Source organism: Periplaneta americana, chromosome 7 (genome assembly GCF_040183065.1).
Source record: "Periplaneta americana isolate PAMFEO1 chromosome 7, P.americana_PAMFEO1_priV1, whole genome shotgun sequence".
In the NCBI taxonomy this organism is placed as follows: Eukaryota; Metazoa; Arthropoda; class Insecta; order Blattodea; family Blattidae; genus Periplaneta; species Periplaneta americana.
Window position 1 is genome coordinate 123371627 of NC_091123.1, and position 72089 is coordinate 123443715.

General features: G+C 36.1%; 1 protein-coding gene across 1 annotated transcript; it reads left to right on the forward strand.

The window, feature by feature from the left end:
- The first annotated feature begins 366 nt into the window (after positions 1 to 366).
- Positions 367 to 40740, forward strand: LOC138703424 (cytochrome P450 9e2-like). Its single transcript, XM_069831271.1, has 9 exons — positions 367 to 512; positions 6553 to 6782; positions 11710 to 11898; positions 13899 to 14014; positions 15726 to 15945; positions 23724 to 23914; positions 27127 to 27348; positions 30999 to 31259; positions 36136 to 40740. Exons 2-9 carry the CDS (start codon positions 6580 to 6582, stop codon positions 36306 to 36308), a joined length of 1575 nt encoding a protein of 524 aa, XP_069687372.1. The 5' UTR covers positions 367 to 512; positions 6553 to 6579; the 3' UTR covers positions 36309 to 40740.
- The last annotated feature ends 31349 nt before the right edge of the window (positions 40741 to 72089 follow it).

A 72089-nucleotide genomic window follows, 5' to 3' on the forward strand; every position in this document is an offset into this window, starting at 1 on the left:
GTTGTCACGCCAAGGGTCACATTTATAAATTTTAATATAGATATAAGTGTATAATAAACTACATATGTACCGGTATAAATTCTAGAGAACATGTCTGTGAACATGGGGCTACGAATAATGTTTCCAATTGAGTCCCGCAGCTCCTAATGCCGCCCCTGACACTGACAGTAAACAGATTCCCTTGACTTTGACAGAATACGAACACAAGACCGTGACGTCCAAGAAACGTTTATGTTCTACGTCCGGCTTCATTCTATTACTGTGGATACTAGAAGTAATTGTTCATAGCGTGTGAACTTGGATATTTACCGTAGATAAAGTCGTTGCGACCAGGATTAGAATGTAAACTACGAATGGGTGCCGAGGCCTGTAGAAGAAATAATACGAACAAGCAGTGAGGCAGACAACAAGGTCGTCAGACTATTCAGCTCGCTTACTAAGTTATTACGTGAGTGAAACATCCTGCGTGAGGACGCAGAATAACGCGTTGGCGAAAACCATCTACTATTCAAGTAAGTTAGAGCCAGCAATAGATTATAGGCCGCGTATAAGACTGGTATTTATTTAGCAACTTTTATGGCTTTATTCACAGCACTGAATTAAAAGTTTTTAATTCACTGCTGAACTTTTTCCATGACAACCAATACATTAGCAACCATAAAATCCATAAATTCATTCATTTATAACAGTCATGTCAAAAGATGCCCATAGGCGCAAGCCCGCGTTTTAGAGTTCAGGAGAGCCTGAGCGCTTTACAACGGAAAGGAAAGAGACAGACGACAGGGGCAGTATATGCCGCTTGGTCGAGCTAAATACAGGGATGGCCAGCACTGATTTAATATATAAAGGAAAGAGAACTTCTTAAAACTTTATCCATGTTAATTTTGAGATTTGTCTGAGAAGTATAAGTGCATTATAAAAATGTAAGGTTTAACCCTCAACTGGTATCGCTTTTTAAGTGTACATTACGATATCAAGCAATATGGGTCTAAATTGACCCATAGATACCAGTTGAGGGTTAATATTGTAATGCTCATTTTTCAGAAGTTTGCTCTTTTATTCAAAAGGAATATTTTCTCAACTATTTTTACAGAAAAGTGAAATTTTCAGACATATTTAGTAATCTTACAGGTACTAAAACAATGTTTTCGTAAATCTAATATATCGTAAATACGTATTACTGAAGATAGTGTATTGACAATATTCGCATGGAAAATATTTGTAAGGAAATGAATTAACAAATCAACTAGGCCTACTGTTACAACATAAAAATAAAAGCTATGTGCCATGTGTTGTAAAAATGATAACTCTATACTTTCAGCAGATTTCGAGAAAATAATTTAATATTCTGATGATAGGAAGTTGCGCACCAATATCACCTTAAGAGCATAATGTGATAAGAGTTTTGTTATGTAATATTAGTTACAGTTAAAACATATACCTAGGTAACTTTGCTTTGTACTATGTTCTGATTAGTTTATTGATTACTTTTATAAGGTTAAAGATACCATCAATATCAATTCCAACTTACCATGTCATACTCAATCTCTTTCTTTGGAATATCACTTTCTTTATGAATGATGTCTTTCATTCACTTAGTACTGTATAGTTATACTACTATGAAATTTATGTGAATATTCCTCCTTAACCCTTTATTATGTTATTAACGTTTAAAACACAATAACAATATTAGGAGATTAGTGTTAGTACTGTTGTTTTTACAGATATCATAAATAATATTGTAAATTTTATTAGTAACAACAATATAATTTATTCGTCACAACAATAATTCCCTTCTACAATTCACCTTAACGCTCTCGTCAACAATTGGATCTTCACTCAACACAGTATTCGTTATAGCACTCCACCGACGACAATGACAATTTACTTGGACTATTACAAACAACAATGAACTGTTAATCTTAACTAATATTTACAAAGCACTATTTACAAATCAGAACTATCAGTTCTCAGTTCACAGTTCTTCTAGCTCAGTCACTCGAGTTCACCGTATCTCGAACCACAGACCTTCAGAGACAGTTCACTGTACTCGAACTCGGGTCCCTCCAACTGCGGTCCACTGCACTCGAACTCAGGTCCCTCCAACTGCGGTCCACTGCACTCGAACTCAGGCCTTCGGCTGCTAACGCAGCTGCGGACGCACACTCGAGTCGAACTCCGGTACACAAGACTGGCTTCCTTGCTCTGGCTTTCTCACTGACTGAATAACTGAAAAACTGCTGTCGTTCCTTCGCGACCGTAATTTATAACCACAGCGACGTAGCCTCGAAAGTTCGAATTCGCGAGTCTTCCATTTCGACGGATTTCTCGGCCTCTTTAGGCAAGCAGAAGATGCGCGCGCAAACTCTCTCCACTCTCTCGCCGCGTTGGCCCTTTCCCCTCTCAGCCGCGCGCCATTCCAAAGTGCTCCGCGCGATTTTCTCTCTTGCGGGACGCTGGTCGTGAGTTCGAATCTCACGTCGCTGTCACAATATCAAACAGAAAGACGCCATATAAAAATAACGACATAAAATTTCACGTTCGGTTTGAAGTTTGCACACCACTGCTTTCTTAATCCAACAGACTGCTTATTCATACACATAATCCTTCCTCATTCCATACCTAGCGCTTGATACCCGCGCACGGCGTCAAGGTGAGAAAAATGCGCTTGCTTTGGCATCACTGATTTATAACTTCTTCATAAACAACACATTACAAAGAAAATGCATAAAATTTAAAAATAAATTTAGATTCCAGTAATGAAATTTAGATATCAGTAATGAATAACATATTCTGCAGCACAGAGAATACACAGATTTTATGCTCTCGGCTTCGCCTCGGGCGCTAAACTTTCTACTCGCGCATAAAATCTAATTTTACTCCCTTATACTATAAATTACTATTAATAGCAATACTGATTATAATGCAATAATTATCACTTTTGCTTTTCGACTGAACTAGATAGGTCTATAACAGAGCAAAAACACAAATATTATGATTATATAAAGTTAAATACTGATAACTGCAGCCACCAGCGTAGCTTGCCGATCACGAATTGCTGGTAAAATTCATGTTCTGGGAATAATAAGTTAATTAAGTAGTAAAATATCGCTGCAATCTTAAAGTATTGGGAATAAATTTGAATAAGGAACAAAAAAACGTTTCTTTCCCAGACAGGATTTGAACCACGAAAGTCTTAGTTACCAGTCTATCGTGCTCTGGAGTTAACAAGGGTCTGAAATCAGCTACAAGGGTCGGTCCGGTTTATTTTGCCACTACTGTCCAGTGAGGGAAGTGGAAAAAACAGAGGCAGTAAGCTACCCCAAGATTTTTCCCTGGCATACCTCGATTTAAAAAAGGCATACCCCCTCTCTTACAACATACACAAACATGATGTATACAACAAATTATTTCGTGCAGTCAGTAACGCGAATCTTTTAAAGCTTAAGCAACACATTAAATTTCTTAATAAAATAATTTTAAGTTACTTCAGTTATTTATTAGATTATTTAGCAATGTCCATTGAAAGTTATCATTCAAATAATGTTAAAGTTTCGAAGTCCCTTCATTAATTATTAATAAAAAGCACAACAAAAATAACACAGTCACTAAATTGGTAATGGCCAACATTAGCCTTCTACACTTGAAATACTACCCTTTTAAGCATTCCAGGGGTTGACTTATCAAATAAACGTGTCTAAATACACGTTGAATACAGTTCCAGAAGGCTGTGGTTCAGATTTACGAAGCACATAGATATATAATACTCTTTGCTGTGAAGAAATGTATAAACAAATTTTTATACGGATCACATTTTTTCAGTGACGGTATGTCATTTTTCACTAACGGTATGTTTTCTGGCCATAGAAACCAGTAGTGGCGGTATTCCATACCGGCGCATAACGCCTCACTTCCCTTACTGTGTATGTATGTATGTATGTATGTATGTATGTATGTATGTATGTATGTATGTATGTATGTATGTATGTATGTATGTATGTATGTATGTATATATGTATGTATGTATGCGTACACATAATAATCATCATCGTTATATCATTACCATCATCAATATTAAATATACATTCCTTGTTTAGACCTTCTTTGGTCCATTCTCAGATTTGAGCCTTACAAATAACCTGATCATCTGCGATTGGAATGCTTTTCAGGGGCTAGAATAAATTATCACAGATTGGAATTCTTTACATGTAGAATGCAGGCTTTAGCAAGAAGCGTCAAGTGTTTAAAAATAGCCTTAAGATTATTGGTAAGAATAATGTAAGTTTTTTTATACATTAAGAAATTACAAAAACACAGATAAGCCCAGTGATAGTGATTTGAGCTGTTGTGACAGCGAAGTGTATTGTGATATTGAAATTATACTGTAGTGAGAATAAAAAGTTTGTGAAGTCACAGTGACAAGTATTGTGTCAGGCAGTAATTGCAGTGAGAGTGAAATGAGTCAAGAGAATGGTTAGGTTATATATGCTAAAATATGTGTGCGAAGTGTCAGTCAGTTATTAGTGTCCAACGACATTTCCGAACAAGGTTTGGTGGAGAACCAATCAGTGGGTTTACAATTCACAAGTGGTACTCCGATATTAAGGCACGGTGATGTATTTCAAAGAGGAAATCAACCGGATTCTCGCTAGTAAGCGAAGAAACAGTTGCGCGCGTCCGTGAAGGTTCCTCACGTAGTCCTCGAAAATCTATCATTAGAGCTAGCATAGAAAATCTCGAAGTCAACTCTGTGGAAGATTCTAAAGTTGCTCCAGGCTCTAAAACCAGGGGAGAAAGTGTTGCGACATTCTTCCTGCGACAATATGCTTTTCTGCCCTCTATATCGGCCATTTCGTATCAACAATTCACAAATATGTTATTATGCAACAGTCTTAGTAAATATGATGTATTAAAACAAAACATTCTGAGTTCCTCTTTCTATTGGTATGAATTTTAGGTATCCGAGATTCATTAATGTTAAGTTATACGTGTTCGAAACCGGAAAGCTCATTTGTACCAAGCCCTGTAATAATTTCATTGGGTGTTTTAACGATTTTTATTTATTTGTTTATTCCAAATAGCTTCTTTTTCAATAATGTATATCTATTTGTATGCAACACACTAATGATCTAATTAATTCTGATTGTTGAGATCTTAGTCCATTTTATCTTGCCTAAGAAATAAATCTTACAGCTATTAAATTCAACATAACTTATCGATGGCTAAGAAGTAATACCTCGCATATACATTTAATTTAATTACACTATTATTTAGAACAACTATGTTATTCTATTCACAAAATTGGACAATTAACTAATAATTTGTCCTCGAGTATTTTACATTTTTCCTGAGGCCCCGGTATAAAACGTTTGTCCACTTTAATGGGTTAGGTATAGGTTTGCACAGTAAAATTTTGAAATTATTTCCACATTTTTTTCCTCTATTACTGTATTTTGTACAATAATAAAAAATTTGTATGTGTAAAACACTATCCTTCTGGTATATGAAAGAATAATTTTAAGATTTAAAAAAAATATATATATTTTTTTTCAAAATTCAGTTTACTCTGCAGTGATGAAGCGTTTCCCACATAACTAAAAAACTATCCAATATTCTTTGATGAAATTGTTTGTATTTATGCATGTCATATCTACAATAAGTATTTTCTTTTAATACAAAATAAAAAAAATATATTTATTAAGGAATGTAGTTGAAAGAGCATGATCTTGTAAACTTGAGTTTCAGCAATAAAATAAAAGAGAGAGAACACGAAAAAGTTAACAAGTTCATGAGTTATGAGGGAAACGCTTCATCACTGCGTAATGAACTGCCACCATTTTGAATTTGGAAAAAAATAGGCTATATATAAATATTCTTTTTAATCGTAGAAATATATATATATATATATATATATATATATATATATATATATATATATATATATATATATATATTTTTTTCATATAGCAGAAGGACGGTGTTCTACACATACCAATTTTCATTATTGTACAAGATACAGTAATGGAGGAAAAAAATGTTGAATATTTCCAAAAATTTTACTGCTGTAAGCTGTACCTAACCCCTTAAGAGAAATTAATTTTTAAAAGAGTTTTCTGATTTACCTGGAAATTCACAGTTACTAGGTATCATTTCTTAGCCATCGATATATTTTGATATGATGTTTATGGTGTAATATTTTTAATGAAGCTTATATTATCTTATTATCATCTTCAGCTATGTACAGATACGAAAATAAAATTTGGAGCTCCCTTATTGTTATGTTTCGCTTACAACGCACTGCGCACGTACAGTAAAAAAAGTACCTGTATGTAATGCTACTTGTAGACAGTGGTGCGAAATTGTTGCCTACATACAGGTGGACTCCCATCAACCCATCAACACTCGCTCCAAATTTTAATTCCGTATCTGTACAAGGGCAGATACTTTAATTTTTTACAGTAAGAATTTCGTGTCTCCTTAATCTAAGGTGAAAATAATAGAAATAATTAATTTTCACAACGTTTATAAGCAAACTATGTTCTTTATTCGCAGTCACAATATAGTAAATTGAACTACGAGATGGAGATACCGTCACTTGGCTCCTGGTGGGCCATTGCGATCTTAGCATTGGGTGGCCTGTTGTACTTGTACTTAACATGGTCCCACGACTACTGGAAGAAGAGGGGGGTTCCCTATGTAAAGCCACTGCCCTTCTTTGGGAACCTTAAGGATTCTTTGCTGATGAAAAAGCAACTTGGAGAAGTCTACGAAGATATGTACTGGTAAGAACATGTAAATATCTCTTGCATGTTGTATGACAAGCAAAGCGATATGAGCCAGAGATCAGAGCTCAAGGTTAGAACAAGAGTAAATTAAGAAAGAGCATAACCAAGATTTTTTTTACCGTAATGAGTAAGTAGGCCTACTCCTGTTTCACGCAAAACTGAAAAAAAAAAAAAAAAATGATTCGGAACAACTTTGGTCAATGTATGTATGTGTCACAGATACACTGGTTTCGCACATTTGGGTCACTTCTTTTCGCTCAAAGTTGTATTTCGGTCACTGGATATTGACCAGAATTTTTAGGTCACTCAGCAGATTTGGGTCACTGAAATCGGTAACTCATTTCTTTATTCAGAATGAAAGAAGAGAACATTTTTTACTGCATTTTGTTTTTCCGGTATGAATACATAGAATATTTGTGGCTTGAGCACAAGTTATTCAAGATCGTGTTCACTTTTACTTTCTTCAATGTCCTCGCATGGATTGAATTTCAACGCCAACGCTACAGCTTGTACCTACATGTACGTATCGGTTCCGGACAATTGGCCATAGAAAATTGGTAACTGGGACAATTGGCCACAGAAAATTGGTAGTAGGGACAATTCGCCACAAATAGCCAATTCGCCACAAATAGACAATTCGCCACGAGTGAGTGGAATTGTGCCTCAATTCTGAATTTTCTTCAACATTATATTGCTGCATCAATCCTTCGGTATGAAGCCGTCTCCAGGAAAACTGGGCTAAGTGAAAAAGGCAACCAGTTAACTCCGTCAAATTCACTTTTGATTACGTTTATAACAGTTACTTCGTAATCAATAGATATGAATCTTGGGTTTAATAGATTTTCAAATCGCCCTACTTCTCGTTTCAATACTCGAAAGAGTGTTTCATACGCCTCCCTGGTTTTCCGTTCCATCAGCGTCATTACTACAGGCATCTATTCCCCTTGTACATTGGCATGTATAGTGTAAAGTTGCAGCATTATTGAAGGAGCGTACATAAAGGTCCCGTCCATTAAACAAAAATGTGACCGTAACAATTTATTTAAATGTGAATTAGTGGCAAATATGATAACTTTCACGTTGTCCTTTGGTTCAAAATACAACAACCACCTTTCTCCTTGTAGAGTCTTAGTGTATCTGTCGGCTATAACTTTCAGTTCATCAATATTCCTTAGTTCAGATGGTAGGTGCAGCTTCCTGGCACGGCGCACAGTTTTTTAATAGATGGTTTCTTCGGTAGATTCACATTGGCTTCGCTTGCAATGCGCTGCAAATCATTTTGAATAATGACAGACGTTGGATCTCGGGAAGTCCCCGCCCTTGCCTTTATGTTCTCTACATATTCCTTTGCCTTAATCCTCCCCCGGTCTGCAGAATGATTCTTACGTTCAGACGGTTCTTTGACGACACTGCTGCCATCTTCTGATAATGTGACTTTTGCATTACACCCGCCACGCATGTCACAGCGCCAAACAACTCCATTCTTATTTTCTCCAAGTCTCGTGTACATGTAGCCAAGCTATATTAATTTGTCAGAGCCTCTTTCTGATTTTATGAAGCGAATTTCTTCCGCCATAGTTCCGAATTAGTTTACAGCTTCTGGATTTGTCTTGTGTTACCACAGAAATACATTATAAATTGTTGCGAATTTGAGTATTGCCTTCATATATTACAAGTTGTAGCGAATTTTAGTATATGGCCAATTGCCTTTCATACGAATTTTAATGTGTGGCTAATTTGTCTTTGATTACGAATTTCAATTATGCGTGGAATTGTTTTTTATACGAATTTCAATTATATGGCTAGTTGCCTCTGTGGCCAATTTTCTGTGGCGAGTTGTCCCCAACCCGTACGTACATCTTTCCCTATCCTCACAGCGCCAATAAGGACGGGTTTTCTGTTTGTTGCACATCTGAAATTAGTAATAGAATTCATTTAAACGAGCATTGGTTTGTTCTTATTGGACTGAATTATTTGTGCCATTTTCACTAGCCTATAGTAATTCTTCCGTAAGTTAGGATTTTGTGAATGTGATGACGGAATGAGAATTGAAGTGATTCTAAACTGTATACGCATAATGTACTGCTACGACACAACCAACACAATCGAATAACGGTCATGTCCGTGATACTGAAACGATACCCGAGTATCGTTGCACCGTAATGTCGTATTGATTGAAATGTTGTATGACCGAAAAGATTCGTGACCTAAAAAGAGAGACCAAAACAGTCTCAAACGGTTAAAATACATTCATGTCCAGACATTAATACTGGCTTCATATAAAAATCGGACTGGGATGGATTTTAAAAAGAGATAAAATTTTTAGGACGGTTTCCTTCGGGAGGAAGTAAAGCTAAAATATTTAGCTTGGTTTCCCTCGGGAGGGAAGTAAAACTAAGATCCCTTGAAGTAAATTTAAGACACGTAATAGAATCCTGTTCCCGAAAGAGGGCTCCACGTTGAATTTGGAGGGTGAATCCAAGCAGTTGTAAGTACTTCTGAGATCTGCAGCACTACTACGCTCTTATTGCTATTTTGCTACTCTGTACTATTACCTGGACATTGCTGCTGCTGCTACCACCGTCACCATCACTACTGCTACCACCACCATACTACACTTACAATCATCACCACATTACTACTACTGCTACTAATAGTACTGGCAACCTCTGTGGAGTAACAGTAGCATGTCTGACCTTACAACTAGCGGACTTCGGTTCAAATCCTAGTTGGGGACAGTTACCTGGTTGAGGTTTTTCCGGGGTTTTCCCTCAAACCATTAACAGCAAATGCTGGGTAACTTTCGGCGTTGGACTCTGGACTCATTTTACTAGCATTATTACTTTCATCTCACTCAGACGCAAGATAAACATAGTAGTTTGAAAAAGTCGCAAAATAACCAATTAAAGTACTACTACTGCTGCTACCACCACCACCTTCTTACTGCTGCTGTTACTTCCACCAAACGCCACCTTACTACTATTGCTGCTGCTGCTCCTGCTACTTCCACCACAACGCTGCTACTACTACTACTACTACTACTATTATTAGGCCTAAAACTACTTCCACCACAACGTCACCTTACCGCTGCTCCTACTACTACTACTACTACTACTGCTGATACTACTACTACTACTACTACTACTAGTAGTAGTATTATCACTACTACTTCCACCACAACGGCACCTTACCGCTACTACTAGTCTACTATTGCTGCTGCTGCTACAACTACTATTACTACTACTACTATCACTAGTATTATCACTACTACTTCCACCACAACGGCACCTTACCGCTACTACTAGTCTACTATTGCTGCTGCTGCTACTACTACTACTAGGCTACTACTACTATCACTAGTATTATCACTACTACTTCCACCACAACGGCACCTTACCACTACTACTAGTCTGCTATTGCTGCTGCTGCTACTACTACTATTACTACTACTACTACTAGGCTACTACTACTATCACTAGTATTATCACTACTACTTCCACCACAACGGCACCTTACCGCTACTACTAGTCTACTATTGCTGCTGCTGCTACTACTACTATTACTACTACTACTAGGCTACTACTACTATCACTAGTATTATCACTACTACTTCCACCACAATGACACCTTACCGCTACTACTAGTCTACTATTGCTGCTGCTGCTGCTACTACTACTATTATTACTACTACTACTAGGCTACTACTACTATCACTAGTATTATCACTACTACTCCCACCACAACGGCACCTTACCGCTACTACTAGTCTACTATTGCTGCTGCTGCTACTACTACTACTAGGCTACTACTACTATCACTAGTATTATCACTACTACTTCCACCACAACGGCACCTTACCACTACTACTAGTCTACTATTACTGCTGCTGCTACTACTACTACTACTACTACTACTACTACTACTACTACTACTACTACTACTACTACTACTACCACCAGTACTTTTATAGGCGCGCATTTTTAGTTAACTGCGGTGGTCTTTGGAATTCTAACTTTCCCGACTGATTTTTGCTCTGTACGTTTCAATGAAGCGCTGTTCTCAAGTTTAATTGTTTCCTCAGGTTATGACTGTAATACGGAAGAGTTAATGTATGATAGTTAATAATTATTAAGTATCAGAATTAAAGTTTTCTGTATTCCACCATGCTTGTGGAAGTTAAACTTTCCAATATCAGGGCAAGGAGGTATGACAAGAGGGAATGTCTGCTGTACTCTGCTGTGATCGTTATAGGCCTGTCTGGCTAGACAATGTATTAAATTCCAATACTAAGCTTTTACAAAATATCATAGTGATCTTGCACGCAAATTTTAAAATTAATTGGATGTAAATTGTAGGAGTGGTAATGACTTCAAAAACTAGTCCTTTTTGTAAAAGCAATAATAAAAAAAATTGTTTTTATAACATGTAAAATTATAGGTATAACATTTCAGATTTCTAGTTTCAAAAAATGTAGAACTTTATCATTTCAGCAGTGTCCCCCTTAAATCACTTTTGATGAGTTCTTAATTGAGACGTTCTATGGAAGAAGAACTTAACTGAAAAATCTTGAATTTGAGTAACAGTGCATCATACATTTTAGATCTCGTATAACAGCAATGCGCAGAACGACATTAAAATATTTCTAGAGGGCGCTGTGTTTGTTGGAGGAAAATAATATTTGTTAGGAGGGAGATGTGTTATTAGGGTTTCAATATAGGCCTATGCTAGAAACGGAAAAACGGCATTACGTACGTTAAGTTATTTATTACTACAGGGAACGCCTTAATTGCACATTGCAGGTAATAATAGCAGTAATAATAAGCTGCCGTACCAGAAATTATGTCAATTGTTCTTCATTGAGAAGGTAACAGAATCAGTTCATGTTTAATGATGTGTATGATAGTTGTAAATAATGTCATTGCAGGAAGTTGGATGGTTACAAATATGGAGGGGTTTTCAAATTTGGACAACCGGTTGTACTAATCCGAGACCCGGAGCTAATCAAGACAGTGCTTGTCAAAGACTTCGGCAGTTTCCATGACAACGATGTTGAGACCGATGTTGACCAGGACCCCATGTTTGGACGAAATCCATTCGTGCTGAAGGGCGAGAGGTAATAGCTATACTAAAAATTTATGTTTAGATGCCTAAAATAGGCTAAAATATCATAATGGACTCGTCAAATAAAAAAAAATGTCCACACCTGTGGAGTAACGGTCAGCGCGTCTGGCCGCGAAACCAGGTGGCCCGGGTTCGAATCCCGGTCGGGGCAAGTTACCTGGTTGAGGTTTTTTCCGGGGTTTTACCTCAACCCAATACGAGCAAATGCTGGGTAACTTTCGGTGCTGGACCCCGGACTCATTTCACCGGCATTATCACCTTCATATCATTCAGATGCTAAATAACCTAGATGTTGATACAGCGTCGTAAAATAACCCAATAAAATAAATAAAAAAAATACGTTTTATAAGAAGCTCTCAAAAAGCTGTTTTTCCTTCCTTTCAAGAAAATTGTACTGAACGCCATCCTATTTTCTAAAGAGAACACTTTACTTTATTCGGATAATAATATTGTAGAATTGAACGAATCTATAATCCTATCATTAAATGAGGCATCTCAATGGCTTTTGTCTTAATTTAAATAAAACAAAAAATTGTTTACTTTTTAAAGTAATTATGACAAAGAATGTATTGATTCTCAGACAAAACTTTTCGGAATAACATTGTATTTTAAATGATGTGGTTCCACTTATTGATTCAGTCTGTATGAAACTGTATGGAGTAGCCTATGAATACGAGTACCGGTAGGAATAAAAAAAATCTCATAACAATTGTGTGTCTCAAAAATGCCAATTTTTCTCTTTTCCGTAGCATATTTTCTTAAATTGGTTATTTTTAGGACGCTTTATCAATTGCTAAGATTATCTAGCGTCTGAATGAGATGAAAGTGATAATGCCAGCGAAATGAGTCCAGGGTTCAGCGCCGAAAGTTACCCAGCATTTGTTCTTAATGGGTTGAGGGAAAGCCTTAACCAGGTAACTTGTCCCAACCAGGATTTGAATCCGGGCCCTCTCGTATCACTGTCAGTAATGCTAACCTTTACTACACAGCGGTGGACCTCATAGCATATTGATTTAAGATATCTGTATATGGAAAAACGGCAGTGGAGGGGAAAAAAAAAAAGAATTTGAACTAATTTTCATCATAACCCTCGTTGCAGGCCACTATAGTACGTGAAAAAATTTTATTGTAACAAATATATTTTATAATAATATTAAAGCTTATGTTAGACTGACAAAGTCGAAGAATTAACTAAATTTAATGACCATTTTACTATTTAATAAATTGCCTGAAGAAATTCACAATTTAAATTTTAATGTATTTAAGTACTTGATGTACAGATGGCTTGTTGACAACCTTTTTTTTTATTAACATCAGAGAATATTTTGATGCTACCGATAATATAAATATTTTAATTAATTGAATTTATTTTATTTGAGCTTACAATTATGTTTTATTCAATCTGTTTTATCTACTATTTAATTATTGGAATAAGGTCCTATAAAGTTTTCTAAAACATAATCTTAAATCCGGCGTGCAACTATCAAGCTGCTGTCTGGCTGGAAGGCAAGAAATGAGACTTAAGCATTCAAGTAGTCAGTAAACAAGAGAAAGGGTAGATCGCCATCTCTCGCTCGTTCACGAAACTAGTATGTATGTCCCTAACACTGAATCCTCAACACGGATGTTAACAAATGTGCCTACAAAGAGCCCTTCCGCAACTAGTGTCCAGCCATTTAAACTAATTCGTTGGTTTTTCGGGCCGGCAATACGACTTGAAAGCTTGCGAGATCAAATGGAATTTATGGTGAAAAAGTATAGAACTGAATTATAGGCCTATGTGATGGAAAACTAATAGCTAACTGACGGTAAATTACGCTTCACAGAGACGAGATTCACAATCTCGAACAATAACTTGCCCCATCACAGTATTTGTCGCCTAAAAATTCTAACTTACACTCACTGAAATTTCATTCTGATACAACAGTGTATTATTATTATTATTATTATTATTATTATTATTATTATTATTATTATTATTATTATTTGCAGATGGAAGATAACGAGATCGCAAGTAACCCCTGCACTTTCACAGGGTAAGATCAAGCCATATTTTCCTCTCATTGCTGAATTATGTGAGGAACTGAAACAATGTATAGAAAAGTCAGGTGAGTTTTTCCGTCATCATTTATTATAATTAGGATCACAATGACAACATTGCGGACCAGCTTCTTCCAACCCATTGAATTTCTATTTAGATCAGCCTACCACGCGAGTTGAAGTATTTCTAGTTACCATGACTTTTGGGGTATTTGTAATGCTGATAGTGATTTTTGATGTGAAAATTTCTTATGCTACAGCCAAAGAGCAAATCTTAAATATATGTAAAGAAAGAATGACAGAAGAATGAACGTGGGAAAATGGGAGAAGACTCATTTAAAATAAGCACGAAAAGACGTTCTTGTTAGGGAAACTCGGGTACAACAAGGGTTTCTGAGCTAAAAACTGGGGTTGAGAGGAAGCACTTGTGTAAGCTCCAAGTCTATTGGCCACTTATCTCACTCATATTTTCGCAATTTCATATGAAGGAACATGAGTGAATTTTTTAAAGAAAAAGACGAAAATGGTCTAACCTAATAGGTACGACATGAGGAGGGGGGAGAGGCACGACATAAGCATAATTCATACCATGGAAAATAATCACGGTATCATCTGCACATGACAAAATTGTGCCGTTGTATCTCTTTAGATTAATATTTAATAAATCATTCATATACATACTGTATAGTATATTGAAATAAGATTGGTCCCAATACAGTACATTGCGGCACACCAATATACCATTAACTTTTCTTATGTCTCTGTATGTTTAATCAATTCTTGTCTATCGTTCTCATATGACCGAAATAAATCCGAAGCAAGTCCTTTACTTCCCAAACATTCTAATTTAGATATAAGTGGAGAATGGTTTACCATGTTAAACGTTTTTTTTTTTGTGAATCTAAAAAGATACCAACAAATTATTTTTAGTACCTAATAGTTAACATCATGGTTCTTAAACTTCATGAGTTCAAAGACCCTTTCATATGATGTGCATTTTGCCGGACCCCTAGAACATTAACCTAACTTTATTGTTGTGCTCAGTATAAGGAAAGAAAATATTTCTGTATATAAACTCTATTTATATTTCACTATACAAATTATTATAAACTCAAATTTAGTTTAACACACTTTATAGAAATTAGCTTTGTTAATGATAAAAAGTTATAATTACACAGGTTACTTTTAATGAATTTAAGTTATATTTACTGCTGTTTGCTATGAGAAAGATAGTACTGTTTCTTTGACACTAGATACTAGATGTGCACTAGGTAGTTCAATGCTAGAACATACATACGTAAGTATGATTCGACATCCAACCGATTTAGATATTTATTTTTCATGTATGCAAAACTAGAAGACCTCTTTTCTCACAAATATGTTTGCAAATGGGAGGTACTGATGGTAGTCTAATGAATTTTTCTACCAATTATGGGTGTAATTATATTCTTCACGCACAACCAAAAGTCACAAAGGTAATTCTTCTTGAACGCAAGTTTAATAATATTAGAACCTAAGGTTGAAGCTGTTTTGAAGATGTGAAGGCTTTGTTTTCCTGAAGTTCTTGTTAATGAAATGGACCCCTTGTCCAGTCATTTGAGTGTAGTGTAAGATCTACGGAAAGCTTTTGACACTATTAATCACACCCACGCACACACGCACGCACGCACGCACGCCCCCGCCCCTCAAACACACGACTGACAGACGGGCAGACACATTCATACATACATGTCTTGAAAGTAACTCAGAGTTAAGCCTCTATGTTCTTTGGGATTGAAGGACCTTCTGGAACAGAGTTCGAGGTCAAGGAGCTGTGCGCCAGATTTACAACAGACGTGGTGGCCTCTTGCGCGTACGGTATTCGAGGCAACGCCTTGCAGGATCCAGATTGCGAGTTCCGTAGAATGGGACGAGATATGCTGGAGCCATCATTTTGGAAGAATATTAGATTCATGATTATAATCTTCCTTCCACGCCTTGCAAGATTTCTGCGACTGGGGTAAGCACAATCATTGATCAAGAGTATAATCCTGTCGTATTTCTCTCTGATGTACTTTAGCCACAGAGGAAGGGAGATGGATTACAGATAAGGCCGGAACTTGTGTATTAAACGGAAAATGAAAACAGATTTATTTGAATTAATAATTTTATTACTGTTCCACATGGTACGGAAAAGCAGAGTTCTGAGATTTATATAGGCCTACTCATAAAGATGAAAAGGGTAAAGAAGTGTAGGGCTTATGAAGCCTCAAAAGCAAACAAGTGGTAAAAATGTGAGGGACTGACTGTGTAAACACCAGCGAAGTTCAGTTTGACAACAGATTAATGCAGAGGCTGAGTTTGTGGCCTCTCTAGAAAAGAGCGACTTTTACTATCCGTAAAAGTGAAGTATGTCCAAAACTTTGGTCAGAGGTAAAGAAAGCGCCGTCATTGCTTAGGCGTGAAAACGGCCGACTCGAAATCGAATCGAATGTGAAGTGTAATGGCAGGCAGAATCTTATCTTATGCCCCTCTGTTAATTTTTTTTAATCAGTAAATTCATTGGAATCAGGAACCCAGCTCGTGAAGCAGTTAGCCCGAAATGGTGTGACACCCTCTGTATACGTCTCCCAATGGCTTGAGGGAGTACGTTGGCACTAACAGGGAAAATAAAAAAACCAGCTTATGAAATTTCTCGACAGCGAAGAAGAGAGGAACAGGCAGAGAAAGAAGGACAGAATTCTTGAGCAGTCATACTCGCAGAGTAACTCAAGTTTTCAATTATCCGTCTGCATGAGAAACTATGATTGTTATCATGTATATTCCCGACGATAGGAGAAAAGAGAAAGAAGCAGTAATTGTGATGCATAAACCTAAAGCTCGTGAACTTCAATAAAATAGCTCTTTCTCAGTCATGGCATTAGAGCAGCGGTGGCCAGAACTCGAACTGCTGTGATTACATGCGACAGACAGCCTATGAAGTAAGGAGACGGAGGAAAGGTACTTGGCATGAAAACTACAGCCAATGGTGGTTCCTGTACTAACATCTTGATCAATCCTGCGGAAAAGAATCTGAAGCTTTGCTGTATCAGTAATGTCACTGCTGTCATTAAGAGCCAATGAATAATATACGATTTTTCTTGCTTCTTTTTTTAACCTTCCTCTTGAATATAATCAGGAATTTTTTAAATTATTCTCTCGATACTTGGTCGAGAATTTCGTAGTTTTTCAAAATTAAAAACTTCTTATGGACAAGTTATTTAAGCTATTTTAATCATTACTCTTTTGAGATTTTTCTGTTCTGTTAAAAGGCTTTAGAGAACGAGATATTTCAAACCCCATTAGGTAGCAGACTTCCTTACATTTATTTACTTACGTCATCTTTCTCTTCCTGGCTATGATTTAAGCCATGTCAATTCCTGGCGTTTAAGAGTTCATTGGCACATAATATTGAATCAGTTTTTCTACAATATTATTATTAAATGAATAACTAATAAATAGTTACCCTCATCTAAAGATTAAGAAGATTAAAATTGAGATAAAACGTAATAATTTTATCCTTCTGGGGAGAAGATCTAAAAATATCAATATTCATGCACGTACAGAAGAATTATAGAAACACATACTTAGTGGTCAGTAATATAATAATAATAATAATAATAATAATAATAATAATAATAATAATAATATATTATTCAGCGTGGAAATTAATGTTTCTATACTCCTAATTGAACCGTTGAGCAAAGTAAGCTTATTACATTTTGTCCGATAGAACAACAAAGAAGTTCTCCTTCTCATTTCTTTACGAAATCACCTTTTACAGCTTGTAGAGACAGAGTTTGTAGAGCGACGTGATACCGCCACTGCCTGTCTTCAGTACGTGAATGAAACACACAGCAATGTACAGGAAACTCCTCGTACCCGTTTGAATGTCTGTGAATACACGATGTAATCACGACACCCGCATTGGTCACCGCTGCATTAGAGAGTTTTCGTACCCTCTTGGTCCGCTAAATGTTAACGCTATGTTGACGTCATTGACGAAAGAGCTAATCAGGGCAATTTACCTCACGTTATTTCAATAGCCGGATAACGTGGACGCGAAGAAAGTTTTATCGTGAGGCTAATTCCGTGTTAAAACATGGCATCTCTTCGGAAATTTACTACTGAGGATGGTATACAACTACTTAGAACAGCTCAAGACGGATAAATTATTCAGGCCGAAGTACAAGAAGGCTCAGGAATTAATTTTTCGTTGAGATTCCAATAGACAAAAGGTTGAGTCGTGAGTAGTCCGCCAAGCGAAAACGCTCCTGTGTTTAACTCGCTGTAACTCGGAAACCAGTACGGATTTTGAGTAGCGAGCCCTTTTGAAAGTAATTTCCATTCTTTCCCAACACTTCTCTCGCTTTGACTCCCCATCTAACGTGGAAAATAAAAGAAGTTTGTCGCTTGCCAACTTTTGAACAGATCACATCGAAGTTAGTATCTTTTCCTCACTTTTCAAAAAATATTTTTATTTTTTTTTCTATGCTTTTCTTAGACATTGACCTGTCAATTAAAAACTTACACCACGATTGATATCATAGGAGCTACGGAGCGGAAAATATCGCCTATTATACACCTTACGTTAAAACCTTGATCACATATATAACAGATTGGCCATGCTCTTGTTAAAAACGGTAACATGTGGAAGAGAACAACCACCAGGATCGATTGGGAACGGAAGTAGGCCTACAGTTGTCCCATGCAATTCAAATGAGAGTTATAACGTGACTTCTTATGCAGTAGCTACATGGCAGCATACTGAAATTGATCAAAGTTGTTGCTGTCAAAGCCTATAAAGCTGAGCAATCTGTTTCATGTGATCTGGAGTTAAAGGAATACGTCCACTGATCCCTTACGATTTTTTTCCCCGAAGTTTTACGAACATGAACATACGTCACCAAATACGTCACTACTGATGAGAACAAAGCGCTAACCTTTTAGCAGACGATAGGGCGAGAGAACTCTCTATTAACCAGAGTTCGTGGATATCCAAAGTAGCGCAATCGACTGCCATTGTTATTCCATTTCAACATGCTTGGGATAGGAACATTTAAAGTGAAACTCAATTTAGGCCAGTGTCCGTAGCATAGACAGAGTTATGGAGGGGCACGGGGGGTCAGTGCCCCTCCCCCCAATCTTGTCTGAACTCTTTTTTTTTTCTATGAACGTTAGAAAATACTGAATTCAAAAAATGTTTTCTGCTTTTGTTTATGATTAAGTTTTTGTGCTTTAATTTATGAATTAATGTCTTCAGATCATGTGTCTGGACTATAATATTTATTTTAAATTTCTGAATGTGTAAGAATTTCTATATATCTCATTGGAGGAATGGAAGCACTGTAATGTTTCTTTAGTAACAGCCTGCACTCATGTGTTAGAAGTCTGCAGGTGTTCATGCCGCCACTTGGAGAAATATGAATAACATACTGCACAGCAATGCAGAAAAAAATAAAAGTGAACCCTGTATAACGTGTAAACGTAAAGACGAGATTAAATAAAATAAGGCTGATTCACAATAAACCGGGAACGGAAACGACAACAAGAACGAGAACGGAAATAATGTTAAAAATAAATGTATTTAAATGTGAGCATCCACAATAGTTAATTATGAACGTTCACATTTAAATACATTTATTTTAACAAAATTTCCATTCTCGTTCTCGTTGTCGTTTCCGTTCCCGGTTTATTGTGAACCAGCCTATAGAGTTTACATTATTTTCACATAATATCTTCAGGAAAGTAAACTTCATATAAAAGAGTTTCTGTTAGCACTGTTACCTGGTTTTATTGATGTATGCATGCGTTTCTGTGCGAAAGAAAAAAAAGAGGGAGATTGTTTTAAGTTATGATCTATTACAATTTGTGGTAGACCTACAGTTCAAGCCCAATACAACTCGGTCCGAAACATCGCGGACCTGGATGTAACACTGTAAGAAACATGTCCCCGAAAATACCTTTATTAAATAATCATTTTCCGATATTCTGTACCATGGTCTAGCTATAAAGGGGGGAGGAGGTAAATTATGTCTCCCATAACCCCGTTATATGGAGATCCTATGCTTTTGCTTTGCCCCCCCCCCCCCAAAGAAACGGTTCTTTCTCCGCCTATGGTTCGTGGCCCTTAACATTAAACATATTTGACTCTGATATAGGCTACATAAGCTACATTCATTTCCTATATAACTGTATACGGCAAACAGCGCGCGCTGAAATAACAATGGCTGATTTGTCAGTATTTCCGGCGCAAAAGAATGCGGTACTCTGGTAATCCACGGACTCTGCTATTAACGAGAGAATCCCACATGTAATGCGTTTTCCACGCGTCAAGAAATAAATAAAAAGGCTTCGCCACACCGAGCTAGCGCGGTCGTTAACTAGTTAACATTGCAGCAATTTCAGTAGTTGATTGCAGAAAATTAGCCACGTCAAGGCTCGCCTCTTGTCGATATAGCTCGCGCAAGGAACGATTACCGAAAAGCAATGGTGGCATTGCTATCTGTTTTGACGTGTGTATGTAGGCACGCCGAGGGGGCGATAGGTACGAGCCGATGAAAGTATTGTCTCTTTAAAGAAAATGAACAAATGAGGACATCGGTGTGGAAATAAAGAACGTAGCAAGAGAAAAATTCGAAGCTAATTAAACACGCAACGTATGTTTACGAATGAAATAATAATACCGTACGATACAAGACACATATTCTGATGCAATGGAACAAACTAAAACCGTAATGTAACTATCACAACGCAAGACTGATTCTATTGATGTCATTTCTCTTCCGATTGTACTCTTGAATATCATTAAAGTTATCTCGTGACCTTTCCTGTCACCCGCTCTTCCTTATCGTATTATTTCATTCGCATTTCTTCCGTCGGCATTCGGTGCTTGCGTGACCTTATTGTTCTGTGTTCACTATACTATCTTTTCCCTAAGACGGAAGAACCACTGAGAGGGTTACGCTTTAAGCAGGGAATATACTGCATCCGTTCCGATCAGTTCAGTTCATTTCATTTCAGTTTATGGCGTAAAAGTCCACAACAGTGACTCAGCCACACAATGCGTTCGTCTGCTGCCGCTCAGCCAGCCAGTCATCCCGGCTAGACAAAACAAGTGCATTGTTTTTAGAATTTGAGCGAAGATGTCGAGCTCATCATCTGACGAGAGAGAAGTTATTGCTGTTGCATTTGCGTGCGAAGACAGAAAAAAAAGGAAAGAAAGTTTTGGGTGCATGGTTTAAATTTAAAAAGAGAACAGTGTGGTAAATATTACCACCTCTGTCCGGATTTCTGCAGGATGAAGAAAAATTCATTAAATATCTCAGAATGTCTAGCGAGCCGTTTTTAGAGCTATTGGGCAAGCTACCTCGTAACAGTGTAAGGAGTGCTTTTGCAATTAGAGAAACGTTTGCAAGATTGCTTCATGTCTTCTGAAGGAAGAGTGGCATGGAAAGACAGAGCGTTCAATCCTGGAAACTGAAACTAGGTTAAAAAAATAGGATCTATGTGTTTGGTCATTATTGTTGAATTAATTTTGTCCAATATAATAAATTGTAATGGAAAAAAGTATCTAATATTTTATGTATTATTTTTTATATTCAGGCTTGCTATTCATCCATTCATTTAGTGTTCTGCCCAAAGGCAGGTCTTTCACTGCAAACCCAGTTTTCTCCAATCTTTCCTATTTTCTGCCTTCCTTTTCGCTTCCTCATATGATCCATATATCTTAATGTCGTCTATCATCTGATATCTTCTTCTACCCCAAACTCTTCTCCCGTTAACCATTCCTTCCAGTGTATCCTTCAGTAGGCAGTTTCTTCTCGGCCTGTGACCCAACCAATTCCTTTTCCTCTTCTTGATCAGTTTCAGTATCAATCTTTCTTCATCCACTCCTTTCAACACAGTTTCATTTCTTACTCTCTCTGTCTACTTCACACGTTCCATTCTTCTCCATATCCACATTTCAAATGCTTCTATTCGCTTCTCTTCACTTCGTCGTAATGTCCATGTTTCTGCCTCATACAATGCCACATTCCATACAAAGCACTTCACGAGTCTCTTCCTTAGTTCTTTTTTCCAGAGGTCCGCAGAAAATGCTCTTTTTTTATTAAAAGCTTCCTTTGCCATTGCTATCCTCCTTTTGACTTCCTTGCAGCAGCTCATGTTACTGCTTATAGTACACCCAAAGTACCTGAATCTATCCACTTGCTCTACTGCCTCATTTAGAATTCGCAAATTTATCTGCTGTATTTTTCTTCCTATGACCATGCTCTTCGTCTTATTTGCATTTATCTTCATCCCATGATGCTCACAGCTGTTATTTAGCTCCAGTAGCATATCCTTTAGTATCATTTCCTCTTCTGCTAACAACGCCATATCATCAGCAAATCTTATGCATTTTATTCTTCTTCCTCTTACTATCACTCCTCCCATATTCTGAAAACAGTTCTTTACTAAATCCTCCAAGTAGATGTTGAACAAGGTAGGTGATAAAGGACATCCTTGACGTACTCCTATCCCAATTATTTCAATTCGCTCTGACATTTATTCTCCTATCCTGACTTTGACTCGTTGTTTCATACAAAGATTAATGAACAGTTTTCTCTCTTTCCAATCCACATCAATATTCTTCAGGATCCCCATCAGTTTATTCCAATCCACTCTGTCAAAAGCTTTTTCTATGTCCACAAATACTACATATACTTCTTTATTCTTGTCTAGGTATTTTTCGCCGATTGTCCATAGCAGTCCAGTTGTATCTCTGTACCTTTCCTCTTCCTGAAGCCAAACTGCTCTTCTTGCAACTTTTCTTCCATCTTAGAATATAAACAAGCTTACTATAATAATATATAAATTAAGCCATGATTTTTGTGTCTTGTGGTTAAATTTATTTTGCCCAAAAGCTATAGTGTCTACTAACAAATTATTATGTTTACATACATGAGAAATTTACGACCTGGTCGACTATCTCCCAGACATTTCTTGTCATTGTTAAATCGTGACAGTTCTTATCAGTGTGTCATAAAGAACAGAATGTCTTTTTACAACCTCAATAAGCAATTATTCTTCGTTAATTTAACTCACTGTAGCGGAATAAATTAGCTTCTGTACGCGTCTGGCCGCGAAACCTGGTGGCTCGGGTTCGAATTCCGGTCGAGGCAAGTTACCTGGTTGAGGTTTTTTCCGGGGGTTTCCCCTCAACCCAATTTGAGCAAATGCTGGGTAACTTTCGGTGCTAGAAAAAAAAATTACGGTTTATTTAACGACGCTCGCAACTGCAGAGGTTGTATCAGCGTCGCCCGTGTGCTAGAATTTTGTCCCGCAGGAGTTATTTTACATGCCAGTAAATCTACTGACATGAGCCTGTCGCATTTAAACACCCTTCGGCCGGGATCGAACCCGCAACCTCGAGCACAGAAGGCTAGCGCTATAGCAACTACGCTACCGAGGGCGACTCGATGCTAGATCCTGGACTCATTTCTCCGGCATTATCACCTTCACCTGATTCAGACGCTAAATAACTAAGATGTTGTTAGAGCATCCTAAAATAACTACTTACAAATTACCTAATAATTGCTATTATTTAAGGACTTTTTGACATTTATCAGCATAACTGTCCTAATTACACAATAATTTTATATACGTTGGGAGAAGTAAAATAAATGTAATGAAATAAAAAGATTGTGGGTACTTGATGGAACAGCATTTCCACTCTCAATAAATAAGCACCAAACCAGAATTTTGTTTCTTTTTCAGATTTGCTACTCCAAAAGTGCAAGAATTCTTCCGTCGCATCATTAGAGAGGTGACGACATACAGAGAGAAGAACAATATAACCCGTTATGACTACCTGCAGCACCTCATCACTCTCAAGGCAAAGGGTACCATCGCGGACGACGATGCCACTAACGGACATGACCCCAAGGAATTTTCTCCAGAGAAAAACAGTAAGATACAAAGATATAAAAACGCAGAGAGATGTTGGAAAGAATAAAAATAAATACAGACACTCGCGACCTTAAGCGGTGCATTCATGTCGAGAATCATGTAATTACTATATGAGCTCCAAGGCTGTTGTCCACTTGTCTCAATCCGAAGTATGCCGTTCCACTGACAGAACTTATACAACTGAAAAGAAAATAAGTTTGTAAGAAGTAACAGCCTATCACTAAGCACTAGCGACTGTTTTCTCTAAAAATAGGGTTTGAACTATCTGTTATATGTGGTCACCATCTTTTACAGTCATCGGAACCTGAACCCGAGACTTAATTTTTCCGTCCTGTACGAGTCAAATTCGAAAGGCGACTGTTGCGATCTCATAGTTTTCAGGTCCGCATCATGAACCAGAAGAAGTAATAGGTTTAATGAACAATACATTTTGAGAAAGCTTAATGTCATGTGCTCCATTCATCCTCGGGCTAACAGCAATGCGAGAAAAGAAGTTAAAATTTATTTAATAAAATATATAACAGTCACCATGAGAAGTAATTTTGTATTTATTAATTATTTTATATTGAGGATTAATAATTTTATTTTGCAGTGAAGAAATAATGAAAGTTTGATATAGGCCATGTCTGTGTCTGAGTAATATTGTGCTGGTCTATCATTCAGGTGGTCAAGATTAAATCCCCGGTAGTAGTGATCAAATTTATTGTATATAAAGAAAAGTTGCAGAGGCCTTTTTCGAGGTACTCCCTTTTGATCGTCTGAGAATTGCGACATGTAATCACAGCATGCTCTAACAAGAGAACCGATCCAGGTCGTAGAGCTTTAATGTAATGCAAATTCCTATTTAAGCTAATTTTCGTTTGTTAAGATACGTGACAATAGTCTTTGTTTCGCTTTTTCCTCGTGTACGGAATATATTCCCTTGAAAATTGTTGCTACTTATACCGCATCTTGCGCGCACTCGGACCAACGTAGCTTCGCGACACCTTATCACAGCTCTGGCATTAATGCTTTAGTCTATTTTCTCTCTCTTAACTCACATTAATATAGAAGTAGCACAGTCTGGTATATACAGTCACGAAGCTCAATACGTAGTAAATATGCATCCATAGATAGTTGCTAACCAACTAGGATCACTAATATCGCCTCATTACAGATAATGCGAAACAGTACCGGCACAGTCTATTGTTCCTAGCACCCCCACAGCACAAAATTCGTGACTGTATAAACTAGACTGTGGTAGTAGTACAGTCTATGGCATGTTTCACTCTTTCCTACACCGTCCAAATCCATAGGTATGCAGCTGGAAGTCTAGGAACACGACTGTACATACTATGCTTTCAAGAACCGAAAGGAGAATTTGGACCTAAAGTAAAGCAACATGTGGAAAAAGATAAGCCATTTAATATCGTGGTCGATGCAAGTACTAGTTCCGGTAAACTGACAAAAAGTTACGTAAGAAGATGGTTAAAAGATGTATTTCTCTCGGATGTTAAGAAAGACACACTACTACTTCTGGATTCCTGCAATGGTCAGATTGATGACACTATTTTTACTTACGAAAATTGGCTTAAGGGGTTAGGTACAGCTTACAGCAGTAAAATTTTGGAAATATTCAACATTTTTTTCCTCCATTACTGTAGATTGTAAATAATGAAAATTAGTATGTGTAAAACACTGTCCTTCTGCTATATGAAAAAAAATTACGATTTAAAAAAAATTATATATATATATATATATTTTTTTTTTCAAAATTCAGTTCACTCTGCAGTGATGAAGCGTTTCCCACATAACTCAAAAACTATCCATCGTTCTGTGATGAAATTTGTTGTGTATATTTATGCCTGTCATATATATATATATATATATATATATATATATATATATATATATATATATATTGGTAGGTTATTTTACGACGGTTTATCAACATCTTTGGTTATTTAGCGTCTGAATGAGATGGTGATAATGCCGGTGAAATGAGTCCGGGGTCCAACACCGAAAGTTACCCAGCATTTGCTCATATTGGGTTGAGGAAAAACCCCGGAAAAAACCTCAATCCGGTAACTTGCCCCGACCGGAAATCGAACCCGAGCCACCTGGTTTCGCGGCCAGACGCGCTGACCGTTACTCCACAGGTGTGGACCTGTCATATATATATATATATATATACAGTATATTGTCATGTATATATATATATATATATATACAATATGATGCAAGATCACTTCTCTACCGTTGATAAATTGTCTGATAAATACATTCATTTTAAAAATGGTGAAATATCAGTATTTTCTTCTAATACAAAATTAAAAAAATATATTATTTATTAACTAATGTAGTAGAAAGAGCATGATATTGTAAACATGAGTTTCAGCAATAAAATAATAGAGAAAGAACATGAAAAAGTTAACAAATTTATGTGTTATAAGGGAAACGCTTCATCACCGCAGAGTGAACTGCCACTATTCTGAATTTTGGAAAAAAAAAAAAAAAAATATATATATATATATATATATATATATATACATAGGCCTACGGTAATTTTTTTAATCGTAAAATTATATTTTTCATATAGCAGAAAGAGAGTGTTCTACACATACTAATTTTCATTATTGTACAAGATACAGTAATGGAGGGAAAAAATGTTGAATATTTCCAAAAGTTTTACTGCTCTAAGCTGTACTTAACCCCTTAAATAGGCATTTCCATTCAATTCAAAGAGCACGACCTGGAACGGTTCTCTTGTAAGTAAGAATGTTTTATTAAAAGAGCACGAAAGACATAACAGCTTTCACTTGACCTGAAACCCAAAATTCATTTTTTTGGTTGTGTATTTGCCTTATATCATGAAAGAGGAATGACAAAGTGATAGCTGATCTTGAGAATAAAATTTGTTGCTAACAAAAATAATTTATACAGTAAGAAGGACGAGCAAAAATTTGACTTCGACTATACATATGCGTAAGACAAGCGTATACCGTTATGATTTAAAGGCAGTTTGAATTTTTTTTAACAAATAAGCAGAAAGTTCAGGAGTATATTTTATAATATTGAGGAAAAGCGGCTGGGTGGCAATATTTTCTTACTCTTTTGGTATCCTTTCCAATCTCACTGCACCACCACTGTCTATCATTATGTACCCTAATCGTCTCTAACTAACCTCTGCTAGAAAGAAGCAGTAAGCAAATAATTGCATTTGTAATTTTAGTATTCACAGAAGACGATGTGATTGCCCAGGCAACTACATTTTTTGGGGATGGCTATGAGACATCTTCTGCTAGTATGGCCTTCGCTTTGTACTGCCTGGCCACCAATCCCGATTGTCAGGCGAAGGTGCGACAAGAGGTGGACGACGTGCTGAAGAAATATGGTGGTGAACTGACTTTTGATGGACTTCAGGAAATGACGTACTTGGATATGGCTGTTAATGGTAAGAGAATATTAGATGTATTGTTATTAAAATGAGTAGCTAAGAGTCTAATTTCGGTCTCCCAGTTTGGAGATGAAAATTCCGTCCTACCTAAATTCTACAAAATGGAGAACGGGAGAAGGTTTTTAGTTTATTATGCACTTACGGAAGCCGTTTTAAGGACTCTCCTCAATAGTATGGTGAAAAAAAATGTTTATCATCTGTAATACGTTTCGAATTCTGATCTATAAGTTATATATTCAAATGACTTATCCATTTGAATATGAACAGAACTTCACACCTTCGGCAAAATTGTCTCACATTTCCCGTACTTACACTTTCCAAATTCGTTCATGTAAAAATAATCAAATATTACATTTGAAGACATGCCCGGAAAAACATGTTAACCCACAATTTTCTGCTTTTTTTTTTTGTTGAAAATAAGATAACTTTAACTATATAAAAGACAAATATTTTAAATCTCATTGAACAATCACAAAAACTATCTCCCACATAAAAAAATTATTTCCGTTCATTGCTTACCTTAAAGTAATAATCGTATCTTTCATTTAGCCAGGTTTCTAGATTACTTTTCCTCGATAATTTCCACTAATTCTCACACTTTCGACAACATTCCCTTCTTCTACTGCCGCCATTGTCTATGTTTATATCCTCAGTACAGTGTGCCAACATAAACATTGTTCAAGCACTGCAATAAATGTGGTTATTAATTATTATATCCCTAAAATTTGTAGATTATAATAGTATTATCCTGCTAAAATTTTATTCTGTATAATTACAATATACTGGTACCATAAAACTTTATAACAGTTACTCGTTAATGTAAGTATGCTTCTTACTTATAACTAGTTTTAGGAAGTTCGTACCAAAACATTGTTTTCAGTTTGAGTACTGCCAGACATATGAGGCGTTCCGTAAGAGAAGGGCGAGCCCGCCAAAGGTCAATTTTTTTTCCCCTCCGAATATTTATTTTAAGACATATCTACAACTTAAGTCTGGCAGACGTTGGCGGGCTCTCCCTTGCTACATCGAAATTATCATTGTTTGTAAGGTTGGAGATACTGCATAGTCTGTGACAGGTTCGTCCGTACGAGAAGGGCGAATACGCCACTCCGTCTGAAGGCGCGCGCCATTCATTGTCTGCGTTGTAACCACACAGACGAGTACAACCGTAGTGAGGAATTACGTGTATTTATGAACATTGTAATAGCTTGTATGAGTAATAGTGAGAGTGATAATCAACCACACATATCTGGTTATTGTAGGAAACGTCAGAGGCATGTCGAAAAATGGATAAACGTACAAGCAAAGATTAAAAGGAACAAAAGTGAATCGTACATTAGTACGAAAACATCTCGACATGTGCAAGCTCGCGGTATAGGTCCGCCATGTACTTGTGGGTGCTTCTACGCATTAGGTATGGAGAAAATACAGCCTGTATTTCGTAATTTCTGGGAGTGATTATGATCTCCAGAATGTTTATATTTCTAAGCTCGTAACCAGTGTTGATGTGAACAGATGTCGCATTAAGAACAGGCCGACCTCTCTCAGCTGGTTTTGCCAAAGAGGTACTATGCCACGCCAATAAAGCTCACTTCTGATAAAGTAAAGGATCTGAAAGCCCTCCTTATCTATGTGCCACAGAACGTTTCTGGATGACGTGATCAGCAACCAAAACGTGTAACTAGCAGTGACCGACTCAGAGGAACATCTGCATGAAGAAGATGTAATGGATTATTAGCACCTCTGTTTCCAGTACAAGTGAGGCCACTTTTGATAGCAAGGGTAATAACATGACAGGCATCTACTTATTTTTGTTTATTAATAATTTCAGACTCTTTGTAAATGTCACACCACAGTGCGATTAAGTATTATTATTATTATTATTATTATTGTTATTATTATTATTGTTATTATTATTATTATCTGACACTATTGAGTTCATTCTGTGAAATATTTCATAGCGTGTTCTGGGAAAACCATTAACTTAATTCCCAATATTTTCAGTCAATTTAAGAGAACAATCCATTTACAATAATAAGTGACTGCAAGAATTTTAGTTTTGTCCTTCAAATGTGCAGAAATTTGACCCGAAGAAATGTAACTTTTCGTTCTGCAAAGTAATTTTCAATAACTTATTATCATAATACACTGCTTTCTCAAATTGACTGAATGCGATGATTTTCTAAGCTCCATTGGTAACCTGAATGGAATTCGTGAATCCTGCACGTAGCATTAATAGTTTCGAAGATATAGGCCTATAATTTTTGTATGGAATAAAGCAAAACATTAAAGTTATGAGAAATTGCAGCTACGTTTAGAGTAATTTAATCACCATATGTATCAGTAGCGTGCATTCAAATTCTGATAAGTACATCCAAAACAACAATAACAACAACAATATTAATAATAATAATAATAATAATAATAATAATAATAATAATAATAATTTTGTAATTAAAAATCCGCGCATTTTCTTAAACTTCAATATTGTGAAATGCATTACGGCTCTCGGAAAATTACTATTTATAACTTTTGGCTATTCTATACTTTCTAGTGATGTTTATATGAACTTTTTACATCTTGATTACACAACTTTTAACACTGTATGACTTCGGAATATATATTATATGTCTTTCTCGTGTTAAATTCTATCGTACCTGGTTAACATGTTTCGGTCTGTTATCGACCTTCTTCAGAACTGGCTGTTGCTGGTCTTGGCGCCTTTTTTTTGTTTCCTGTGGGGGTGTGTTTGTGTAGTGCAGTAGTGTCAGAGTTGTAAGCTCCGAAACCGGTTGTGGTGCTAGAGACGTCCAGTCGGAGCGTGAACTTGCTTATGTCTGTGGAAGCACCGGAGCACGCAACGAGTTATAGTGGAGCGCTCCGCTCCGTTTAGGCTGTGTCTGACAACGCTGGTGTAGTGTAATATGGATTCAAAGAGTGTGTGAGTTCTGAAATTGAGTTGTGTATTGAGAATTTCATTTGGGTGTGTTTTTGTGCGTCTGTATATTTCGTATTGTTCTAGTGTGTTAAGTTTCTGGCTTTTTGGTTGGATGTGTTACATCACACCTACAGAGACATCAACACAGACATGGAAATTCTACACATTCAACCAAAAAGCCAGAAACTAAACACAGTAGAACAATACGAAATATACAGACACACAAAAACACACCCAAATGAAATTCTCAACACACAACTCAATTTCAGAACACAAACACTCTTTGACTCCACTACACATACACACTCCCACAGGAAACAAAACGCGCCAAGACCAGCAACAGCCAGTTCTGAAGAAGGTCGATAATAGACCGAAACATGTTAACCAGGTACGATAGAATTTCACACGAGAAAGACATATTATAGTACATATTCCGAAATGCAGTTTTTGTTTGCTTTTATGTCTTCTATCATTTCCCCAGAGATTTTCTACATGTTTAGTTACACCATGTATACAATATTTCTACATTGTACTACAGGTACAATTCTAATTGGTTGAAATTCAACGGATTTTTACACTCCACTGCTGGATGAATGTATGAGTGAAATAGAATTGGATAGTACAAAATAATAATAATAATAATAATAATAATAATAATAATAATAATAATAATAATAATAATAATAATAATATGTTTTTTTCTTTTCAGAGTCTCTGAGGCTGTATCCGCCAGGAACTGTTCTTCTTAAGAAATGCACCAAGCCTTTCAGACTAGAAACACCATCGGGCGGTTCATTCGAACTGGAGGCAGGGACTCCAGTGGCTGTGCCGCTGTATGCCATCCACCGAGACCCGCAGCACTTCCCCGATCCCATGCGCTTTGACCCCGAGCGCTTCACGGAGGAGAACAAGAAGGCTCGGCACCGTCAAACCTTCTTCCCCTTCGGAGACGGCCCGCGCATGTGCTTGGGTGAGTGTAAAATTTACTATAGGTTCGTTCCAACAAGCGGTTCATGAATCAGTTCACTTACGGATCCTGTACGTACAGAGCTATCTACAGTATATACAAGCCGAGCCATACGTCGGCAACATTGTAAATGTCAACCGGAGGCCTACGATACAGAACACGTGTTTGTTCTAATGCCGATTTTCAATCTAAATTAATCTATACTAGTAATAAATCTGTAGCCAAAATTTTTCTGGTAATTTTCGATTTTCTAAAAATAATTGGTGTTAACATGTATAATTAACCATCCTGAAACCGAAAATCGCTTTTTTTTTATTTTTGTTTGTATGTATGTCTGTCTATCTATCTATCTGTCTGTCTGTCTGTATGTTTGTTACCTTTCCACGCGATAATGGCTGAACGGATTTCGATGAAAATTGGAATATAAATTAAGTTTGTTGTAACTTAGATTTTAGGCTATATGGCATTCAAAATACGTTATTTAAAAGGGGGGTTATAAGGGGGCCTGAATTAAATAAATCGAAATATCTCGCTTATTATTGATTTTTGTGAAAAATGTTACATAACAAAAGTTTCTTTAAAAATGATTTCTGATAAGTTTTATTCTTTGATAAAGTTTTATAGGACTGATATTTAATGAGATAAATGAGTTTTAAAATTAAAATAACTGCCATCTAAGGCAGTGTATTGAAATAAAAAACAAATGACTTCGTCTATAAGGGGCCTTGGACACAACAATCGAAAACTGTGAAACATAGCCTACAGACAATGTTTCTGTGTTTGTATGAAGTAATATAGGAAGCTAAATTAACCGATTTGTATAATTAATTATTATTTCATCATTGGAAAGTGTAGTTTCTCTGGATGGACATAATGCTAGAATGTTATTACAGTAACTTGTGAGTGAATTGAGGACAGGTAAGATTAAAATAGCTTCTTATGCACAGAAAACTTGATAGGTTATTCTGTATATTCATTTCCTGTATTTCTTAAAATAATGTTTATGAACATATTCATTTTTATCTCAGAGAATTAACGAACAACGAGAGTGTATTGATTTAGTATGCAGTAATAGTACGTTACCTTAGCAATCCATTATTTTATAATTCAAATTTTAACTATGCTCAATTGAATCGTGTTAAAATACATAAAATATATATGCAATAAATGCAATGCAAAAAAATTGGGTAATGAGCCAAGCAGATTATGTTGCGCTGTTGTAAAAGCTGTTCCTCCTGAGATTCAAGACCTCCCACAACAAATTAAAAACTTCCTAATTCGAGTACATCCGTTATATAATATAAACATAATAATAACTCTGTAGCCAAAATTTTTCTGTTAATTTTCGCTTTTCCAAAAATAATTGGTAATAACAATTAAGAAACATGTTAAAGGAATTGTCATTGCACCAAATGAGTGGTCTCTGGATCAAAATGATCGCATTTTAATATTTTAAATACAATTTAAATTAAGTAACATATTAAACGATTTATCCTTCTATCAAACACGAATGTTCCCTGGATCAAACGTCCTATTTTAATTATGTAATTACTTTATATCTACTTCTAACGGGTGCAGCGGAGCGTACGGGTACGACTAGTGTTACAATATAAGTGTGTCGATGGAATTCGCGGTCGTACCAAACGTTAATTGTATTGTGTTGGCTATAAAAACAAGACAATAAATGAAAATAAAACGGTTGCAGTCTTTGGCAATTTTTGCGGTTAATGATGACAAAGTAATTGACTATTCTTCTAAATATTAAATTTTCTATAAATAATATTTTTATAGTTTTACTTGTGGTTTGTGATGCATGAGAATTCCAGCCGATCCAATTTTTCCCTCTATATCCACAGACCTCAAAGTGGGTTGACAACCGTCAAGCAACCAACACTGAGTGCACATTAACTCTGTGTGACTAAAATTATGGTTTTCTGTTTCTGGATCGGTGTCTGGTGGAGTTACCGGGTAGCTCAGTTGGTAGGAAGTTATACCTGCAAGCTTGATTTGCATAATACACGTCAGTGTTCGTTATTTCTTTCGTAATATATGTTATATTATGATTTCATTAATGTTATTAATAATGGATTAAATTATTTGTTGTTTTGTTATTTTCTTCATTCTATATATTATTATTTAATTGAAAAGTGTGATCCCAAAACACGTTCAGTCCATTTTGATGAAAGGACTTTGGACTGAGCGAATTTTCAAGTGGCATAAAGCAATAACACAAACTTTTAAAAAAGGATTGACGTTGTTTTGATAGAAAAGAAGCTTAAAATATAATGATAGGGGTTGAAACATAATCATATAGATGTATAAATCATACAAATGGCCAAATGGAGTGAGCGGGTTTTGGGATCATACTATTCAATTCTTTCGTTAATTCATTAATTAATTTGTTGGTTCGTTATTTACTTCACTCTATAGTTATTTTCTTCATTTCTGCCGTCACATTCATTTCATTCTTACGTTATTAACCATTATTTAATTAAATTACTAGATTTTTTTTATATTTAGCCACTGACTAATTATTTTATTCATTCATCCATTTCCCTTTACGTTCTGTGACATTTATGGTTCATAAAATCGGATAGAAAATAAGAATCATAGTAACGATTCAAATAATTTTTCTGACAATTGAATCACTGATTGGAATAAGGAAGAAAGTCCAATTTTTTCGAAAATAAACTGAGATATACATTTTTTTCTTGAACCATCCACCCATCGATTAGTGGAAAAAGGAAGAGTCAATCAGCAATAACAATGAAGTAACAGCCCAGTAAAATTTTCAATTAGTGGAATAAGGAAGAATATCCGGACTTTCTTCCTTTTTCCAATCAATATTGTAAGCATCACCAAGAGATGTCAGGTAGGAAGTCTGTCTCTCGTTTAAATTTGCTAATTTGCTATTAGTGTGGGTTTTATTTTTATTTTAGTAGGTTGTTTAACGACGCTTTATCAACATCATAGGTTATTTAGCGTCTGAATGAGATGAAGGTGATAATGCCGGTGAAATGAGTCCGGGGTCCAGCACCGAAAGTTACCGAGCATTTGCTCATATTGGGTTGAGGGAAAACCCCGGAAAAAAACCTCAACTAGGTAAGTTTCCCCGACCGGGAATCGAACACGGGCCACCTGGTTTCGCAGCCAGACGCGCTGACTGTTACTCCACAGGTTGTGTGGAGAATTGTTAGTTCGCAAACGACGAACATCAAAATTTTATAAAATAAAACAACAAGAGGTAATAAAATTACGTGCTGAAAGAAATGACGTAGTCGACCTAGTGTTCGACTTATGCAAAATGTTCCCCTTTCTTGTCTTCTTGTACAGGAAAAGTTTTATTTAAGAAAACTGTGGCTTTTTGTATTTGGAATCCATAACCAGGAAAACAATACAGCACAGTTTTATTGCTACCATGAAGGACAAGCTAATCGAGGCCCCATTGAAATCTGCACATTTCTCAATGACTACATAAGTGAACTTGACTCAGTGAAAGAACTACATGTGTTTAGTGATCCTTGCGGCGGACAGAATCGAAATAACACTGTTTTTAGTAGGTTGTTTTACGACGCTTTATCAACAGCTTAGGTTATTTAGTGTCTGAATGCGATGAAGGTGATAATGTCGGTGAAATGAGTCCGAGGTCCAACACCGATAGTTACCCAGTATTTGCTCATGTTGGGTTGAGGGAAAACGCCGGAAAAAACCTCAATCAGGTAACTAGTCCCGACCGGAAATCGAACCCGGGCCACCTGGTTTCGCGTCCAGGCGCGCTGTTACTTCACAGTTGTGGACAATAACACTGTTGTACGTTGCCTTATGTATCGAACAATGATTGCCAAGTTTCAGATAATTCAGCACTGTTATCCTGTACGAGGTCACTCGTTCCTCCCGTGCAACAGGGATTTCACCGTAATAAAAAGAGTGATACAAAAAAGACAGAATCTACTCTGTGAAACAATATGTTGAGATGATAGTTAATTCAAGATAAACACAGAATGCTTTTCAAGTCAAGATTATTGGACATCAAGATATCATTGATGTTAAAGAATGGTGGCCACACTTCTTAAAAAGAATCTTAAATTGCTCTAAATAGTCACATAAGTAAAAGTTTTCACTTGCTAACTGCCGGCATTTGACCTATATATAGAATACCCCAGGCTATGTCGTTTCTTTGGACTGGATAGATGGATTGAATCGCAAGACATACAGACTTTAAGGGAAGAGGAACACCTCTGCTCCTAGAAATATGGCATACGACTCCAAAGTTCCTATACATCCCAAGAAGCTGCAAGATGTTAACAAAATAATTAAATATATTCCATCAGACTATTAGGAGTTTTATAACAACATTCTTCAATGGCCCACAAGAAATCCTATCCAATCTGATGAAGAAGATTATTAGTTAAATTGTTAATTAAAATTATTTTTAATACAACAGCACAATTTATAAAATTCTTAAGATGTTTGATTGAAATTAAATAATATTCACACCGTGTTAACAATAGAAATTTAACTAACAATAAATAACAGATTAAACCTGTGTTTAATTGAGTTTCTTTGCAAATTACTCATGAGAATTTTTAATTTATTGGAAAAAGGAAGAATGTCCGTCAACTTCAAAAGAGGATGGATTCAAAAATATTTATCGAATGCACTGAAACGACGCACCATACAGTTCAGGGAACTTACTTCTACAAGTTTGTAATGCATCACAAAGCTGTAGGAACAATATTGTAAGTGTTAATAAGTGTTTCTTAGTTTTCTCAAAACATAGGTGCATGGACATTCTTCCCTTTCCAATCAGTGATTCAATTATTGTCATTGTATATTAGCAGATCAGTTTAATATGACCTGTTTTTTTACTTTGTTCCAGGGTACCGCTTTGCGATGATGATGATCAAAGTAGGAATTGCTTCTCTTTTGTCCAACTTTGAATTACGGCCTTGCAGTCGAACTCCAGTCCCCATTGTGCCGGACCCCACCTACTTCATACTTGCCGCCAAGGGTGGACTCTGGTTTCAAGTGGTTAAGAGGACCGATAAATAGACACTAATTCAAACCAGAAAAATGTACAGAATTTGCTGAAAGGGTCTCATAAATATCAAATTGTCAGGTACGATTTCACCACGTAAGAACTGTACTGAAGTCTACAGTTATAATATAAATGTTACCTTCACGCTTCTAAAAATGTTCAACTTATAGAAATCATACCATTCTTAGCACCGAAAGAGCAGAAATTGGCTATGCCCCTAGATAGAAAACACAATATACTTATAACAGTAGGTGGTTTTTGTTATTTTCAAGCGAACTACCTTCATGTGTATTGGATGTAGTACTAGTAGTTATCTACCATTATCAGAGCGTCAACCGACAATTTCGCCTGGTGGTATAGCAAAGTTATGCTCCCTCCAGTTTCGGGCTTCTGTATGTACAAAGTATAATAAAAGAATATCAGGACGCTGGATAACCTCGCAGTCGAGACGGCGTCATTAAATAACGATAAAAATAATATTTTTATATGGTCATATCGCGTGCGTAGGATCTTTGGCTATATCAATAGGTCGGTGACTATTGCTGAGTTCCTGTTTCTATTGCTGTGTGTTAAAGATGGCTTTTATTTATGTAACTGATTTAGATTCCTTGTTTTAATGTTTATTGGCGATTAAGACGGTAATGGACAACTGTACAGGTATGTCAATTTCCAATCCGGCATTTGTGACAAAGAGAAACCATCCAGAAAAGTCTGTTAAATTGGCCGACCATGGGGTTTGAACCTGGGACCTCCCAAATGCGAATCTCAAATGTTACCGTCTAAATAACCTTGCTCTGTGAATATAATATTGTCTTGATTGTCAGACACCATAATAGGAATTGTTTTACTCTACTGTTCGCATTTCAGTAGAAGATCCGAGCAAGGAATGCGAGTTTTTCCCCCACTCTTACAATCAACGGTCAACACGGAGTCGGCTGGCCAATGACTGAGCCTTTTTTGTCCCTGCCGGCCAATGACAACATCCCCATCCACCTGCTGCTTCAAAGACGCTGAGTTCCTTGCTTACCCTCTCCTCTTACCCCGCAAGGATCACATTCCCCTCGCAGAGATTCTCTCGTGAAATTTCTACAGTATACTTCGTCCCATAATGTCTGACAGGAGAAGTAAGTATTCCCGATAGCGGAGTAGAGAAGTATAATAATTGCTATTCAATCAATGGTAGAGGTCTCGTGCCACGCGTGTTAATAAACCTATGAATATAAATTTTCCATGTCAGTTGGGGGATATATTGACTCAAAGCCAACACATTACTAAATTTCTTGGCATAATTATGGATGATCTATTGACTTGGAACAAGCATTCTGATTTTATTGCTAAAAAAATTTGCTCTGCTAATTTTGCTATTTTGTAACTGAGAGATATACTAAACACCAAAATATTGATTTCAATTTACTATTCGCATGCTTATGCATATCTCAGTTATGCCGTTTTCTCATGGGGTAACTCTACCAATGTTAATAGGATATTTTTTGCACAAAAGAGAATTACACGATCCATTTTTAAATTAAATAGTTCTGACTCATGCAAACCTTATTTTAAACAATACAAAATTTTAACATTTCCATCCATTTATATTTACAAATGCCTAATTTTCTTGAAACAGAATGAGAATAAATGCAATAAGAATTTAGATTAACATAATATTATAATACACGAAATGCACATCTGTTCTCAATAAAAAATCATAGACTTGTGAAATATGAAAAATCGCCTGCATATACTGGCATTGTGTTTTTTAACAAATTACCATTGCAGATACAATCTTTACCTTATGCAAAATTTAAAGTGAAAATTGACAGATATTAACTGATCAAACGTTTTATTCAATAAAATAATTCTTAAATCAATATTACTTGATTATATTATTTATTTTAAATGTGTTTTAACTTGTAGTGTTTTTAATTTTATTGTGTTTTTTATTATTGTGTAATTGACGTGTACATCCATGTATATGGCCATGTATAGATCAATCAATCAATCAATCAATCAATCAATCAATCAATCAATCAATCAATCAATCAATCAATCAATCAATGTCTTGAAGTTGGGCGGAGTTAGAACGCTTCAGACCGCCCAACTTCAAGACACGCGTGGACTGAGACTTCTGTCATTGGTTCAATAGCAATTATACAGTGTGTCCACAGAAACATTCCGTGATTATGAACTGCTATAATTTTATAACTATGCGTAGTACGAAATTCATACCGTTGTCATTAGAAAGAACGGCTCAAAGAATCTCAGGGAATGTGTAATTGTAATTGTAGATGACACCATAAAAAAAAAAGATGCTGTTCTCTCTCTTTCGCTTGTCATTGTTATATTCTTGGATATAAGCAAATTGTGTTAAATGGTGTAACAGTCGCTTCCCTGAGAGGCCTTTTCTATAATCACACATGCATCTATGCCCTACAGAATCTCTGTCACCTCAGAATCGTCTTGTCAGTAGGATCCGCATGTTGAAACTCCCGTCTGAAGGCACGCTGAACTCCGTGTGCTATGGTATTCTAATACACACCAGTTACGTTCCTGTGAGTTCGTCATAATTCTCTAAACGCTGCATAATTTAATCTGAGATGAACTGTAAATATTCATACCATTAAACACAATTTGCTTCTATCCAACAATGCCACAATGAAAAGAGAAAGAGTGGAAACAGCGTATTTCCCTCTCCCATTTCTTGTGGTGGCATTACATCAACAATTACAATTACATATCCCCTGAATTTCTTTTGAGTCGTTCTTTGTAATGGCACGCATATCAATTCCGTAATACGCACAGTTATAAAATTATAGCATTAAGAAATAAGGGCTGGATAGTAGAAGAAGAAATCTCCTGTCTAGCTGAAAATGGGTCAACGAGACGAGTAGATATTTTAGCGTACAATGCTGACACTAAACAGGGCATCATTGTGGACCCCACGATACGTTTTGAAGTAGAATGTCATCAGTCAGCCGAGGTCCACCTTGAGAAGAAGTCGATCTATGAGCCTACAGTCAACTATTTCAAGCTGAAATATGCCTTAATTCACGTTCAGGTATTCGGCTTGCTCATAGGTGCTCGAGGGACTATATCAGCTTTTTTCAAAGAATTTCGACGGCAGTTTGCTCTGCCAACATCTCTGAGGGATTACATTGTGATAATTGTTAAAAAAAAATCCTGCCAAATACTAATTAATCACATGGTGCCACATTAATAGCAATTGTAATTTTTCACGCCCTTTTCTTTTTTTCCCTTCTTTAAAATTTAATATCTATGTTTACATATGTATATTAATTTTTTTTAGGGTATACTGAGTCTGCCTCGTTTTAACCGAGACAACGCTTTTAGTTCTTTTAAGTATTCTGGTTATTGTATTGTGTTTATGTTTAGTAAAAGATTTTAGATAAGGGCGCAAATAGCCATAGTAGCTGACGCGCCCTTTTTAAACCCCACTAACTAACTATACTGAGTCCGTAAGGGCTACCCTCAATGGGGGACAGTTCAATATTATTTTTATTTACCACGGAATGTTTCTGTGGACACACTGTACTTGTCTCCTCCCCTGCCGGCAATGTTTACATCTCTTGTCAGAAATTATGGAACGAAGTGTAGTTATCATGCGTAATATTAGGCACTATTATACAATTCACAGTACTGGAAACTTATCTTGCTGATATAGTTTCATTATGAATTTTCATTCCATTACTATCCCTCTTGTACAAGTTATCTTTAGAATGGATAAAAAAAATTAAGAGAAAGGCTGTGAGTAAGAAAGCTAAAAAAGAAATTAGAATAAAAATGAAGGAGAAAGGCATATCCATATTAAAAAAGGTAATAATGTAAGGTGATAAAAATGAAGCAGAAGGTGTCGACATGAAGAAATAATATTAATCGCGTGTCACGGTTCTTAAAATATTTCTTAATGTTACCTAATATCCACAGAGGCAATCTCACTGAACACGGGACATTTTAAAGATTAAGGATGATTACGCTAATTCGTAACTAATTTGTGTTTAAGGCGCAGCTTTAATACAGCTGCGTTCACGAGGGTTGATGGAGTCCTAAAGCTTTCACTTATCAGCATGGTACATTCTCTTTAATGCCTCGTGTTGAAAGAAGAATGCAATGAAAATAAGAGTTCCATAGCGAGCGTATTAACTTAATCCACTCATTCTGCTTTAATAAGCACTGAAATAAGCAGGGGTGTAAAAAGTGAAATGCGACTCTTGTTTATTAGGAGCCTTATCTTCTTGGAACACAGAAATCTGTCAGGTGTAGCGCTAGTGCACTTTAACAAAAGGTTACTCTGAAGTATAATAATCAAAACCTAAGTATACGATTATTAAAAAGTCAGGAAAGATGACTTTATTTTCATAGGAACTTATGTTTCAAGTGTTTTAATGTTGTTACTATTCTAACTGAAATAAATAAAAGCAATTAAAGTTCTTCTTGAGTAAGTTAATGTGTTTCTTTTCTCTGTACAAATTAGAAAGCAATGGTTTTGCTTCTACACTTGAGAGTTGATCTTGTATGGTATTACCCTGTAACAGATTGCTCATCCCTATGTTAAAATCGGTAGCACTTTGAAGAGAACCGCCACCAGGATCGCCACCCGTCCGCCATAAACGAACATGAGATGACAGTAGAGTTGCTAATGCAATTCAAATGGGAGTTATGACGTGACTCCTTACGTAACAACAAAATGCCAGCATAGTAAACCTGACAAAAGCTGTCACCGTCAAAGCCTATAAGGCCGAGCTATCTGGGTATATATGATCTAGGGTATTACTATGAATATAATAGAGATTGTTCCAGCGCACTGAGAAGATTCAGAACTGTAAATGAATTAATGAATATGTGTGTAATATGATTATGTCTCGTGACCTGAACATAGGAGGAAATGGAAATATAAAATTTGGAAATGTATCCTTTGAAAAGGTACAAACATTCAAATAACTTGGAGCAACAGTAAGAAATATAAATGACATTACAGAAGAAATTAAACGCAGAATAAATATGGGAAATGCCTGTTATTATTCGGTTGAAAAGCTTTTGTAATCTAGTCTGCTTTCAAAAACTACTGGTAGTTAAAATTTATAAAACAGTTATATTACCGGTTGTTCTGTATGGTTGTGAAACTTGGGCTCTCACTTTGACAGAGGAACAGAGGTTAAAGGTGTTCGAGAATATACAGGGTGTTTCCGGGTTAGTGTTACAAACTTTCAGGGATGATGGGGAAGGGCACATGTATCAATTTGAGATAAGGAACCCTGATCCGGAAATGATTGAGTCGAAAGTTACAAGCAAAAATAGTTGTGTGGAAAAGAAATAATTTTATTCCTCTGTACACCTTATTTATGTGTATTAATTTGTACATCTTACACATACTGTATTCATCTGACGTTGTTTACGTTGTCTACTAACAGTATTGCATTCAGTGCGCTGTCTGAGGGGTGGGGACAGGAAACTACACTAAAGCAATGCAAATGGTGTAATGTGTAACGGACATGGTCGGTCCTGGTATGCAAGTCTGTAGACAGCAGTGTATGTGTAGAAGCTGCAGTGTCCAGTCGATCAGTCCTAGTGAAATGGAGGAGTACACGAGAGCGGAATATGCAGACCTGATTTTCGAATACGGATGAGCCAATGGGAACAGTAGACAAGGTTACAGATTGTATCGGGACAAGTACCCACGTAGGAGACATCCGGCCCATACCATCTTTCCACGACTGTTCCAAAGGTTAAGAGAAGGAGGGCACGTGGTGCGAAATTACAATTCCATTTGCATACAACTATTTTTGCTTATAACTTTCGACTCAGTTATTTCTAGACCAGGGTTGCTTATCTCAAATTGATACATGTTTCCTTCCCCATCATCCCTGAAAGTTTGTAACTCTAGCCCGGAAACACCCTGTATATATTTTTGTAGGTTATTTACGACGCTGTATCAACATCTTAGGTTATTTAGCGTCTGAATTAGATAAGGTGATAATGCCTGTGAAATGAGACCGGGGTCCAGAACCGATGGTTATCCAGCATTTGCTCATATTGGGTTGAGGGAAAACCCCGGAAAAACCCAAACCAGGTAACCTGTCCCGAACGAAATTCTAACCCGGGCCACCAGGTTTCGCGGCCAGCCGCACTAACCGCTACTCCAAAGGTGTGGACTGTTCGAGAATAAGTTGCTCAGAAAAATATTAGGGGTTAAGAGGGATGAAGTTACAGGAGAATGGAGAAAGTTGCACAACGCAGACCTGCACGCATTGTATCCTTCACCTGACATAATTAGGAGCATTAAATCCAGACGTTTGAGGTGGGCAGAGCATGTAGCACGAATGGGTGAATTCAAAACTGCATATTATAGTGTGTTAGTTGGAAGACCTGAGGGAGAAAGGACTTTGGGGAGGCAGGGACGTAAATGGGAGGATAATATTAAAATGGAATTTAGGGATGTGGGATATAATGCTAGGGACTGGATTAATCTTGCTCAGGATACGGACGGATGGCGGGCTGATGTGAGGATGACAATGAAACTCCGGGTTCTCTAAAAGCCAATTCTAAGTACAGTGGGCTCTCCAAAGTTCGACAAAACAGAATTGAAAGTTCAGTCCAATAAGGGTAGTGGGTGTGGCAGGTGAAATGAATACAAATTCTTATTGGTTATCCATCAACGAATACAGTACTGTAGTTGCATTTCCTGCCCGCCCCGAGACTTGTGTATGCGCTTCTAGTACCACAGTGGGTTTCGACAATTCCGTCTCACAAATGGCAAAATTCTCAAATAGAAGAAGAAGAATTCATTAATTTAAAATTAGTGACCAATATGGATGTCCTAATCAATAAAATATTCTGTTTTCCTTTAACAAAACTATCACTACAAGACATAGAAGCAATTCCCACTGAAATGGCAAACCCATTTCTTAGTGCCCGTATATGAGCGTGTCTAATTCTCCTACGTAAGCAGTCGAACTATAGGATGTCGAACTTGATTTCTATCGAACTTAAGAACTTCGACTGTAATGTATATATGCATATATGTATAATTATGGATATGTGTATGTACGGGTATAGGTAGAGCTGCCAAAAGGAAGGAAAGTGGAGCATCCCTAAGCATTCAAGCGAAAATAAACTTTTTGTGCTCCCGTTATGGATTGAGTTGCGTGCCGAATGTGCTGTCGGGCTAAGTTGAACTCGTCATACGCCATATCACGTACATCTTCCCAAGTATTACATTGTAGATCTACTTTCAGTCGTAATGTTCACATCTTGGGAGGAGAACTTGGGGGGGGATCTCGCGTCGGTGCCTCTTTTGCAGATTTATGTATCGTCCAGAATCTATCATTACTGCCACCTACAAATCTTTCGATAAGCCGTGAGAAATACTCGTAATGGCAGATGATCGTTTCGGCATCACGCAAGTGGTGTCCTGAAATGTGGGAAGCTATTCTGAAATGACGAGCGAAATGAAAACTCCAAGAAAGAACCCTCACAACCTTGGCTTTGTTCACGAGATACACAACTCCGCCATCGCAGGAATATGAACTCGAGTCCACAGTAATCTACGCCAACTGAACTACAAAGGAGGCATCAGTCGTGCAAAATTCTTAAAGAAAGGTTTTCGAGCTGGTGATTTTGGAAAGCTTGCTTGTTAGGGATATCGTTAGAAAGCTACAGGCAGGATAAGTAATCTCAATTTATAAAACTACACACCAGGCTATTTTAGAGTACCCTATGGTAATGAAATATGAAGCCAAATAAGTCAGTCCATAAATATGTGCAAGTTACAGCGTTTCGAAGGTACGACCTAAGAAGATATTACACTTATATGCTGTTTCAATTGAAACATTTGAAATAGGTAATAAACTGGTAGATTGATTGTGAAATTAAATTATATTTATAAGAAATACGAAGATGTTCAGACACAATAGTATTATTATTTTTTTGGTTTCGGATTGTGTGATAAATGTGGAGAACACAAATTCTCGCTGCGAATATATTGGGTCCAGGTAAGGCAAGGAGATTTCAATCTATTAATCGAACCTGTTACTAAGAGTAATTTCAAACCAGCGCCGTAGCTTAGACGGCAGAGGCGCTTGCCATCTGATCCGGAGCTGCGCTCGTGCGTAGGTTCGATTCCCGCTTGGACTGATTACCTGGTTGGGTTTTCATGAGGTTTTACCCACCTGTAAGGCGAATGTCAGGTGATCTATGGCGAATCCTCGGCCTCGTCTCTCTCACCAAATATCATCTCGCTATCACCAATTCTATCGACGGTAAATAACCTAGTACTTGATAGAGCGTAGTTAAATAACCAACTAAAAAAGAAGCAATTCAGATTGGTAACGAATCCAATGCACCAGGTAGGTTCCTCTTTGTTCGCCTTCACGTGTGATGGAATCAATATTTAGTTACGAAATATCACATGTTTATACTAGATTTATTACACAAAGAAAAGAATAAAAATATTTCGCACTTTGAATGAAGACTGACAAACAAACAGAAAGGTAGGTAAGTAGGTAGGTAAATTAGATTAGTTACATTAGATGAGATAAGATGGGTAGACAGACAGATAGGCAGACAGGTAGAGAGATTAGGTTTAGATTAGATTAGGTTAGATTAGATAGATAAAGTAGACAAGAAAGGACAAATTATTGTCAATAACGAAGAAAAATTCGCTCTGCGCCGTGGATTGAACCCAGGATCACCAGTCCTATGGACTGGGTGCTCTACCACTGAGCTGCGCCAGGTTCATCCACAGCACCGAATTTTTCTCTCTAGTGGCCTTATTCCATGTCCGACATAGCTATAGAATTATGCCATCATACAAGGAACGCACTTATATGAGTGACATATGCGGTAACAAATTCAAATTCGGGACTTCACAGTTTGTGTAAGACGAATAATATGACTATTAATTTTTGGTCCTACAGAATTCTCTGTTGTACATAGGCCAAATAGAAATGATCGGGACGAAATTCAAATACAAACTGCTGAGCCATTTCTATCCGAACTCACACTTTCTGAAGTCGAAATTGCGATGGAAAAGCTGAAAAAGTACAAGTCTCCAGGTATCAATCAAATTCCAGCAAAATTAATACAAGAGGGTAGAAGCACTTTATATAGAGACTTTTATAAGCTTGTACTTGCTATTTGGGAAAAGGAAATTGTACCAGAACAATGGAAGAAGTCCATAATTGTACTTATTTTTAAGACGGGGGTAAGGACTATGGTAACTTTCGAGGAATATCACTTTTGTTGACGTCGTATAAAATTTTGTCCAATATTCTTTTAAGGAGATTAACTCCATATGTGTATGAAAGTATTGAGGATCATCAATGTGGTTTTAGGCGTAATAGACCAACTATTGATAAGATTTTTTGTATTCGAGAGATAGCCTATTGGTACATCAGTCATTCGTAAATTTCAAAAAGACATATGACTCGGTAACGAGAGAAATTTTATATAATATTCTTATTGAATTTGGTATGCCCAAGAAACTAGTTCAATTAAAATGTGAAACATACAGCAGAGTTAGTACAGGACAGTTTGTGTCTGATGCTTTTCCAATTCACTGTGGACTAAAACAAACAAAAGAACTATCACCCTTACTTTTTAACTTTTCTATAGAATATGCCATTAGGAAAGTCCAAGATAACAGAGAGGGTTTGGAATTGAATGGGTTATATCAGCTGCTTGTCTATGCTGATGACGTGAATATGTTAGGAGAAAATCCGTAAACTATTAGAGAAAACACGGAAATTTTATCCGAAGCAAGTGAAGAGATAGGTTTGAAAGCAAAATTCCGAAAAGACAAAGTAGCCTATATGATTATGTCTCGCGACCAGAACATATGACGAAATGGAAATATAAAAATTGGAAATTTATCCTTTGAAAAGGTGGAAAAGTTAAAATATCTTGGAGGAACAGTAACAAATATAATACCACTCGGGAGGTAATTAAAGGCAGAATAAATATGCGTGTTATCATTCAGTTCAAAAGCTTCTGTCATCCAGTTGCGCACAAAAAATCTGAAAGTTAGAATTTATAAAACAGTTATATTACCGGTTGTTCTGTATGGTTGTGAAACTTGGACCCTCACTTGAGAGAGGAACAGAGGTTAAGGGCGTTTGAGAATATGGTGCTTAGGAAAATATTTGGGGTTAAGAGGATTGAAGTTACAGGAGAATTGAGAAAGTTACACAACGCAGAACAGCACCCATTATATTCTTCACCTGGCATAGTTAGGAACATTGATACCAGACATTTGAGACGGACAGGGCATGTAACACGTATGGGCGAATCCAGGACTGCCTATAGTGTGTTGGTTGGGAGGCCGGAAGGAAAAAGATCTTTAGGGAAACCGAGACGTATATGGGAGGATCATATTAAATTGAATTTGAGGGAGGTGGGATGTGACGATAGAGACTGGATTAATCTTGCTCAGTATAGGGACCAATGGCGGGCTTATGTGATGGCGGCAATGATACTCCGGGTTCTCTAAAAGCCATAAGAAAGTAAGTAACAGAATTCTCTGTTATGGTTAGTATTAATATTATGGATTGAGTCTCGGCGTAGCTTAGTGATAGAGCACTCATTTCGTAGAATAAGTGTCCTGGTTTCGATCCCCGGCACCGGAGCGAATTTTTCTCCGTTATTAACAAATAATAACCATGACAGAGAATTCTGTAGGACCAAAAATTAATAATAGTTAAGACACGACAACATGAAACAAAGATAAGATACGATAAGATAACATGGAGGAAAGGTTTAAAACAGATATTGTTAATCCACATGAAATAGTTTCGAAGATATTCAAGGTTGAATTTCAACTAAGAACGGTTAAACACTTATGGTGCCAAAATTATGCTCACAATTATAAAGCCTTCAGGATTAAGGAAAGTCATTCATGCTTATCAAAAGTAGATTAAGCTAAGATGTGATCAAGAGAAAAACTTAATGTTTGTTGTTGATAAGATACATGGATCAGGCAGGCTGGCGGACAGATCGATAACCCGCTATTTGACAGCCCGTCTAACTAACAGAATGATGACTATAATCTCATCAAAAAGTAGAATATATAACGAAGTTACCGAACGACGGTATGTCATAATTTAGTTTACACACCCCTGACAACCATTTACCACTTTGCTTTCGCCTCCCAATAAAAGACAGACGGCTGACGGACGGGCAATCTAGAGTACTCCCCATAGGGATGTCTTCATCAATTAGAACCAGACTCAACTAATCGAGCAACTTACATTCGTACCCCCTTCCACAAAGCCACAGGGCTTGGAGTAACTAACTGAAAAAGTTGGAAGACAGAGGAAGACCTTCTATTGCTGTGCTGTTTTCTACTAAAGTTCTCCTGACAGATATGAAACAAGTTCTTTCCATTGTCTAGACTTGTCGCTTAAAGTGATTACCTCATACTAATATGAATCAAGTTGTTCAAGATTTTATACGTATTTGAAAATGATAACATTCGCATGAAGAATTTTTCGATGTTATGCATATTTTAGGTAAACCGATCTATTGCTTGAACGGAACATTTTAAGAAATATGCAGTCTAGGCCTACACTATGTTATTCGCAATATATTGTAATACAAGGAAACTGACTCAAAAAGAAATACTTAGATCTATCTCATACTGTATTAATGTCAATCTTTATGCATGAAAGTAGTGTGTAAAACAGAATTATTTTGTCAGATGAATTGCAATAAAAATTATTTTTATAGCAGAAGATGAAGCAACTCAATTGTAGTTAGAGATGAACAACGATCGAGAAAGCAAGACTAACAGCGCCCGCAAAGCCGAAAACCCGCACGACAATGTTGTATACGTCGCGTTGCCGTCGATGACGTAAAGACTGCTTGTGAGTGTTTCGAGACGTCGAGATAATCACTCCCGAAGTCCCGAACGTCAAGGAGCCTTGAATCGCCACGGTTGTTTATACCTGACGAACTTTTATCTACTTTGGCAACTGCTATATACGTATAAACAAACAAGTAGCCTATTTGAAACATCATCTCTACCTTTCAGTGTATAATAATCCGTTCCCCTGTCTTTAATTACTAGGTCGTTATTAAAGGGCTAGGAATTTTCTTTTCACATGTTTGAGATCAAGTGTTCAATCTCAAGTAAAAAGATATTAACGTTATGTTTTGTTTCTTAGAAATTCAAATTTATTTGAGAATTTTTTTTTCTGTTTACATAACCAAAGGTAATTGCATTTTGATAACTAAAGTACTGTTCTGTTTTGTTTTGTTTTTTTTTTTGTCTCGTTTAAACATGTATAATGTTATTTATTTCAATGATGTATGTTATTCAAAGTTACGAAATCTTTCCACGTCGACCAAATGCTATTTCGAGAATGACGAGCGAGACTCGAAGCGCACGAGAATGACGAGACGAGACTCGAAAGACAAATTCAACGAACACAGAGAGAGAGAGCGGCAGTTAGTTTTGTTCATGTCTAATTGTAGTCTATTGTTTAGGGCAGGAAAGATAAATTTAATACACACGTTAAATCAATTTAATGATTAGTTTGGAATAACATGGACAGAGAGTGTGACGAAAGTTCAATTAGTCCAATGCAGTGATTTCTGGATTCGCCCATCCGTGTTACATGCCCTGTCCATCTCAAACGTCTGGATTTAACGTTCCTAATTATGTCAAGTGCAATATTAAGAAAAAATTTTGGTCCAACTAAAATGAATGATGGTACATGGAGAATTAAATATAACAGAGAACTCTTATAGGAACATTATAAACCATATAAAATCGCTAAGATTAGGATGGTTTGGTCATATAAATAGAATGGAGAATAATAGGCTGGCCAAAGAAATATACAAATGGAAACCAATAGTTAACAGAAAGCAGGGTAGACCAAAAAATAGATGGGAGGATGATGTCCTGAATGATCTGAAATTGATGAAGGTGGAAAAACAGGACAAAGATAGTCGGAAGCCGTAAGGAATGGAAGAAAGTTGTTGCGAAGGCCAAAATTTTCATCTGAGAGTTGTAGAGCCTGAAGAAGAAGAAAGAATTATGTCAAGTGAAGAAAACAATGCGTGCAGTTCTGCGTTGTATAGTAGTAGTAATAATAATAATAATAATAATAATAATAATAATAATAATAATAATAATAATAATAATAATAATAATAATAATAATAATGTCTAAAGTAAAATTAAATGTTGAGCTTTGATAATTGAGTAATTCTTAGCAGTAAAAGCAGCCTATGACCATGCAGTACTGCGCTCTTGAAGGACGTGGACATATTTCGAGCTGTTCTGCTGTTGCCTGTTGCATACTAAGGTCGTATTTCCAATTTAATTTAAAACTCAAATGAAAACATCACATTCAAAGAAGAATGCATCTACCAGGTGTACCGCTGTTTTACAAATTGAAATGGAAACAATTATGTTTTGATGGTATCGACCCAATCAAACAGAATGAAACAATTTGTAATTGCTGGCGGGGTGTAAATTCAATTGTAAAGAGATGCGCTTTGATTGATGAACGGGTCTAAATGCTTGACCGATTCAAGTGGTCAGTAAGCCGCAACTGATATCCATTACGCTATTCACTGAAAAGCGCACCTACTAATTAGATTACTGGTACGTGTGCGGCAAACAGAATCACCGTGTGAGTCTCATAAAAAGTGACGCTAGTCTCACACCTCGTGCTTTCATTCTCAACATGTAAACGTGAACACATTACAAACTAGTTATGGAGTTCAAACTCGATGTAATGATTATTAACACCATTGCGCTACTAAATTAATTTGAACATCGTGACAGCTAGCAGCAAATACATAAAGTGGAGAAATTAGAGTTCCGTTATAATGGGATGAAGATAAATGGAAACAAGATAAATGCCATGGTTGTCGCAAGGGGAAAAAAAATGAAGGTTAATTTGCGAATTCTAAATGAGGCAGTAGAGCAAATAATAATAATAATAATAATAATAATAATAATAATAATCTTCTTCTTCTTCACTTCAAAGATTAGGCGAACCGCCTGTTCCGAATTCACAATGATTCCCTTCATCTCTTCCTAGGTTTTCCCACATCCCTTACAAGGGAAGGGTTTCGGCTCGAACGGGAATTTTTGGTTAAAAATTTGTACAGAGACTTACCTCACAATGGTGATGAAGACCGTAAAAGCATTCATTTTTGTAACTCTCTGTTTGGTTGGTACTGGTCAATACACTTCTTTAAAAATGTACATGAAGATTCTCTATAAAATGCATGAAACAGCATGGAGCAGAGAAATGAGCACAACACATAGAAGCAACACCTGAACAATCTTCTGAACCACACTCCAGTGCTGAAAAACCAAATGCCACCTGAATTACATTTTTGAAGTCCGAGACTTGTTCACGATTTACGTAATCAGCTGACTGCCAGGAATATTGAAGCATAGAGCGGTATACTCGAACAGACAACTGGTTATGAATAACAGAGTGCATTTTCATTATAAACACTCGATTTCCCAAGTTGAGTTCTGGATTCTCAGCAAGAGTCCTTATGCAATCTGTTATCCTACGAGCATAATATTGTCTAAGGAAATAAATATCCAGAGGCTGGATATATTTAGGTCTTTTAGGTGGAATGATCATACATTCCATGTCCTAGCTTTGGAATGATCCATTTATTAAGGTCGTGTCCTTGTGCGCATTCAATGACTCATACAACACTGTACAGTTTTGATTAGCTGCAATATTTTCGGACAGAACGTTGGAGAAAAATGTTTTTAAATGTGCTTTAGATATTTTACCATTCGCACTAGCTTCTAGGCTAGGCTAGGCTTATGGGTAAGGTGTCCCATCCCCTTAACTTGTGCAGTGGTCTCCCCATCCCTCAACTTGTACAGTGCTCTAACAGACAGACCACACATTACACAAACGAATGCTTTTGGGAGCTTTACAGAGATGTAAAGATGGGCCTGTATGCAAATTTTGATTACGAAGAAACAATACACTGTGCAGGTACTATTTCACAATATCTGTAATGAGGCGATATTAGCGATCCTAGTAGTTAGCAACTATCAATGGATGCATATATACTATTGACCTTCGTGACTGTATGTGCATATACTAGACTGTGCTAATACATTGTTATAAATTTGATTGAAGTCACATACTTTAAATTCTGAATACAGCAGCTCTGAAGGATAATCAAGAGGTTTATTAAGGCATATTTTTATTATTCTTTTCTATAGCAGAATTATTGGCATGAGGGAGGTACTATAAGCACTATCCCATCCTATAATGCCGTATTGTAATAAAGCTTGTACTAATGCGAGGTAAATAGGTGTAAAGTATGGACAGTCAAGTAATTTCGTAGGATGACAAAATAGTGAATAATATTTCTTAATTTATTGCATAGAAAAAGAACATGTTTATCCCAACATAAATTTTGGTCGATTATTATTCCCAGGTACCGTACTTAACTTGAGGAGATTTATTTAGAATAGGACAGTTACAACTATTAGAAGAACAATTGGATGTATGAATTTTTAAACACAAGAGCGAATCAGGAGATTTCATACCAACAGATGTTAACAAAAATGGCACAACGTAGTTTCAGAATGATTTAAGACAAGTATGTTGGAATCAAACCAATTTTTAATCAATGTGATGCCATTGTTTGCATTAAAGTAGGTATCATCCCAATGAACAGATTAAAATACTTGGGATATACTATAAGAAGTTCATGAGCTGCAGCCAGGAAGTCAAAAGAACGATAGCAATGGCAAAGGGAGCTTTTAATAGAAAAAGGAGTATCATCTGCAGATCTCTGGAAAAAGAACTAAGGAAGAGAGTAGTGAAGGGCTTTGTGTGGAGTGTGGTATTGTATGGGGCAGAAACATGGACATTACGATGAAATGAAGAAAAAGCAATAGAAGCATTTGAAATGTGTATATGGGGAAGAATGGAGCGTGTGAAGAACACAGACAGAATAAGAAATGAAGTGTGTTGGAAAGAGGGGTGAAGAAAGGATGAAGCTTAAAATGATCAGAAAGAGAAAAAGGAATTGGTTGGGTCACTGCTGAGACGAAACTATCTACTGAATGATGCACTGGAAGGAATGGTGAACGGGAGAAGAGTTCGAGGTAGAAGAAGATATCAGATGATAGATGATATTGAGATATGTGGATCATATGCGGAGACTTAGAGGAAGGCAAAAAATAGGAAAGATTAGGCAGAGTATGTATGTATGTATGTATGTATGTATGTATGTATGTATGTATGTATGTATGTATGTATGTATGTATGCTATGTATGTTTATTTAGGCTGCAGTTGAGACATTGAACAGTCTCTTTCTGATTGGCTGGCACCAGTTTTCATGACATCCATTAATTTATTAAGAAGTAAATCTAATCACATCAATAATACTAACAAGGAAACTGTCAGTGATCTCATATCGAAACCTGCCTTGAAATTTCGCTGACAAAAGGGGCGTTTTATTTGAATGCCACACACCAAAAATTAACTGCGATTTTCAACTGCGAGGTTCTGAAATCGAAGCTGCAATTCAGCAGGAATTGGGTATTGGGTACCCAAGGGGCATGCTGTAATAGTCTAGAGTCGCGCACAACCTGTTACGAAAAATATAAATTACTGTATATATTGTTATTGAACTCCTGGCACTATAGTCAGTATGTTCGGCTTATCGAATATTCGAGATGTTTCTCACTCTTTTGGGTGGACGGCAAAGGCAGACCACATTGAGCCATGCAGAATTTCTAAGGGCCCTTGCAAGGGCGCGATTATCATCGTGTAGATCTATTATTTATCTCTCAGTACATTCAATCAATCAATCAATCATACATCGATCCATCCATCATCCCTTCATGCATCCATCGACTCATTGATTCATTCATGTATGGATTGATTGATTCATCCATTGATTCACTGATTAATTCATTCATTGATTCATTAGTTGATTCATTCATAGATTCATTGATTCATTCATCCAGTCCAGGTATTACACTCGGGTACCTTCAAGTACAACAATATACTTTGTGAACGTACATTTGAGCTTCAGAGTACTTTTCTTTCTGTTAATGACACTCTATATTCTTAAAAAAAGATTTGTTAATTAAGTAATAATGCAATTCTCTTGAGTAATTAAAAGGCATTATATATTAACAACTACTCTTTTAGAGGTATGAATTTTGAGTTTAAAATGTAAATAATATACTAGAATGTAGACCTATGAACGTATACTTATTTGCTATTCTCTGTAGCAAGTAATTGTAATTTATTTTATTCTTGCATTTCTTTACGCATCAGATTTCATATTCTGCATTACACTTATTTCCTTTGTTGTTACTGGTGTCCATTTGTTCATTTATGTATTAGTTATGAAGATAAGTGTATTAAAGTGTCCAATCAATAATAATTGTAGACCTATATCAAGCAAACACATATTATAATAAGACAAAGTAAATTTTCTTCTATCCGTTTGTGTAGTCTATTCATAAAATGTCGGTTTCATGTACGAAGTACACCTGGTGTTTTGTCTAGCCTGCAAACATAGGAAAGGGGTAACCGGTTGAAAATAAAATATTCTGTCGGATGTCCGACCTTGACGGATGTTCTCTAACCGATCAAATCTAAACTGGTTTAAGCGCTATTTTGTAGTTATCGACCTCCTTAAATATATCCCATGAAACTTCTTTTGTTTATTGCTCTGGTCGTACAGCATTTTTAAAACTATTTTTTTCCTCCTTGCAATAATGAGAGTTAGACCGTTTTTGCGCACAAGTCTTCAAATGTATCGACTTTAATTATCATAAATCCATTGTATCTAAATTACTGGAAACTGGTAATGTTATGTAAATTTCACATAATGCAATAATATTTTGTCTAAAAAGTACGAAATATTAATATTTTATGATTTCACGAATATTTTACGAGACAATTCGATTCTCGCGACTTTTTTTAAATACAAACGTAACTATAACTTCAAATCCTTAACATACGTTTTTGCTTGTCTCTAAATCTCTTATTTAACTTCCAAGGATTTTCTACTTAAGTTATCCTGTATAATACTGTAACTTCAGTTTATGAAGTCTTGTAGCCTGCTATAAATCAATGTAATGCGCTTGACATTTAAAGTATTTCTTTGTCTTTCTCTTAATATTTGTTTAGCGGGAAAGAGATTATCTTGAATTTTATACACACAATAATTCTTCGATATAAATCACTTGAGACTTAAGATTAAGAAACCTACTAGAGATAAAAAAAATTGATTAAGTACTCTCGCAATATATTCAATATATACAGGATTTTTTTCTGTATATTCCAGACAGAGATGACAAAAAAGAACCACATTTTAAAGACGTAAAATTGTTTCCATATCGCTACTACAGCTATTTTTTTCATTTCACGGTATATCGAACTTCATATTATGTTCACGTTCATAAAAGGAATACAGAAAATAAACTTAATGCTATTGTAACTATTTACACCACTTAATTCTTTTTTAAGCTAATATATTCATTTTATTCATAATTTATTTTAACATTACTGATAATTCGTATAATTCTAATTGATTAATTTGTATTTATACTGTAACTTGAGTTATATGTATACATAATCAATTTCAATTTTTAAAAGTTTGCATCACATTGAAATTAATTATCCTCCAATTTTATTTATAGTTTTATACATAAAGCTCATGAAGATCCAACACCATGTATAATACATTGCTCATTTGTTATTTGCTCAATTTGATCAAGGTTCAGATTACATATTTTATTATATCTGATGATGCCCAATAAGGCGAAAACGTTAATATATTCCATATTCATATAGCAAATAAACATTTGCAAATAGATGTGTCTTGTGATTGAAATTTATATATACTTATTCTATTATATTACTAAGCATATCTGAAAATATAAAATGAATTGTAAAAAAAAAAAAATTCTGGAATTCGATACCTGGTTGTATCAGGGACTGTTGAAATAAAATTGAATTCAAACACAAATTTACTAGGCACTTGGTCAGTAATTGAGACCCGTTCAGACATGGCTTCTTGTAAATAGTTATCGTATTCTAGCACAAAATATTTAAATATTCGGTAATTTCATTACTATACAATTTTATTCTAGGTTTAATTTTTGCTTAAGTAAAAAAAAATATTTTTTTGTTATTAACTTCTACAATAAACTGTCTAGCATTTATTAATCAGTTAATCTTTCAGTACTTTGATTTTTATTGTACTCGTAAATTTAATATTAGTTCTAATTATAATTGTAATTGTATTCTTAATATTGTAGTTGTAATCCCCTGGTAGAGGGAAAGAGAAGGCCTCATGGCCTTATCTCTACCAGGTTAAATAAATATATATACTAAGTACTAACACATTTTAATGAATACATGGAATAATACCATTTCTTAACAAAAAGGTATATTTAAGTATGACGAATAGAATAGCGTTTGCAACTAATTTGATCAAAAAATGGAATAATGCCTTTTTTAAAATGACTGATTCTATTTTGATACATACCTGCTTAAATTTCAACATTTATAAATCCAACATACAAGCTGACATAACACATTCGTTCAATTGTTTTACGTTGTTCACCGTTTTTCAAGAACAAAATTGTCCATATATCTTTTTCTATCTTAATCCTGATTTTGAAGGGTTTAGTTCCCAATTGCTTCCTTAAATTTATTGAGCACATGATCTTCATTTTAATATTATTTAAATAAAAATACAGTCAACTCTGCATATAGTGAACTTGATTGTAGTGAACATTCGGCTATAGTGAATCTAAATCATTGGTCCCGACGCACATACAATAAAAAGTACATTAATATAGGCCTATCCCCGTTTATAGTGAACTCACACTTCGGTTATAGTGAACCTAAATGCTAGAACTTCCAAGAAAATGCTGTATAATTTTAAAATTACCAAAATGGTAATTTAGGAAACCTTTTCTCGTATAAACTTCCTAGAATATGTTTAGAACAAAACTTCAAACTTGCTACTCCGTAAGTGCATTGAAAGCCAAAGAGAGGATTTGTTCATCTTCCTGTATAGCTTTTAACATGTTTAAGAGAATAGAGTATCCAGTGAAAGATAAGAAAGGACTAAATCTGACCCCTTTAAAGAGTAGAAGAATAGGAATAGAAAGTGTTTTCTTTTGTAAAGGGGAGTAGATTAATAACCAAAGGGTAAGTACAAGAAGAATTAGTGTATAATGAGTCTTAACCCTACCTGTAAAAGTGAACCCAGGAAAATTCGAAGGCCGAGTATACAGTATCTGTGTTATTTTAGTTATATTATTTTCAATTCTTCTCAATTTAAGGTTTGCTTATTTATTTTTCATTTATTGCCAGAAACATTAATACTCTATCTATAAGAATGTCAGTAAAATAAAAACAGATACTTCGCTTTTAGTGAACGTCGGATGTAGTGAACGAAATATGCTAGTCCGAAGAGGTTGACTGTGACCAGAGTTAACTGTAAGTAAATTCAACATACTATGAAATAATAGTAGGCTACATTATGCAACGAGCCTATAATGATAGTAATTAAGACGCGAGTATGTTTGCTTATGAAACGAGCGCAAGCGAGAAGTATTCATTTTATTCGTGTCTGACTGAAGAGCGGAAGTGACCTTGTGCATAGCTCGTAAATTGTGAGATGTGCGCAGACGCGAAAGTATTGATTTTTTCCGAGGAACAATAATGTCATTGGCCTTGATATAATCTAGAGAATAACGTGAACTCATTTTGATATAACCTGGAAGTCGATTTAGAATTGAAAAACAAGATGACAAATTGAATTTATTTGAATATTATTTACAATTAACGCTAATTATTATAGAAACAGAACATAACCTTCTGCGACAGTATTAGATTTCTAACCTCCGTGACGTTTTCCTCGTTGTCTTTCGATTGCATATCCGAGAATAATCGAAAACCTGAACATTAATGAATAGGTGTACTTTAATGACATGCATTAAAGGACTGCTACCAGGTGTATAATTACTTCATTTCGGCATGGTCGAGCATAAAATATTGCACGTTACAAGGTCAAAAATGTTTCACATATTCGTTTGAAATTCATATTTAAAACCTCGCTTTCGGTCCATGTAACGTAAATAACTATTTAAGTTTTTATCTTGGCTGTTAAAATAGTTTGACAATACCACGTGTCTGGAATCTGTAGAGTAAAGGAGACGAAATAAGTCCTCTGTGAAAGTGGTGAATGGAGGAAGATAGCTAATGACCGCTCTGGGGGGAAGGCATTGCTTGAAAGGAGCGAGCGACTGCAGAGAGGGAATCATTTCTATCTTAACTCAACTGCAGTTAAAATGCCACACTACCTATCACCTTCTGTCATGCGCATCTTACACTTTACCGGCCACGAGCCGATGCTGCTCGCAACACACTCCCGCACTGCTAGACTCCGTCCATTCCCTTCTCTCCGCCTCCACCCAAATGCGCAGAGTACTTACAGATTCCAGACTCGGAGTATAGAAAAGCAATTCCTGAAATGTGCTTTACACCGTTCTTGTTTTTATGAACACACTGTAAACACAATGCAGATCGTAGAATCAGACTTCTGAAATATCAAGCGCTTAAGCGCCAAACTTTTATTATACATTTCAGACTTCAAACGAAGGTATTATGTAAAGCCAGGTCTATTGAAGTACTGCCACCACAAGCGATTAATCATATCAAAACGGATTTAAAACGGAAGTTTATATGGAGTTCTTAAGAGCTTTCTAAGAACTGCATTCTGCTTTATAAAATACATTGCATTGGAATTCATGTAATCTACAGTGCGGAAATTTCAAGACGAAATTACTGAATTGGGGTCGACCGGAGTTCATGTTTGACGTTTGCTGAACAAGTGGTTGTAAAATATGTGCAGGTTATAAACAGCTAACCTTCGCTTCTGCTTTTGTTTGCGTTTTCAAAGCAGTCCTCTCCTGCGACTAAATTAGAGCTTTTGGTTTAGAGATGCCTTCACTTTCAGTATAAAGTTGTTAGTCATAAAGGTGATACCGTGCCAGCTGTTTATGTTATGGCGGAGGCAATAATTTACGATATTCTGTATAACCTCTGCAAATCCATTTGTGTAGGTACTCTTCGTTTTTAACTCTTATTTAAGTTAGTAACAGGTGGGCCAGTCAAACGGAAGGATATGATGAGAGTATACTGTTCATATGGAGAGACTGAGAATGAATATAACCTACTCTTCTCTACCTACTTACTTTACAATTTATTACTCCTTAGGCGGTGACGTCACTATCTCCGCGTTCTCTAGTAACCAAGTTGTTTGTCTCTAACATGTTTTATTAAATGGTGCTCATCGTTACTGCAAACTGCAATTAATTGATTTCAATTGTCATGAGAAGCCTCTCCATGCCCAAAAGGTAACGGTATGATGGAATAATCGCCTTTTTTTTTTAATGAGGCTGGAAATGCAGTGACTTAATTCAATGCGATATGTTGAAATGATACAGAACTTTTTTACATCACAACTCGCCCATTTTACAGTGAATGAAAATACGCTGTTTCAACAGGACGGATCAACAAGCTACACCGCAAGAATTTCGATGGATGCTGTGAATGCTTTGTTCCCGGATTGCGTCATTTCTTGTAACGGGAATATCGCTTGGCCGCCTAGGTCACCTGATTTAACGGTATGTGATTTCTTTCTATGGGGACACCTCAAAATGAAGGTGTTTGGGGCAATCCACACAGAACAATTCCAGCCCTAAAACAACGTATACGAGATGAGGTCGCTGCCATACCTGTCAATATGCTGAGAGGGGTTATGCAACAGTTCGGGGCCAGACTCGAAGAATGTGTGCGTTTCAATAGAGGTCACTTGGCTGACGTAATTTTTAAGAAATATTTTTTTTTCTTGTTGCATACATAATGGTTATATATGTGCTTGTCATTTCTACTCCCATTTATGCCCATAACTTTTTTTTGTTGAATATTTTCATAATTTTCGCACCGCCACATGAAACTGAAATGGAAGTTAATTATTGTGCTGTTATAATTCATTCCTTTGCATTTTTGCAGAAAAATAGTTAATGCAGACTGTTGCGAAAACGCAACAATAGGCAGATATGGAATTGATATAATAGTAACTTTTCATTTTTTTTGTTTTTTTTTTTTTTGTTTGCACATTGAAATCTTTCCATTTGACTGGCCCACCTTTATACATGCTTCGGGCATCGCTATACAGTATATGTAGAAGATAACGTAGTAGGCCTACAGTACAATCTCCCTAAGCGAAAAATTACCGTGTGTTGTCAACACTTTCAATTTAAAATACTGCGTGAGAAATAATTCACGAATGCAAAAGAGCTATTACATAGCCATAATATCAACCGAAAGACAAATATTCCAAATGAAATACGGGATTAATAAACATCTAGATGAATTTGGGGAACTACAGTGAGAGTGAATCCGGTTTCCGGAGCCAGCTATAACGGCAGGGATAGGGGAATCATAATGCACTAGAGTCTATGTGATGTATCTTGCCTCACTGTGAAAAGAGAGAGAAAGGAGATATGTCTTACTTCGTCTATATTGTTATGGCGGTGGGGGAATGGAGCGATGCTGTCCATCCATCCAGTGACGGAAGGGACCAGTTGATACATTCTGTAGCGCAAAATAAAATTACAAAATATCTCTCTTTGTACTGTGTAGTTCCGTCACTGAGCTTGTCTTTCAAGAAATTGAGTTCCGGTAGCCTGCACAAGAACAAGGTTTTGAAAGGAATACTGAAAATTTACAACCCTCCTATAGTCTCCACCCTCATTTGAAGGGACTTGGTTTTTATTGCTACTGAGACAAGGTAAACCTTACCAGATATAGTAGGCGTTAGCCCTCCGTAGGGGCGATTGTAAATTGCACTGGAAAATAGTAAACTGCACTGCAAAGAAACCGGACGGTTAATCACTTACCATGTAAACTGCACTGGATGACCGAGGAGTAGAAGATACAAACTGCACTGAAGCTATGAGCTGATATTTGTTGTAGAGACTGTACTAACTCTTCAGTTTACTATGCGTGCCGATTATCAAACACTTGTTCAACACTAATACTGAATAGTAAAGAGTTGGCAGAAAAATTTAGCACAATAATTGAAAGTTCCATCAACATACACTGAAAAACAGTTTAGTAAAAGTATCAAATTTCTATGACAACTAAATATAGTGTAATAATACCGCTATCCTTGTCATTGTGCAGCACAAAATCTTCTCCTTTATTAGTTACAACGCGCTTTGAAAGAATTATATCGTGAGTTTCATTTTAATTGCTTGGTAATTTCGGATACATCTTCCTGCGTGCATTATACACATTTCTTTTTATTCTATTTAAATCATTATTGTCAAGAGAATTATTACTCTTGGAAGGAAGGACTCTTAGAATTGTCCGAATCACTTTGCTCGGACGCGAAGATATAGGCCTATCTTCCGTTGCTTTACGTTTTGCAATTGCACTCACAATTTGGCGTTCTGACTTATTCACTTCTTTATCATAGTAATGAACTAACTCACTTCTTGTTTCCTACCGCAATCGTCAATAATGAGTAATTCTCTTCCTCTTTCACTAGTAGCAAGAGTAGCAGCAGGGATTCCGACACATAACTAAAGTGACTGGAGTCTGTTCAAAAACAAATATCAGTTTCAATACGCAGCAAAAGCCTGCGTCATGAAGGAGTCAGTTCATGAAGACAAACCCTATCAAATTCAAGCAAGGCGATGTATCTATTGTCGAGAGTGTACAGACCGGGCAAAAATGTTGGCCAAAACTTAATAAAATGAGAAGAAGTGCAATTTATAACATCCAGTGCAATTTAGCAAATTCAAAATCAGTGCAGTTTATACACAGGAAGTTTGAATTCCAGTGCAATTTACCACCATCACTCTGTAGGCTGTAGCCCAACATATATATATATATATATATATATATATATATATATATATATATGTATATTTTAATTATAACTAAAAATTTTAATCACTCTTTAAGAACACAATTTAATCTCGCACTACAAAGAAATAAAAGTATTTTGTGCTACCTTAAAAGAATTGACAACATTGGCTTCATTCACGAATCATTTCCACAAGTCTCACTCTAGTTGACTATATAATAATAATAATAATAATAATAATAATAATAATAATAATAATAATAATAATAATTTATTTAATCTGGCAGAGCTAAGGCCAGTAGGCCTTCTCTTCCGCCCAGCCAGACTCTAATTCTAATTGAATACAATTGCTTACATAGTTATTACATTAATATCTAGACCATAAAACAACATGAAAGTAAATAATGAAAGTTGGATAAGTAATGTTAGTGTGACAATTATAAACATTGGTAAGAAATAGTTATAATAATAATAATAATAATAATAATAATAATAATAATAATAATAATAATAATAGTAGTAGTAATAATAATAATAATAATAATGAGATAATTTAGATATTTATCTGTGATATATATATCACAATTAAACATTAAGAAACCTGAAGCGGCTACTACTGTTAACAAGAATTGTTAGAAGAATATTTCGTTAGTCTATTATTAAATTGGTTTGATGTCTGACAGTCCCTGACATTACTCGGTAGGGAATTCCAAAGCCGAGGAACAGCCACAGTGAAAGAAGATGAATATGAAGATGTTCGGTGGGAGGGAATGGATAAAATTGAGGAGTGTTGTGATCGCGTGTTTAGGTTATGATGGGTGGATACATTTTGAAAACGAGACGCAAAATAGACAGGAGTGGAGAAATGCAATATGTGAAAGAGAAGGGAAAGACAGTGGATTTTCCTACGATCTTCTAGACGGAGCCAGGACAACATTTCGAGGGATGGTGTTACGTGATCAAGCCCGGCGAATATTGTAGACCAAACGGACGCACATATTATGAACACGTTGTAGTCTCTGCGCCGAAGTAACGCTTAGGTCAGTAAGCAGAATATCACAGTAATCGAAGTGGGGCATCACGAGTGTTTGCACTAACATTTTATATAAATATCAGTGGAAGAAAGGATTCGAAGGTGAAAGAGATAAATCGTTGATTTAAAGATACTGTACCTGAATTTCTAACAATAGTTCTGGTATAAGTTACTTAAGGGGAATCTCCGCTGAAAATCATGAAATTTTTCCAAAATATTTTGACTGCTTATTTGACTTCTTTGAATGTATATTTTCATACCTCAAATGGGTTTAGTTCAATTCTGATTATAAATTTGTTCAATTTTTTTTAATTAAGGAAGAAGAGCTGCGCGTGCATCTAATGCAAACATTCAACAAACGGACGTGTTGGTCTGTGGATTGCGGTCCCTGGTTGCAGCTAGTCTGCAAACCTTTGTGGCGATAACAAGTGAATACAGCTGTTGTTAGTGTGTGTTTAAAGTCGACAGTGCTTCAATTAATGCATTTTATACATCCATTGAGTATCCAATTTACTTTTAAATCTCTTTAGCTTGCATTCAGCCAAAAATAAGTTGGAAATTAGAACCTTGGGACCACTCACACCAGCCCTGAATATAGAGCAGACTATAAATATATATCATAGACCAAGGGAGGTTTTCTGTATTAGCAATGTTTTCAATCGAAAAAGACTACCATGACCATTTACAATTTCAACCAGAAAGTTATAGGTATGTTAGCTTACAATGAAGAACGTAAAATGGACTTCTTTTTGAAGTAAGGCTGAATATTTTCAAGAAATATGGTTAATATTATGTATCGTATTATTTGGTACTTTAATTTTTATATGACTTTGATAATAGTTGATTCTATACATCTCCATGTTCTACTCGTAATCTCTTTGTAAAAATAAATCCTCCTGCACTGTAGCAATACCTCGCCTCTGGAATTCGTTACCAAATGACGTCTGCCGGACTTTATCACAATAAAATTAAAAAATAAATTGGAGAACTTTATATTATTTACTGGTTTTTAGGTATTGATAGAGCGTTGATTTGTGTTTTTTTACTCTAGATTAAAATTGCAACGTTTCTTGTTTATGTTTGTTAATTAGTTAGGATATAATTAATTATGGTACTATCACTCATCTAAAGTTTGTGTGGCTGCAACCTGTGTATATTTTTGTGTAGCTTTACTTTTGTTTATAGTGTAATTTTTCTGTTTATTTCTATTATTATATTTATATTTCTAGTGATTTGGGAAATAAATAAATAAGTAAATAATAAATAAATAAATAAATAAACGAACGCACGAACGAACGAGCGAGCGAGCACACAAACAAAGAAATAAACAAACAAACAAACAAATAAGTAAATAAACGAACGCACGAACGAACGAACGAACGAACGAGCGAGCGAGCAAGAAAGCAAGCAAACAAACAAACAAATAAATAAATAAATATACGTATATAGATAGATAGATAGATAGATAGATAAATAAATAAATAAATATACGTATATAGATAGATAAATAGATAAATAAATAAATAAAAATAAATAAACGAATAAACAAATGCATAACAAATCCCATTCTTCATATTGCCATACTGATTTCTTTCTCTCAAGATTAAATCTATGTTGTGTGTATTGAAAGCCGTTTTCATATGTAACATTTATAGATAAAAGTTAATTGCAACGAGCTATAAATTGTTTTACAAACCGCATTGATTGTTACCATTAACGTCCAACTTCAATATTCGAACGCTAGGAAGTTTATTTTTCTCAAAATCCAAAATTTTCTTTGTCCCAAAATACGAACATTTCTTTTAGGCGCGTTAATTTTTACCTTCACCGAACGTGGGTAAACGTCTCACTTCAATTTTCATGGGCTAAGCAGCATTGAATTTAGATGCGATAATTTCTTTCTCACTTGTATGCATCAATGTCCAACTTCAATTTTTAAGCGCTATGAAGTTTATTAGATTCAGACGCCAAGCAATTCGTCTATGTACATTAATTTTTCCCTCAATTTTTGTAGATATCAATGTCCAAATCCAATTTTCAAGCTGTAGGTATTTTTTTAGTCTCAAAATCCAAGCATTTATTTTAGATACGTTAATTTTTCCCCCACTGTTATAAGTATCAACGTCCAAATTCAATTTTCAAGCGCTAGCAAGTTTCTTTTGTCTTAGAATCCAAGCATTTATTTTAGACGCGTTAATTTATTTTTTCACTGATTGTATCAATGTCGAACTTCAATTTTCAAGCTGTAAGAAGTTGATTTGTCCCAAAATCCAAGTATTTCTTTTTCATGCATTAATTTTCTTCCACACGTTTCCAATATCTAAAGGCTACAGGAACTTGGAACTTGGAAAATATAATGGAACATACGACGCTGTTCCACTTAACTGTTCCCGGAAACAATAGGGCAGCGCGAAAGCCACACGGAGCAGCCAGGGTGACCTCTATAGGAGGAAATCAATTATACTATCGACAACTATTCACAAATGCCACCCTCCCCTAGTCACATCTCTATTGAATACCGCATCCGACAAAAAAGAATACTTCCTGACTTTGGTTTTTGGTAGTCGGAAGCAAATTAAATTGAAGAACGAAACATGATAAAATATTTTGCTACAAACAAGTATTGTGATAAGGTCTTCTTAATGTGTCCAATTCAACCATTCATAGTTTCCTGTTCAAGGAAATATATCTTTTACTGTAAACCCAGCATTCTCCGATCTTTTCTATTTTCTGCCTTCTTCTTAGTCTTCGCATACGATACAATTATTTTAATATTGTCTAGCATCTGATATTTTCTTCTGCCCGAAATTTGCTGCTGTTCACAATTCTTTTCAGTGCATTATTCAATTGTCAGTTTCCCCTTAGCCAGTGACCCGTCAATATCTTTTTATTTTCCTGATTAGTTTCAGCATTATTCTTTCTTCATCCACTACTTCTGACACAGCTTCATTTCTTATTACGTCTGTCCATTTGACCCACTCCATTCTTTTCCTGATCCACTTTTTTTAAATGCTTCCAATCGTTTCTCTTCACTTCGACGTAATCTCCATGTTTCTGCTCTATATAATTCAACACTCCACATAAAGCACTTCACTTATCTCTTCCTTAGTTCTTTTTCCAGAGATCCGCATAAGATGCTTCTGTTTCTATTAAAAACTTCCCTTGCCATTGTTACTCTCCTTTTAACTTCTTGGCCTAATTATTACTGTACTTATTAGGCCTAATTTAATGATTGATTAAATGGCAAACTTACTAGTGTTAAATTATATAACCACGTGTGGCTTACAGCTGTTTCGGTGCATCCTTCACACCATCATCAGAGCCTACTAGATTCCGGCGTCAACTAATGCTAACCATACATACAATAACACAAATACAGACATGGAAATCCTACACATACAACCCAAAAAACGAAAAACTCAACACACTAGAACAATATGAAATATACAGACACACCAAAACACACCCTAATCAAATCCTCAACACACAGATCAATTTCAGAACACACACACTATTCAACTCCACTTTTCAAGACGCAAACGCACCCCTACAACAGGCAGCGAAGTCGAGATGACGCCGGGATCTAGTAGGCTCTGATGATGGTGTGAAGGATGCACCGAAACAGCTGTAAGCCACGTGGTTATATAATTTAACACTAGTAAGTTTGCTATTTAATCAATCATTTATATTTAAGTGTTAAAAGTAGTGTACGTAAGATTCAAGATGCATATTAATCTAAGTTACAGTTCTGGTAATCAAAATTTTCAAAATGCAATCCGTATTTACCGTTTCTGTTACTTTTCCATGCAGTACACTAAAACATACATAATATGGTAATTATTTTAAAATGCGAAATAATCCATGCCTCGTGCAATGTAGCCACATCATTATTTTTCATATAAATTTGTCTTTGGCATGGTCAAAGAGGATGTTTTTTGAGAGGTATACCGTAATTAATCTTAGGAGATCTTTCTTTTTTTTAATTGGTTATTTAGCGACGCTGTATCAACTATGTCGAGGTAATTAATAATAATAATAATAATAATAATAATAATAATAAAATAATGGCTTTATTTAACCTGGCAGAGTTAAGGCCGTAAGGCCTTCTCTTACACTCAACCAGGATTAAAACTTGTTTACACAGTTACACAATTGGTGATAGCGAGATGATATTTGGCGAGTGAGGGCGAGGATTCGCCATAAGTTACCTGACATTTGCCTAGTGGTTGGGAAAAACCTCGGAAAAAACCCAACCAGGTAATCAGCTCAAGCGGGAATCGAACCCGCGCCCGAAATCGGCAGGCAAGCGCCTTAGCCGACCTAGCTACGCCGATGGCTCTTAAGAATCTTAACCAGTGATTACTAAACACTACGTAATAGTGATGTAATATAAACACAACTCGTACATCACTATTGCAAAGAGAGGGGTGAAATGGTCATCTCCTCAAGTATTGCAGTGAATGACAGTGCATGAGTAAGAAGAGGAGTAGTGTATAATACCTCAGTCTAGTCTATACAGTCACTAAGCTTGAGTTGTGAGGTTGCTAGGAACAATAGACTGTGCCAGTACTATTTCGCATTGTCTGTAATGAGGCGATAGTAGCGATCCTAGTGGTTAGCAACTATCTACAGATGCATATTTACTACGCATTGAGCTTCATGAGTGTATATACTAGACTGTGATAATGCCATACTTAAGTAGAGGCAGGAGCAATGTATCGCAACACAGCTTTTGGCGATCACTGTTCTTAACAGTAGAGTTGGTAGCAGTTTGGTATTAGATGTAGTAGGCACATATGCGGAAGAGCAGAAAACGACAATGGTCATCGACTGAAGGAAGTATGTAAATTCTATGATAATATTATGAACACCATGTTTAAACACAAAGATTTCCATAAGTCTTTAAGGTAAGAAGTTACTGCCTATCTCGACAATTAATTTAATGAAGTTTGGGTGCACATTACTAAAAACTGTTACAGATAAACAATATTTTCAGGGAATATTGTCACAATGTTTATTTTTAATAATACCTACTACAAAGAAGAAATGTTGATGTGTTCAATGTGCATTGTCAACACAGACTACAACTCAGAGTAAGAGATGACACGATTAACCCTACTATTATCGCACCATGAGGAGCGAAAGTGCCTATACTAACATTTACTTAATTCTCGCCTATACGTATTATTGCTTATTTCCTGCACGGACACCAAAAGGACCTTTATTTTCAAGCAACTCGTCTACCTACCGGGGGTACCACTTGTATAACAACGTTGCTCTGAAAGAAGACTTCGGCTGACATGCATCTCAAACGGCTCCAAATGTCCTGCTCTACTACCCCACGAAGTTCTTTTACAATATTTTTTTATTGGGTTATTTTACGACGCTGTATCAACATCTAGGTTATTTAGCGTCTGAATGAAATGAAGGTGATAATGCCGGTGAAATGAGTCCGGGATCCAGCACCGAAAGTTACCCAGCATTTGCTCGTATTGGGTTGAGGGAAAACCCCGGAAAAAACGTCAACCAGGTAATTTGTCCCGACCGGGATTCGAACCCGGGCCACCTGGTTTCGCGGCCAGACGCGCTGACCGTTACTCCACAGATGTGGACTTTACAATATTGCCATGGATGAATATATAATAGGATACGAAACTTACTGAGTTTCCTATAACACATGCTAGAGGCGCTAATGTTGAAACTGATCTTGCTGCCATCTGTTGGACGGAGGAGAAATTATTACATCTAGCAACGCACCACGTAGCGAAAACAAAAACTAATTACTCCATGCATTTAGAAGCGCACCTGGTGACGAAAATGTTAAACTGTGCAGAAAATATTCCTCCCCTCCCACCCTCATCGAGATTCTCAACCAACCCAATTTAAAATAAAACACTGACATTTTCATTTTTCACACCATCTTTCACTGAAAATTTTTACCGGACCCAACAGGGAGATAAATGAGACGATCTATTTTACACTACTCAATTAAAATATAACCAAACAGAGACAGAAAAATAAAGCAAAAGGTTAGATAATTGGGAGTGTATTCTTTGCCTATTTAGTGTACAGCGCAATGGAAAAGTCTGCAAAAACTACTTAGAGAGTTCAATTTATTATATTATTATTACTTTACAAAACATTCAACAACACTATTTTTAGAATATCCATAAACATCACTGTTTAACATACACTGCTTATACACACATTTAGTATCACTTTATGTCCACTCATTGGCAAGTTTCTGGCTGTCATCTTGTCTTCTCGTCTGTTCGTGTCGAACGAACGGATAAATAGAGAACTCTGGGTAATCTTCCCGACACATAACTCTCATGTTCACCACCCACGACGTCGGGCGCTGATCATCTTATTTGAATTCCCTTCCGTCAGATGGTGTTGACCGCAGTTTCGCATCCTATTATATAATTGAGCCATGATATTGCTTTAACATTCTTTATATGCATAATGGAAAAGCGTATTTCACTTTAGTGAAATTAATTTTTTAGCATAAGTTTCGATCAGACTCCGCAGAGTTTTGGCATGAATTACTGGTAGGTGTTATTGTACGTATTTATTAATGATTCAACGAACATTTAAAAATATCTCTAATATTCTATGAATATTTGGCATAAATTTCAGTATGTTTGTGGTATTATAGCATGAGTAGAGCTTTTGATGGATAGGCTCTCCTATTTTAAACTATACTATGAACCCATTATCTGACAACCCAGTTCTGGATTTAAAAAGAGATTAACATTTAAGGTCAAATAACCGTGTTAATTGAATAACATTTCTAGCATCAGTTTTTGCCTTTAGAATTCTCACCAAGCTTTGACACATCTCTACAAATGCCATTATGTGTGCTGTTAGCACAAATATATCCAATAATCTAATTAAACCGCAAACTGTTAATTTGTATGTCCACGACAACGGAAATTCACATCAGTTCATCCATTACATAACAGCCATCATGTAAATGATCTCTGGCAGTTAAATAATCAATACAGATCAGTATATCGAACTGGACATGCAGTTCTAGAGAGAAAATATGACGCAGATATCCTACTTTATTTTCCAGGATACGTATATTATTAGGCAGGATTGCTCTTAAACCTGTAAATACTCAGTCTTACTAAGAAACCGTGTATAATTTTCGTATGAGACTTATGCAGATTTTGGACAGAAAACGTTACTAATAAACCATGCATAAGCGGTGAATGTGTAAGCAGCGTGCTTTGTAGTAGCTACACACATGAAATCTTTTTTTAAGCGCTGTATAGCCTATAGAGCAAACAAATTGTCGCCTTTCTAACAGCTATAGTAATTGTATCGATTGTCATTTTATGATGATGGTTGCCATGCAACCACAGAAGAACAAAACAAATATAACAGAATAATATTGCTGTAGTTGTACTCTTTGATTAAAATATAGCATGGTAATCGATCAGAGTCCCACGCCGTGGCGTCGAGATCTAAGGCCTAGGACTCGCGTTACGGAATGCGCGCTGGTTCGAGTCCTCATGAGGGAAGAAATTTTCTCTCGAAATTTCGGCCAGTGTATGGGACCGGTGCCCACTCAGCATCGTGATGCACTTGGTGAGCTAGGATAGATAGCGAAAATCCGATTGTGAATGCCAGCTGTAACGGCTGGGGGATCATCGTGCTAACCACACGACACCTCCATTATGGTTGGATGATCGTCCACCTTTGCTTCAGCATGTGGACTTGAGGCCAGCAGCCGGCTGGTCGGTCTTGGCCCTGCAAAGGGCTGTAGTGCCATGGATGTTTTAATCGATCAGGACCAGCTGTACTATCGATACCTACAGTCGAGCCGTTCTTATTTCCGGCGTGGCCACGCCTTCTCGACTTTTGGCGCGAAGAAGGTAGGCAATAGCGGTGTTGCTAAATCTCTGTCAAGCCAATAGTGAACGGACGCAGTTCTAATAGCTGGTTGTCGAACAATCAGTCGGTATTGTTGTTAATGCTGTGTTATCGCTGAGTTTTCAGCATCACAATGCCGCGGAGGAGTCGGAAGACCATCAATTCGCAAAGCAGAGAAATGATTCTTAGCGTTAGAGATTATTTCGAAAATGAACGTAAAATAAGAGTAGTTTATTACCTTTAATGCAAGTGGTGCAAAGAACAGCTGATGCGTGTGATGTGAACAAGTTCACGGTTTCTCAAATAACGACAGAGAAGTACGGACAATCCGGCAAAGAAGAAAATAAATTGAGAACTATGGCGTTGGCAGGTACTAACAATGATTGTAGCGATCTAGGCGTAGCACCTCTAAATTGAACAATACCGTTAGGCAAGGTTCTTCGTGTAATTTTTTTATGTAGCAATGACTTATCATGACAAAATTTTTAATACCAACATATTTTACTTAATTTACAGGTTGTGTGGTTTTAGTTATTCATTCACATAAAAAATGTTTATTTATTATATTTTACAGCTTTCTCCCATTTTAGTACTTTCTAATATTGTTTCTGTATTTACGAAAATCGTTACTTCAAATGGTCGGAAAAACCAATTATAGTCTTCTGTGTCCTGGGATGCTAGGATCAACAATAACAATAATATATAATATTATGTATTCATATATTACTAATTATTTATCGTAGGAAATAATTTTTCGTTCGATGTTTAAGACTAGACATGTGCTAAAACTTCGTTAGGAGTACAAGGGTAGACTTGACAACGCAGTAACATCCACCGTGAGCGGGAAGCGGTATGTCGTCTGCATAACCTTGACGACAACCACTGCCAGTGAAGCAGCGTGTCAGCTGACCAGAAGCTGTCGTGTGATTTGCTGCCGGAAATAAGAACGGCTCGACTGTAGTGCGGCACACCAGTGCACACTATCGGATTCAATAGATTTTTTTTTACTTGGTTATTTAACGACGCTGCGAGTTATTTAGCGTCGATGGATTTGGTGATAGCGAGATGATATTTGGCGACATGAGACCGAGGATTTGCCATAGATTACCTGATATTTGCCTTACGGTTGGGAAAACCTTGGGGAAAAAACCCAACCTGGTAATCAGCCCAAGCGGGAATCGAACCTGCGCCCGAGCGCAACTCCGGATCGGCAGGCAAGCGCCTTAACCGACCGAGCTACGCCGATGGCTGATTCAATAGAGAATTTCAGTTATTCTGTCACCTTTCGTAATATAACAATGAAAAAACCATGTCGTAACTGTGTAACAGTTGTATTGTTATACATGACGTATGTAGTTATTGTTAGTCAGGAATTTACATACGACTTATAAACGAGCTATTCACTGTAAAAGAAAGCCATTAGAATTTTATGTAAATCAAACTATCTGGAACATTGTCGGCCACTTTTCAGACAATCACGGATTTTAACAATAATAAATTTGTGTATATTTTATGATCTAGTACTTTACACTCGACAACACATCGACAGTTACTCATTAGTGGCCAATATACATTATCATTAAATTAGGAATAGTGAACAAATTAATATTTCATATTGTAGATTTCAGAAGAGCAACACAAACTTTTTAATTATGGGGATGAAATTATATAATAAGCTCCCCAGTCAATATTATAAATTACCAATCAATAGTTTCAAAACTAGATTTTACAACTGGTTATTAAATAATCACTTTTATTGTGTTGCTGAGTTTTTCAACACAAATTTGTATGAAATTGTTTTCTAGTAAATAGGTACGTTTAATTGTAGTTTAGTTAGTTTTCTTTAATTTAAAGTTTCAAATTATTTCATGTTTTCATTGTATTATTTAAATTTTACTGTTTCTTTTATTAGCGTTTTAAAATGTATTTATATGTTTTTCAATGTATT

Bases quoted from the DNA above. Each gene is read 5' to 3' on its own strand.
- LOC138703424 (XM_069831271.1), top strand. From the start codon at position 6,580: ATGGAGATACCGTCACTTGGCTCCTGGTGGGCCATTGCGATCTTAGCA. The intron at 14,015-15,725 runs GTGAGTTTTTCC...TTGGGATTGAAG, and splicing joins ACAATGTATAGAAAAGTCAG to GACCTTCTGGAACAGAGTTC. The intron at 27,349-30,998 runs GTAAGAGAATAT...TTTTCTTTTCAG, and splicing joins CTTGGATATGGCTGTTAATG to AGTCTCTGAGGCTGTATCCG.